This window comes from Diadema setosum, chromosome 6 (assembly GCF_964275005.1).
Source record: "Diadema setosum chromosome 6, eeDiaSeto1, whole genome shotgun sequence".
NCBI lineage: Eukaryota > Metazoa > Echinodermata > Echinoidea > Diadematoida > Diadematidae > Diadema > Diadema setosum.
Window position 1 is genome coordinate 27,285,994 of NC_092690.1, and position 72,089 is coordinate 27,358,082.

Sequence of the window (72,089 nt, forward strand, 5' to 3'; positions counted from 1 at the left end):
TAAAGTTTATCTTTGGCCAAAAAATTATGTTTGATATGTGAAAGAGACACATTTCAGTAGTCCACTGCACCAACTTTCAGAGAAAAGGGGTCATTAATTAGTGAAATAATGCATCTAAAAGTTTCTAAACACAATGGGTCTGGGAGGCAAGACTACAGCAAACCCTATTGTTTGCAGTGGGTTTACGGAACCACAGCGGTTCCTGAATCTCCCAGACACAGTGTATTGGAAACTTTGAGATGCATTATTTCACTAATTAATGACCCATTTTCTCTGAAAGATGGTGCAATGGATTACTGAAATGTGTCTCTTTCACATATATCCAAAATAATTTTTTGGCCAAAGATACACTTTAAAAGCTACAGATGCATTAATCATACTCTCTAAAAATGGATAGGCATGCAGTGATCAATATGATTTGCTAAAATCATACTTTTGATACTTCATGCAAAAGATACCTAGACTACAAAGATGAAATTTTATTGCACCAGAGGGAGCTTGTCTTTAGAAAGCATGGTCAGAAAAGATTCCCCTCATGCGTGTGGATTGAGCGCCTACAGCGGTACTGGTAGAATACATCGGTGAACATTTGAGGAAAATTGGACAATCCATTTGAAAATTATTACTTCTTTAAGTCCTAATCTACCATCACTAGATGAGAAGACTAAATAAAAGTGCTTTATTTCTTTTACTAATAAGGACACATTCCTTTGACTTGTTATTGACATTTTATGTAATGTCATTCTCCTTGCTTTCTGAATGAGGTATAGTCGATTGCTCTTTGATCCCACTAATCAGCAAAATGAAAATACAGTACATTAATAAAACTTTCTTTGTGATGCTGTTCTGCGGTCATGTCACAAACTGATGCAGCCTTCTCATCCAGTGATAGTGCCACTGATACTTTAATAATTAAAAACTTTTGATCAAAACTTTTAATCAAACTTCACTGATGTGGTCTACTCACATTGCTGCATTCACTCAGTCCTCACATGTCTTAATGAGAAACTTCCCTTTTTTCTGTCCTGCATCCTCAAGTTAATCGAGAGCTTGTTGGGCTGCTCATACTTCTCATAAGAAGTCGGCATAAATCAGACTTCCGCTGAAGTAGACCATGTGAATTCATGACACCTGCAACTCTAGAAGGTCTACTTCCTTTGAAAACTGCCGAAGTCTGGATCTCTACGTTTTCTGGATTTCTGTGGAGAATTCCAAGCCTCCACATCATACGCTAAAATTCATGTCCATTTCACAGCTGCGTTTCTTTTCATTCCATATTCTCAGATTCGTTCATGCTGCCCCTCTGTTTTTCATGCTACAGCGTACATGGTGGAAATAAGACAAGCAGAACCACTGGTCTTTTAAGCCCTTTTTGTGCTTTCAGTGAGAATTAGCACAGAAAAACCTTTAACATTGCACACACTGCTCAAAGTCCCTTAATTAAACAGAAAGGGTTAATAGATAGGCCTACACTGTACAGTATGTTGTGGTACATTATACGGTCAGTTTGCAGTGTGTTAATACCATCATAGAGGGACCAATACTTCACAAAATTTTCTGTATAATAATAATAATAACAAAAGTGCACAGCCCACATACCTAAAATGAGCTTGGATACAAGAGAGCACCTACATTGTACAACATACCATGACAGAATAGCAGAGTGTGCAGATTTCCAGTGACTTTCCATTGTGCTGTAATTCCCATTGTGCTGTAATGATTGATATCGAGAAAGCTGTGCATTCACACAAGCTTCCACTGCAACATGTGGAGGCACAAACTTTTCACACACTTTATAAAATACAATTGTTGGCAGCAAGTAAACTCCTTCAAGAGATATACTACATATGAGTACAAACTCTGATCATATACAAAAATTGGCCAATAAAACATGAGCCAAGGAGTATCTCTTCAAGCATGACCCACAAACAAGCTTCGTGAACCAGTTGAGGATGGACTGATTTTGCTACAACACACATTTCCCCATAGACACTTGCCTGAGTATACTGGGGACCTCGTCCTCAATGGGTTAAACATCTACAGTTGTACATTGTTTGCTACACAGGCTTCTTCTTTTGTATAAAAAAATGAATATTGTAATTACTCTACTGCTGCATGATATGTCAAATACATGTATTTTGCAAGATTTGTATTTTCGTTAATTTCACAGGTTGGGTGTTATTCCCGAATTAAAAAACACAAAAACTCTTAACTCTGATCTGGACAAGAATGCGACCTGCAGGTACGTATACAGTACATTTGTCCATTCAGCGCTGCTCCATTGTGAGGAAGTTGTGAGGAAGTTCTGATCAGAGAAAAGCTGTATTATGATGCACTATGGCATATCAAATTGGGTTCAACTCACAAAGACATCTTAAATTGAGGTATCCACAATGAACCAATGTACTGTACTCTCAGTGAAGTACAAATGATGTAGAACATATACCATACATGTAATGTTTTGTACTAAATGGCATCACCATTATTCCACTACTGTAAAAGTGGAAATTTTCGCGCATTTCGCGCAACCAGAAACTAGCGCGAAAATTTTTGCTTGCCATGCGTTCCTGTGCGTGATGTCTTGATTCCGCGGAATTAAAAACACGCGAGACTCTTCTGACCCGGCCTTGCGCGAAAAATTAGTCGCACGAAAATATCCACTTTTACAGTATGTCACCTCACAGACATACAGTGTAATGGTTTCACATTTTGAGGTAATTTCTGCTTTGTTTTTTCTTTTAACTATCTGAATGAACTGAACATTCATTTCTATAGAATGGGCCAGATTGCAGCATATAAAGCTTAATATTAAATGCCCAAGCTCCTATTAACTACAAAGGGGGAGGGGGAGGACACCCCCCCCCCCCCCATTCTGTGTCGGTCACTTCTCTCCCTAAAAATCTCTTACAATGTCTAAACTACCTGCTCTCAGACCTTAGAATCTCTGACATAATCAGAGGAGGTTCATTTTCATTCAAAATATTTTGTTATTCAAAAAATTTAAGATTCACATGCAAGTGTTGCTTGAATTCACAAAGCATAATATGCATTAAGTATTCCAACGACCGCATGGAGATCATTAAGAATTTGTTTTCATGGTCCCTTTGAGTGAACTCTTTAAAGTACAGTCAAACCTGTCTTAGTGACCACCCGTCTACAGTGGCCACCTGCCATACGCAACCACTTAATTCAATTCCCTGCGACAGAAAGAGCATGTTAAATAACCTGTCTATAGTGGCCACCTGTCTATAACGGCCACTTTCCAGTTCATCTCCCGTGGGTGTCCAATATATACTTGTAGGTTTGACTGTACTAGCTCGTGATCTGGATTACCTACAGAGTGGACTATTAATCCAGCGTACTGGCATATGTTTATTAACCAAGGAGGACTTTCTTGAGTGTGTTCCTGGGTATGGGGACCTCATCCTCCGACTCATCACTGCTGCTGGGCTGGCTACCGCTGCTGCTGCTGCTACTCCGGCTGGCCGAGGAGCAGGATGGGGAGCAGAGGTACTGCATGAGGGGAAGACGGTACTTGCCGCAGAAGTCCACAAATTTGATGTGCTGGATGCGAGCATTGAAGTAGACACCTGGGAAGGGTGAACGGGAGAATAAATGGAAGATCAAAACATAGTAATATTAGTCTTGAATTGTCAGCTACGTAAATTCACCACAACATCAATCAAAACATATATCTTACACTGTAGATCTATGAACTCAAGGCTCCCACCAAAGCAAGAGGGAAATACACTGTACACACATAACTACATTTTGTACATACCTCCATCACAGGGAGCTAGCCTATACAGTTGAACCTCTCTTATCCGGCCTCCCTTTATCCGGATCTCTCTATTATACGGACGCAATCTCGCCGTGATTTTTTTTTTTTTTTTTTTTTTAATAATTACGGGAGGAAAGGGGGATTCCCAACTCCTTGAGAACTCCTACACAAACACACATGAATTACATATTACTTCCAACATTAACATACACCTCTATTTTGGGGTCTGTTACTGAGTGTAACAATGAAAAGGTTGCAGTATACACATTACTACATGTGGTACTACAATGGGCTACATCAGTAGGACCTACATGTGTATATATGTACATGTATAAAGCATTGAGTCTCCCGTATCCGGCCAAATCCCTCATCCGGATGAGCCCCGGTCCCGACTTGTCCGGATACGAGAGGTTCAACTGTAACTATTTTTCTTTTCTTCTTTTTTTTAACCACCTGCCTGGTCAGGTAAGCAGGTTCTTGTATTGCAGTAGGCAATCACAAGATAGCATGTTATCCACACATGATTCACTCCTTTAGGGAACATCATTCAAATCACCAAAATCTCTCAAATCAGGTTCAATGCTTCAAAGGATTCGTAAATGTGAAAGTGAAGTACATTACACTACATGTAGGCTTTGCATTGCGGGTAAAGTTCTGTGTCATGGCACTGTCCCCCATCCAAAACCAGTGTGTGGATGCTTACAAGTACAGAATTCATTTTGTGTTCCCATGAAGTTTGTCTGATCAGTCTTGGAAAAAAATTCACTAATGAGTTTTGTCAGGATTATTACACGTTTTATGGTGGACTAGAAAGAATGCAGGGTTTTTTTTTTCACATCAATACAGGATACTGAGAGCATTCAGTACTTGCACTGTCTGATATAAAGCAAGGCTTTGTTCACACAAAGCATATGCACCACAGCATGTATTGATTGGTGTGACAAAAACTGCCTTGTCATGCCTTTTGACACTCAACCATGTAATCCTCGCTAGACTGACGCTGCCTACCACCAGTTCTTATTAGGCCTACCCACATGGGGGGGGGGGGGGGGAGACACAAAATCATCACCCATTGAGCTTTCAGGAGAAACATCAACAGAAAAGTTGAAACAGCTGACCTACAATTGACCCTTGAACAGCGCGCTGTACACAATGAAACTAAAGCACAGCTCACATTGTTTGTCTACAGATCTCAATTTCAACCTGGTATAAAAGGATTTGCCTTCTGAGGCGATACAAGCAGCTTTAGTGTGTACACGAGATCAGCTCTACTGTCCCTGTGCAGTACAATACAATGTACCAGTAATCAATTTTATTTTTCAGTCCATAAACAATGCAGTGAAATGTTCAATAAAAGAAGACTGACTGCTTTAAAATTTTGCCGAATTTGCATCTTTCACATGCCTGCAATTTAATAGTTACTCAACAATAGCAATTTGTCTAAAAAGGATTGCTGGTATTTAAAGGGATGGTACAGTATTGGTGGAGATGAGAATTGGGCTTTTAACTTTTTGTGAGATACCAAGAAAACACTTATGATATAGTACAGAGCATACCATTTTAAGAGGAGTCCAAAGTTTATTTGATGAAAATCGGGTTTGGAATGACTGAGACATCCAAAAACAAAGTAAAACAAAGCGATCGTAATAAAGTGTGGGTCCCACACCTTACTAGAATCGCTCTTTTTTGGATTTCTCAGCCATTTCAAAACCAAATTTCATCAGATAAACGTTGAATTCCTCATAGAATTACATGCTCTTTCATATTTTATAAGAGGTTTCTCATTATTTCACTGAAAAATGTTAGAAACCTGAAATCAGGTCTCACCAAAACTGTATGATCCCTTTAATTCATAGGCCTGCTACTTTAGGTCTGCTACTACTACTTTACGACCTTCCAGTCCTACTTGAAAACTTCTTTCACCCCAGTTCACACACTGAATTTCTATTGAACACTGCTTCTCTCATACCCCTTTCAGGTAATCGCGGTTCAATTATCCGCATCCAAATAATGCGGATAAAGTAGTCAAAATCGCGTTCATATATCCCATGAAGTGCGCACTACTTTTACGAGCACCCGTTCATATAATGGTGCGAAGGACGGAGTTATTTGTCATGGTTACGGCGCACGCCTCTATAATGACGTAATGTTTCCGGTGAATATCCTCACGTGCATGCACACCTCTCGCGCGCTCAAGCTCAGCAATCAGCGGTTGTGCGGGAAATCGAGTGACCTTTGACCGAACTGTGGAATGTTAGTGCGGATAAGTCGTAAAACGCGTTCATGTATTCTCGATCTACTCCTCATGCTGCAATTATGCGCATAATAGCAGCATAAAAATAATGCGCACTTTTCTACTCCTCTCCCGTTCATGTAATCGAAATTTTACGACTTGTGCTCCTATTATCCGCATCCACGATTACCTGAAAGGGGTATCAATTACTTTGTCTTTCTCGTTTGTGTTTGTGCTGCTACATTTGTACCATGTATTAAAGGTAGGGAATCCCATTTGCACGCCTTAAATGAAGAGTTGTATAAATACAGTGGTATGTTGAAGAGAGTATCATTTTAGAAACTCCCATAAAGTATTGAAAGTGGAAGGTAACATTTAGTACATTTTTTTGACCGTTAGATTTTGAATTGAATTGTTTTCGGGGCTCACCGTAAATTCCAGTACATTACTAGGCTACCTTTGCAGACCCATGTACTGCATGTGTGTCCATCATGTATATTTTGTGAAGAAAGTTCGTCAACACTTACAAACATTTCTATAAACATTCTTGCCACACACTCTATATATTATTACATCAGCTCTTGTACTTTTAGATTTGTGTTTATAGATCACAAATACAGCAGAATGCAACAAAAAGGCGTAAGTGTGGCTGACACACAGAACTACTGAGTAGTTGAGTTTTGTGCATTATTCAAATTTTAGATAACTGTTGACTTCCAAATTTCTAAGCAGTGGCCTAAGCAAGTCCCCTGAGGTTCATATTTAATGTTTTGCTGCATTTTGGGAGGTCTGTATAAGGTATCCCCTACCTTTAAAGCCCTAAAAGTATAGTTACAGAACCAGGGAGGTGGGAAGAGAAAAAGACAACCCATGGAAATGGATAATGTTGAGCACTGTGCACGGAGAGTGAACCTTGATGGTCCCGTCACGTCACGTCACGACAGAGAAACATGACATACTGAAGGTGAAGGTCACCTTGATGCTACCCTGGTTGAGAGTAGAGGTGCACACAAGATACAAGTGGACATTGTTGACCCCTGGACAGAGTCATGGCTGCCTGTTTGCTGTGCAAACAATGACATGGCAAAGGTTGACATGGTGTCTTGTTCCTTATCTCTACATCCAGACAAGAACTGGCAATCTCTCCAGGGAAGTCAACTGGCTTTCAACAGGATACAACTGAGTACAAAAACAGCTTTGCCCTAAATGTGTCATTCACACAACTTCAGACAAAATAGTGGGATGTACAACAGAGCCAAGGAGCTACATTGTACCTTTAGTATGCTTGAAGTTCCTTGGTAGATCAAAACCTACATGAAATACATACTACATTGTATGTACCAAGATTTTTTTTATGGCTACAGCGCTGTATGTTTACATGGAGATAAATATTCCCACTAACTGCTAATCGCAAATCCCATTAACTTGAGCAGTTGAGATTAATGAGAACAAATTATTCTATCCTTCTATTCAGTGCTCAAGACTACTGTACTTGTATGCTCCGACTTGCAAATTTTGTAGTTACATGTATGAAGAAAGTCAGTGTGGGGAGCAAAAGTAACTAATAAGTCGTATTAAAATACATGTATGTCAAAGCATTTATACAGTGAACAAGCTTTATCAAGCCCTTTAATAAAGTATTCACACAAGAATGAGAAATTTCACTAAAGATATTGTCATGAAGTCTGTGTGCAAAAAGGTTTTGAGCTCAATCATACTACTCAATTTACAGGGAAGTTACATAAATTGTACATCTCCCTACATGATGTGGTGTACAGTTCTGGTCAAGGTGGGGATTTACATCAATTGTAGCTTTTAAAGGGAAGATAAACCCCAAGAGCAATGTGGATTGAGTGAAAGCAGCAACATTAGTAGAGCACATCAGTGAAAGTTTGAGGAAAATCGGACAATCGATGCAAAAGTTATGAATTTTTAAAGTTTTGGTGTTGGAACCGCTGGATGAGGAGACTACTAGAGGATATGACGTATGAGTGGACAACAATACAAAGAAAATATAAAGGAAATTCAACAAAAATTCACTTTTCTAGAATCATGAAAGAGCAATGGACCAACCTCTTTCAGAAAGCAGGGGGAATAATTGCTACCCTTAACATATGTCAATATCAAGTTGATGGAATTTGTAATTTTCAAGAAAAATGGATTTTTGTAGAATTTTCTTTATATTTTCTTGGTATTGTTGTCCACTCATACGTCATAACCTCTAGTAGTCTCCTCATCCAGCGGTTCCAACACCAAAACTTTAAAAATTCATAACTTTTGCATCGATTGTCCGATTTTCTTCAAACTTTCACTGATGTGTTCTACTAATGTTGCTGCTTTCACTAAATCCACATTGCTCTTGGGGTTTATCTTCCCTTTAACGTTTTGCGAGATATTCAGAAACCACTCTATGAGATGTCAAAGAGCATGCAATTCTAAGGGGTATCAAAAGTTTATTTGATGAAAATCGGTTTTGAAATGGCTGAGATATCCAAAAACAAGGTGAAACAAAGAGACCCTAATGAAAGGCATGGCCTGTCGCCTTTTATTATTATCACTTTTTTGGATATATCTCGGCCATTTGAAAACCAATTATCATCAAATAAGCGTTGAATCCTTCTTGAAATTACGTGTTATGCTCTTTCATATTTCATAAGAGGTTTCTCATTACACTGTATCTCACTTAGGAATGTTCAAAACATGAATCCCCACCTCAACCAGTACTGTACAGTCCCTTTAAGCCATGATTGTGTAAAGTGTACATGTGATATCATGCTGTACATTTCATACTGCTTTGATAAAGTTGTACAGACCAGTAGGCCTTATTGAAAAGCTAAAAAGAAAGTTCTGTGGACATTACAAAGCTGCAAGTGTACTGTGCATACAACATTGTATGGAAGATGATGAAGACTCTAAAGCACTTACATGCAGAAAATGCACATCAAACATTTCCATAATTGTCTGATACTAATACCCCTTTCATAAACTCATCCTCCTATTATCCGCATAAGAATAATGCGGACAATTCAATAAAAAATGCGTTCACAAACTCTGAAAATAATCCGCATTATTTTTACGAGCGCCCGTCCTGAAAAAGGCGGATAATCGTCATGGTGACTGCACACGTCCCTCCTGCGGGAAAGACAGGTGACGTTTGACCGCACCCCGGCAATTATCCGCATTATTTGGGTTTGCGTTCATAAACTCAAAATCTGGTCCCGACGCTGCTATTATGCGGATAATAGAAGGGTCGAAATAATGCGCATTATTCTATCCCCGCTCCGATTTTACGACCAAATGTTGCGGATATTATCCGCATTATTGAGTTTATGAAAGGGGTATGAGTGAAACAATTGTTCAAAATTCCTTTTTGTGTCATTAACCAGCATTTCCTGGTTGACTGGTACTTAATTTTCTTTGTAATTATGCTATGTTACTTTTTTGTTCGTTTTGAAAGAAAAAACTGTTTTGGTCAAGGGGTAGGAGGCTTTTACTATTTCACTTCTGTTTTTTTTTTTACTAAAAAATTTGAATTTTTGTTGTGCAATATTCCATCAAAAAGAAAGAAACACTCTCTCACCATTGCAGCGAGGATTCAGACAATGTCCTGCTGAGTCTAGATATCTCAGGAGCTCTCCTGGCAGATCTTCTTTTGTGTATTGCACCTGATTGTTCTTCACGGATCTAGCCGCCAACTCCAGTAATGTAGGTGGGTTCCACGTCAAATCCCGGACGAAGCGCACCACCAGCGGGTTACCCCGCAAACTCAGTTCGCAAAGTTCGGTCAGAGAAATGATCTCCGGGGGAAGAGTAGTTAAGTGGTTGTTATGGAGGCTCAGGGAGCGCAGCTGCTTCAGCTGTACGAGTTCAGATGGCAGTGAGGTTAGACGATTGTCGCACAGTACCAGCGAAAGTAGAGATTGCAGGTTGCCCAGAGTGGATGGCAGTGTGACCAGCCGATTGCCTCCCAAGTAGAAATGTTCCAACCTGAAATTTGAACAAACAAAGAGACTGATTCACATTCAATTTCATTAAAAGGGATACTAGCACTACACAAGCTATAAAAAGGAACATTTTTAACCAGTTAGGTATTTAATACACTGTCCATATTGAACCAAACATGATGCTGGCTCAAACCATTTCAATTATTTGCAATCTCAAACCTGTATTTAAATTGTAATTTAATGTATATAGATGCATTGTTTACTGTATGATAAAAAGAGGGGGTAAAATATATTAATTTACTGTATGGTACATTGTATTTAAATCTTATTCAATCATTATCATTATGTGCAGGCTTCATGCTTGCAGGTACAGCCGTCCACTCTTTTGTAGGGGGGGTCTTTGTGTATGAAACAGTATACCAGTAGGCCTACAGCTGTATGTGTACAATGTACCAGGGAGATACACTGAATGAGAAGGGAGATTCCACCTGTCTGGTAGTAAATCCCAATCACAAACACACACACACACACACACCATTGTACAGATTGACTGTACAAGTGTACGTGTCACAATATGTTAAATGAACAAAATGGATGTCATCTTTTGATGCATTTTTACTTTTCTGCATTGATTCCAGCTTTCCTTCAACAGTAGTATACCGTACATGAAGGTCATCTTTACAGGGGAGGTATACAATTGTAGTTTTGGTTGATTGGAGATTCAGGTTTTAACTTCTTACAAGATGATTAGAAACCACTTAAATATGAAAGAGCATTCACATACAACTGTGCAGTACCTTTCTAAGAGGAATTCATACATTGTTGTGATATTCATTGAAATACGAAAGAGCATGCCATTCTAATGAATTCAGTGTATGAAAATCAGAACTTTTTGAGATGGCTGAGATATACAATGTAATGTATCAAAAACAAAGTAAAACAAAGTGGTCCAAGCAAAAGGTGGGATTTGTCTTTTATTAGGACCTTTTCTGTTTGTTTTTGGATATCTCAGCCATTTCAAAACCGATTTTGGTTTGAACTTTGAATTCCTCATAGAATTGTATTCTTCTATTTATCTCATAAAAAGTTAAAACCCAGTTCCCATTTCCACCATGAAACTAAACCATCCCTTTATGGCTTTACCCCTTTTTGTGCCAATGAGTCAAGTAGAATGGGTGTACAAATTGTATTCAGAGCAGGTACGATGTAACGTATACAAAGATGTTGAAAAAAAAAAGAGTGTTAATTATAGGTACATGTAGTTGCAATTATACAGTATTCCTGGAGCAGAATGTGGGTGTTTGTGTGTGTTTGAGTACTCACTTTTCATCTACCGATGATACCGGTACATCATTTTCAACTTTCATTCAATTTAGTGACTAGTGTTTACATACAACGTTGTAGTTTGTACACTGTATTCTGAGTCAATGTTAATTAATAAAAGTAATCTTCATGAACCTCTGCACACACACTGTTTGGCTGATCAACAGTAGATATATACATTGTAGCCTACATGTACTTACAACCACCACAAGTCTCATCATGGAAGAAAGAAAAACAAACACAAAAGTAAACACACCCACGCATGACATCTGTTCGGCGTCTGCATCACACAAATCTACACATACAGTGTACACACACATCCAAAGTCTGCAAGAACCATCAAGATTGATGGGGGGGGGGGGGGAAGACTGAACCAGAAGGATATTTAAGGCATACAAAATAGTTTACAATTTGCAGATGAAATAAAAACCCAGCATTAATGCTTTAAAATAGTTCTAAACAGATTGAAAATATGAGTTAGGGATAGAAACTACCATTGTAAAAATTTGAGCACAATTGAATAAGTAAAATTGATGTTGATTGTTAAATCTACAAAATTTGAACAGTAATTATAATCAAAAATGTTTCCAGACTAGAAACCATCTGTAGATAGACAGTTACACTTTATTATTGAGAGAAAATTCTTGTAACAGAGTTAGGCTTTTCATTTATTGCAAACTTTTTAGGGGGGGGGGGAGGGAAGGATGTTTTGTGGTAAACTTTTACAGACCTAACATGTTAGACGTAGGTAAGCATATGCATCAAATAATATATCTTGAACATTTGTTTTAAATCTCTGCTCCCAAAGTAAGGGCCTTTTAAATTTTAATAATGAGAACTCACCTTGCCAGTCTCTCAATTTGAGGAGGGATATCTTGAATTCGATTTCCTCCCATATGGAGAACTCTCAAAGTCGATATTTCTGTGAGTTGGACTGGAAAGTTGAGGAAAAGATTCCCACTCAAATTGAGGGTCTGCAAAGCAGGAAACGTCGATAGGTCTTTAGGCAAGGAGTCACTGTTTAATAGATTGTTTTTGCAAGTGAGCGTTTTCAAGTTCGGGAGTTGCAGAAGTTCATCTGGCAGTCTGGTGATGCGATTTGCACTCATGTCTAGCTCGATGATGCTGACAAAATTGTTGATCCCTGCGGGAATCGTTGATATCTGGTTTCGACTCACATCAATGATCTCAAGTCTTTCTTTGTGTTCGACCAGATCGTCAACTGGAAAAACATCGATACCTTTTCTAGAATACATGGCTATTCGTGGGTCGTTCTTACAATCTGCGTTGAGACGTACACGGAACCTCTTCGGCATTCCTCGGCCAAGCCTCGGGGAAGAGATCTCTGAGCGCTCCGTACTCACACGCGCAACCTGACAACCGCTCTTGCAATAAATATTTTCAAATAATTCGTCCTTCCCTTTCAGTTCGCACCGACTCCTGGTTGACTGACACTTCGATGGAATTCCATGATTCTAGATAAATTACTCTTTGGCCAATTCCGATGTCGTCGACGTGTGCAATGTCGTATTGTGTGTGAGATTATCTGCAGCTGGAGCTGGCTGCGGCCGAGGCTGAAGATCCCTGGCCCTGTGTACGGTGTATCAGTGTACTCTCATACGAAGTGCTGTGTCACTACTTTGTACGTGTTGATTTCACCGTAGTTGTGTGTAGCATGAATCGGGTTGAAAATCGTGTTACACACATACTGAACAGTACTTGTATTACATAGCCGCACCGCCGCTTGACAAGCCGGTTGGATGCGGTTTCGGCTTTTTTATTGCTTTGTACGTGCACCACCGCGATTATCAGTGAATGGTACCGAAGCTGCGTTCCCACGCGTACGCCGCGACAGCTTACATCATTCCCTCACAGCTGTTTACATAATTCCCCATCCGCGCGCGCTCGCCACAGTGTACATACAGTATTCATCGAGTTCTACAAGGCTTCGATTCGTACAAAGAGGTTCTACTGGAGAACCTCTTTGGATTCGTACTACATGACTGTAGTTGAACCTACGCGTGCATAGCGACGAAATCAATGCTCGGGATTGGAGGCGTCGTTTGTATTGTCAACTTTCTATTTGAGGGTCGGTCCACACCACCGAACTAAGGATGCCTGCATGAGTAAATTGCTCAGTAGACATTATTGAAATAGAAAACATACAAAGATTGAGTGCTTTATTTACGGAAAAATGAATGAACAGCGAATAATATGACTGCTTATAGTAGTGCAGCCCCGATGCGCGTTCCCGATTTTCGGGAAAAGGATTCGGGGAAAGGATTCCGAAAATCGGTGAAATAGGGATCGTAAATATCCTTCTCGAAATATCTTTAATTAGGGATATTTTTCACATCTTTCCCTTAATAACCATGATGTAGGGTCCCGAATAAGGTTAGTTTCAATCAAAAGCACCCGAAAAATCTGCGAAATTCCTAGTGCGGCTTCAGGGATTTTAAGATCTATATATAGGCCTATTGCTGGGAATGAATTGGATTGAGCTTTTAACTTTTTCAATCATTCAGTCATCAAGATAATGACAACGCACTTATAAAGAATGTCACAGAGCACAGGCCTACCATTCTATAAGAGGAGTTCAAAGTTTATTTGATGACGACGGTTTTGAAATGGAGAGATAGCCAAAAAATCAAAGTAGAATAACAAAAGATCTTTGCACAAGATGGATCCCCTTAATTTGTAGTACGAATAAGGAGCGCAACCAATTTTAAAGTTAGTTACCTACAAACTAATAACCTCATGTATAGGCCTATTTTGTACAGCAATTGATATTCAGGAGTTGACACAGATCGAGTCGGACACTGTATAGAAAAGAAGAGGTCTGAACGCTGTGTAAGTTTAGAACGACGCGGATACGATACAGGATGATCTGTTATCCGTTGTCCTTGCCTTCTTATGTAAACCATGACCGGTTTCGTGGTGAAAAGAACAAAAGAAAAAAAAAAAGGTGTTCGTTCAAAACAAAAAAGGTGTTCGTTCAAAAAAAAAAACAAAAAAAAAACATACATACACACATACACACAACGCACAAACTATACATGCACACCCACACACACACACACACACACTTCTGGTTCTTAAAAAAAAAAAATTGTGGAACAAACAATACAAAAAGAAAAATACTTGGAAATCACGATATTCGACTCTCCAAGAGTTCATCTCGGAGCGTATTAATAGCTAACGTATTATAAGTAGGACAGATGCTGTTGGGTTCGGAGACTTTTGGTCGAAAGGGGGCGGCATTGACCCTTATCACCAGAGCTACACTCGCAGTCCTTTCAAAAGTTACTTTTTTAAGTATCTGCTCAGTCACTGCTGGATGAGAAGACTACTGCAGTGTATGATGTCATACGCGTACAACGACAGAAAGAAAATAAAGGAGAATTTCACAAAACTGCACTTTTTGAATATAGTGCACATTTTCTTCGACTTGCTACTGGGATTATGTTAAGAGTAGTTATTCCCCCTGCCTTCTGAAAGAAAGAAGTCAAGTGTTCTTTTTTATGCGAGAAAAGTGAAAATATGGTGAATTTTCTTTAATCTTTCTTTATATCGTTGAACACATGTGACATCACAAGCTATAGTAGTCTCCTCATCCAGCCTTGAGTGAGCAGAAACTTTAATTAACTTTTGAACGGATTGTTCGATTTCCCTCAAACTCTCACTGATGTGTTCCACTAATATTGCTGCATTCACACAACCCACATGTCTATAATCATGAAGGTGAACTTGTGATCAGTGGTCATGCATAAAAGGGACTCTCCAAGCCAGTTCACAGCTAGCTCATTGGCACAATTAGGCGTTTTCACATCAGCCCGATAAAAATCCAAGCTCGAGATATTTTTCGCGATCGCAAATTAGCGCGCTATTTCATTTCCTATTCACATCAGCCCGAACATTATCAAATAGCACGCTAGTTCGCATTAATCATCCTGCTACTTTGGAAATTCCCAGAGCTGGACTCGAGAAATTTTCTCGATCAATAACTACCTCGCTAATTTGTATTCACACTAGACGTTTTCACATCAGCCCGATAAAAATCCAAGCTCGAGATATTTTTCGCGATTGCGAATTAGCGCGCTATTTCATTTCTTATTCACATGAGCCCGAAGAGAATTAGCCCGACATTTTTTTTCGAGCTATTTCGACAGCTGAGCATGTGCAAACAGCATCAGTAATGTGTGCACTTTCAAAAATTCCTCATGGTTTGTGTGCAGTTTGCCTCGATCGATCGGGTTACACACGCTAGGCATGATGGGATGCATCGCGCTCATTTCTCGAGTCGTTTTCACATTATCAAATAGCGCGCTACTACCCCGCTATTTCAGAAATTTCCCGAGTTGGACTCAAGAAATTTTCTCGATCAGAGCGATACAATTAGCGCACTGATTTGTGTTCACATTATCAAATAGCGTGTTATTTCGTGATCGGGTTAATTTCCCAAGTCAGAAAATAGCGCGCTATTTCGAAACATCGGGCTGATGTGAAAACGCCTATTATCAACTCTAGCGCGCTATTTCATGATCGGGTTAATTTCCCAAGTCAGAAAATAGCGCGCTATTTCGGAACATCGGGCTGATGTGAAAACGCATATTAGGCGTATTCACATCAGCCCGATAAAAAATCCAAGCTCGAGATATTTTTCGCGATCGCAAATTAGCACGCTATTTCATTTCCTATTCACATCAGCCCGAACATTATCAAATAGCGCGCTAGTTCGCATTAATTATCCTGCTATTTCGGAAATTTCCCGAGTTGGACTCGAGAAATTTTCTCGATCAATTAGCGCGCTAATTTGTATTCACATTATCAAATAGCGCGCTATTTCGTGATCGGGTGAATTTCCCAAGTCAGAAATTAGCGCGCTATTTCGAAACATTGGGCTGATGTGAAAACGCATATTGGTACAAATGACCTTTCTTTTTTCTCAATCGGTTATAGGACTTCACTCGTTTTCAAAGCAGCATGATGCATAGGGCCTAAGCATGCCCACAATAGTGTTGGAATTCACGTTCAAACAAAGAATGAACTTACGCAGAGCATCAGGTGACAAGAATGTTCTAGCAATTATTGACACTTCGGCAGGCATTCATGCAAAATAGTTCTTGTACAGTGGATTTGAATATGCAAATTAGTGAGCTAACCATATCATACCCTCACAATTTTCCATTGATCATGCACAGAAAAATATGAAGAAATTCAATGTTTTTGTCATTGAAATCTGAAACATGATGTTATTCCTGGTTGAATAATTTCAGAATAGTGATCAGTTAGATATATCAGGATTTGAGCTTCGGGCATAATTGCGTTTGAATGAAAAACTGGAAATTTCAAAAGCTGTATATGTACAAACCATAATGGCAAGTTCAAGAACTGTTTCCCCCAAAATAGCGAAACTTAAAAATGTCATAACTTCCATATTATTTTTTCATCTGAGTTCGATCAAAATCGGCGATCATACCGTTGAACTCGCAATATTTTATTCTTTCTTATCAGACCAACGTATACTTGGACTGAATTTCCCCTTTAAGAAATAGTTTCGAACATACCATTTAAGAGAAATTCAAAGTTTATAAGAAGAAAATTGGTTTTGGAATCGCTGAGACATCCTAAAACAAAGTAAAACAAAGCGATTCCAATAAAAGGTGGGCCCGCTTTTTATTAGGAATGCCCTTTTTGGATATCTCAGACAAATTAAAACCGATTTTCATTAAATAAAGGTTGAATCCCTCTTGGAATTACATGCTCTTTGATTTTTCATGAGAAGTTTCTCATTATCTCACCAAAAATATTGGAACCTGCAGTTAGGTCTCAACCAAAACTATACGCTCCCTTAAAGTTTTGGTGTTGGAACCGCTGGATGAGGAGACTACTAGAGGTCAAGGGCGCCTGAAGCGGGGGAGGGGGAGGCAGAGGGGGCACTTGCCCCCCCCCCCCCATAAAATGTTTTGAGGCAAAACGAGTTTTTGCCTTTTTATACAATATATATTATCTATACTTGTGAATAAATGTAGATGGTGAATCGCGTTCTCCACTGTGCCCCTGAAACATACCTTTAAGCCTTTCATTTTTCCTTTTCTTCTATAAAAATATGCTCTCTATATAGCAATACAGTATAAGAATAATTTTTATTGCTCGAACAATGCGATCACATTTTTAGATTTTAATGAATACATTCCAGACGAATGGAAAAGCGAAAGTGGCTCGCTCGTTCTGCCCGGACTTATAGCAAAATGAATAGTTTTCATAAGATGGTCCCTTATATTCCTTCGCGGTGTTTTTTTTTTTTTTAATTCCCCAGAAATTTGATTTAAAACGCTCTATAAACGCGACTTTTATACTCTGTATTTACAAAAGGAGGTACCCCCTCCCACACACCCTCCCCTATACCCCCCCCCCCCCACCCCCGTCGCTTCGCTCCCTCGCCGAGGATCTCACAACGTCACATTAATGTAGGGTATACCCCCCCCCCCATGTTATAATCAATAGTCCTTCACACAGATTTTCCCCCACTATGTTTAATTCCCTAGAAATTTGCTTTTAAATGCTCTATAAACGCGACTTTTGTACGTTCTTTTTTATTTATTTATTTTTATTTTTTTATTTTATTTTTTTTTTTTTTTTACAAAAAGTCCCTACCGTGGGAGGGGATACCCCCCACTCCCTCCCCCCGGTCGATTCGCTCCTTTGCCGAGGATCTCACACGGTCACATTAACAGTGCCCCCCCCCCCATGTTATAACCATCGTCCTTCTCAGTGATTTTTTTAAAACTATGGTTAATTCATTAGATATTTGATTTAAAATGGTCTATAAACGCGACAGTTATACCCTGTTTTTACAAAAAGTCCCTACCGTGGGAGGGGGTATCCCTCACCCTTCCCCACTCGGGCACTTCGCACCCTCGCCGAAGATCTCACACCGTCACATTAATGTATACCCTATGTTAAACTCATAGTCCTTCGCACAGACTTCTTTTTTTCACTATAGGATGTTTAATTCCATAGAAATTTGCTTTTAAATGCTCTATAAACGTGACTTTTTCCACTGATGTGTTCTACTAATGTTGCAGCTTTAATGCACTCAATCCATCACCATTGATATTTGGGTTTGGGTTCCCTTTAAGTAGCTCGCTCATCTTTAGACTTCAGAGCAGCATCGAGAATGAGGATCAAGGATACAAGCTGTCACTGAACTGAAGAAAGCTGACAGGAATCTATGACAGTCCCACGACACAGCTATAATGCCTGTAAAATACATTAAAACGTTGTTGTGCTTCCCACCTTCCGGCGCCGCTATCGGATGATAAGAATGTGCATGAAAGAATCAAGATAACTCCTGTTGAAGGTGCGTTGCTATGGCAATAATCTTCTCCATTCACTCTGACCCATCTCAAACCCATTGGACACCTTAAAATAACAAACTACTCCCTGCGAACTTCCTTCCATCCTGCACCTATGAAGTTCCTGTTTTCTTATTGGCTCGGTTGGTACGCCTCAGAGAATTATAGAGAATGTATGCACTCATTACAGGCCTACTTGCCTTGATTAAAGACATAATTTACCATTTGCAGATGAAACAAAAGCCCAGCATTAGTGCTTCAAAATCATTTCTTCTAAAATATGAGTTAGGAATAGAAACAACCAATAACCATGTAAAAATTTGTATCAGTATAATCGATGTTAAGTACTTTAAATATACAAAATGTGAGCAATACAAGTTACAGGTTTAATAAAAATGTTCCAGACTAAACTGTCTACAGTTATGGTTTATTGAGAAATATAGTGATAACGCCTTATGTTAGGCTTTCCTGTGAAAATTCTATGTGGTAGGATGTTTTTGATACAACTGACCTACACATATATGCATCAAATCACCGCTCCCAAAGGTGAGCATATATTGTTTTCATGATTTAACGTGATGTAGTACAAACAGATAGCTAAATGTATAGATTTGTGGAATTCATTGTGGTCCCGGACTAACTCATCAGGAGAGGACACACTGGTATGGTGATTGGATCACAAAATCGGCTCCTACTAAGATGATCCACTGCATTTGCATAGTGCCAAATACAATATATCTGTTCTAAAAGTATTCAAAGGCGCAGACTCCTCCAAGAGAGTTAGCAATTATATGCCTGGTGAAAAATGTGAGTCTGTAATTTAGTGAGGATTTGAAGTGCTCCAGTTTGTCAATTTAATGGAGATAAGTTGCCCAAGACCGTAATAATTCGAGTCAATTCCTGCTCCTTCAGGATAGAGCTCTGTCTGCCAATTTATGAAACAATGCATAAAAATTATTAATGTATACCATCTGTATTACAAACCTGTACATGTATTACTATTCAGGTGAGAACTTGATGTTTGTTACATGTAGTATTTCTTGATTTGAAATCACAAAAGCCACTTAGACAGACAGACAGACAGTCTCAGCATCAGCCATATATACTTGTACATTATTGACATCAAAATAATAACAAGATTGTCGACCATTCAAAACTGCTGACCAAAAAATTCATGTGAACCTTTTATTTCACTCAGTATATCAGGGTCAAACTGCCTCACTTTATTATAAAACATCATGACAGCATGGTAAACTGGATACAACAATAAATTGTTACAGAACAGTTGGCATGGAAACCCTTACAAGGTTGGTACTTGAACAATCAACACAATGTATCTATGCAGTGTGAAACTTTGCAGAGTCACTGCTAGAAAGATGAATGAACCCTTTAGTCCAGTGAAGTACAACAATGTTCAGACAAGAGGAAACACTAGAAAACACAAACAAAACCAACGACAACAACACATACACAACTTTCTTGAGCTTCAGTATAGTATCCCTAAAGTCAATCTCTCTCTCTTACCAGAGATTTATTCATGCATGATTTCATTTATATCACAGCACATCGAATTCCATTTTAATGTGAATTATGGTAGTTTTTTTTTCTTTTTTTTTTCAGTGCATTATATTAATCAATGAAGAGCAGCAATCAACACACCTCATAATTACACAGGTGGAAAGTCCCCTAAACTGACTGGGGGTCGCAGTTTGGGCTAGATACGCCTTTTCTTTGGAGAAGAATCATGGGTGAAGGGAAAATATTGGAGGAAATGAGTTGCAGAGTGGCACAAGGCCTGTGTCCAATGTCTGCATTCAAGCTTACGACAAATCTTACTTACACGGTGTCACACAATGTCATGAAAATGTGTATACGCCATGCCAAATGAATATCAATGACAGGCATACACAATGTATGTGAGTGTAAAAGGAGAACTCTCATATGCAGGGCAGCAATGCGAGGACCTTCATTTCAAAGCAGAGTTCAAGTGATGTTTATCAAAACTTGACAGTTAACCAGGTACTGAACAAAGGATTTAAAATGCTTCAAATAAAGTTACACGCATCATCATAAATCTCACTTCATGAATCTTGCAGAGACTGCTCTCTTTTAAAGACCCAGTAGCTTGGGGATATACAATGGGAAGTTGATATGACTTGGATATACATGTGTATTTTTAAAAAATCCATGTACACACTGTATACTATACTACATTGTACTAAGTGTTCAACTGAACAGCTTTATATATAGCCATGGCCGGCGGAACCGTGGGGGCTGTGGGAGCTCGGGCCCCACACTTTTTGTGCACCATACAAAGGAATACATAAGGTGTCATCACTTTGGGCCCCCACACGCTTTTTAACCCGGAAGTACGTAAGTAGCACTAAATAGAAATAGGTAGAGATCTTAAAGTGTGAGCACAGTAAGGTTATGTTTTTCCACTGAAAACCTTAATTTTCTTATTTTCATTTTTTCTATTTTTTGCTTGTCAGCTGAAGAAATCCGGAAATGGATGGGGAGAGAGATGAGCCGAGGACCTTTTTTGTTTGTTTGTTTAGTTTTGTTTTGCTAACCCTAGCTCATGACACCTGGAAGTGGGCCCCCACACTTCACTTTTAAAAATGCTCCACCGGCCCTGATAGCACACCCATATTGGCAGAATCTCGGCTGGAGCTGATAGGTACGTAGACAGAAAAATCTGTCTGTCCTCCGCAGGTTTTTTCTTAATCATTTTTTGACTTTTCTGGCTCTCCTCAGGAGGGTATTCTGTGAAGCCAGACACAGTCTCCATGGAACATATCCCGAACGACAAGATACAGACCATTTGCAAGGACAATAATGTTTCATCAATAGTTTTCACAAACCAGACTGATACTTAGGTTCAGGTTTTAGCATGACTTCATACAGTAAATGTGATGGCATTGAGCAGTTTTAAAATGTCAGAACATGACTACTGTGTAAAATCTATGTAAACAGCACATACAGGTGTATTATTGTTACTGTTTTCTATCATCATAATTTATAGTACGTAAACAAATCAAGGGATCGCCTGATGTGTATCTATCTACTTTTCCTTTTAAAGAAATGATGTAATACAATGATTAAAAAATGAAAAATAATAGTTGGTGCTGGATGGTTCCTCTTAAATGCACCTTTAGGACACAGCTGGTCTCACATGGCTCACGATAGGTATCAAAACGTAAAATTATCACTGGAAATATTTAAATGATAACAACATGATCATATTTTCCATACTGACTACTTAATATAGATTTGATCCTATTTGTGATGAGACATACATGTAACAATGTAAACCTTCCCTGACAACTTCAGAGCTGAAGGTGTCTTCAGCTGAATCCACAAACAGAGAATAGAATCATGCAATGTAATGTCGTGACTATTACATAGACACCCACAGGCATACAAGCTGTTAAAGCAAATCCACTGATGTGAAATGAAACAGCCAAATACTCTTTGGATTGGACGGACCAAACCACATTCATTTTCAAACACGATCGGTACAATATCAGCACTTTAATATGAAATCAGACAACTTAGAGGTGTCTTTGCCAAATTGGTACTTATAAAAATCATGATCTTTTTCTGTCACCTTCAGTGTAGCTTCAGTGTAGCTTCTTCAGATTACTCCCCATAGTTATAACACATGAAGTCTATGAATATTACCCTCACCTTTGACCCCTGATATTCATTTACCCTCTATTCTAATCAATGTGCGCAATGTAATGTACACGAGTCTGTTGGTTTTCAGATATCTTCCAGTCATACCCTTAATGAGATAGATCCACTCAAACAAACATCTGGAAAGAAAAGATGGATGAGAACAACCAGACATCTTAAAGGGATGGTACAGTATTGGTGGAGATGAGAATTGGGCTTTTAACTTTTTGCGAGATACCAAGAAAACGCTTATGATATAGTACAGAACATACCATTTTAAGAGGAATTCAAAGTTTATTTGATAAAAATCAGCTTTGGAATGACTGAAACATCCAAAAACAAAGTAAAACAAAGCGGTCGTAGAAAATTGTGGGTCCCACACTTAATATTAGAATCGCTCTGTTTTGGATATCTCAGCCATTTCAAAACCAATTTTCATCAAAAAAAAAAATAAACATTGAATTCCTCATAGAATTACAATGTTCTTTCATGTTTCATAAGATGTTTCTCATTATCTCACAAAAAAAATGTTAGAAACCTGAAATTAGGTCTCAACCAAAACTATACGATCCCTTTAACCAAATGAAGACTAGTCCTGTGTATACTCGGGCATTTGTCCATGGGAAATGTGTGTTATGGCAAAAGCAGTTCATTCCCAATGAGTAAAAGGCATGATGTCATATGTGGAGATTTGGTGTAGATTGCTAAATGAATACTCCTTTTTCAAATCGAGTCATCTTTTATCAACACATCACTGGAGTTCTCAACAGAGTTACAGTGCAATGGCATTTCAGTCAACTGCAAATGTAGACTACAGAGTACCGAGGTGTGATGTCATACTCATTCATCACCATGGAGACCGAGTCTAAGAAACCTCACCTGGCCCATAAGTGAGCACTATTGCTGCTATCCATGGAGCGCACCTATCAACCTGGTTCCAACCCAAGCTATAATAAAAGACTGTGACATCATCACTTTGATACTCTATACTTATTCAGAGACAGACGCGAGACAGGGAGAGAAAGAAACACACAAACTTTCCTGGTTAGATCTCAGGGACTTGCAATAATTCACAACGATATCATCCAGTCTGATGGTATCATATAGGAGGCAATGAATCAATTTGATTCGTATTTTGAGAAAAAACAGCCATCTGCTATAAAGCCTCAAAATTTAAACGTTCACAACATTATGGCATAATAATTTGTTCAACTTCGTACAGGCAAACCCTATTTACAACAATGAACACCAATACAAGATTCTGGTAAATATTACAAGAAGATTTTCCCTGTTATGGGGTTCTTCACGTGCATGACTATGGTACCTCATGTAGCGAGCAGGGTGAATAATTATGTGTATATCCATATAGGAACCAATCTATGATCGTCAGACTTAACAGAATTATGTTATCATGAGAAAACGTAATGCATTCCTGAGTTTCTTGCTGTAGTGTAACAAAGTTTTCTTGTACTCTGATCCTGAATTTGATTATAATGTGAATTTACTCAATGTCTACATAAGTGATCCCATGCCAACAGCGACATAGACAAGATGTACCAGTAAATAAAAATGCAGCACAATTTTCACATGCCAGCTCCATAACTTGCCCAGAGGTTTGCCTGCTTTGCATGTCAAAAGATTACAGGTGTGCAGCTTTTCTCAAAAAGGTCATAAAGTATTTTTGTCAACAAGAAACAAGGATTATCAAACTAGAAACTAGGAGTGTGGAGAGAATACGTTACCATGCATCACAAAACCAATGAAAAGTCACACGCCCCCAGTTTATGTGAGCACTCAACATCGGTGGAATTGTTTAACCAGGTCAATCTTCAGTTTTTTACATTTTTTGAAAGAGCAATCTTTTTTACATAATTTTTAAGTTTGTTGTGAAAAATCAAATGGGAAATTGTGGGTTGTTTTTTTTTGCAGCTTTTCTAGAACACTTGTTTTGTTGTTTTTTTTTTGTGTGTGTGTGTGTGTGCAGGATAATGTGATAAGGTATGTTTCAGAGCACCCTCTTCATTTCCTAAAAGACTGTTTACACATTCCTTACTTTCAACTGTAATGACTTTTGAAAAGACTGCGCTACAACATCAAAAGTTGGTATCAGGCATGAATAGAATGTATTTACCAGTAATGAGTGTGAAGTATTGCAGCACAATTTGATGATCCCTTTATTGTAGTTGCTGTAGAGTTATACACCCTGGGTTTTTTCTCTTTTTTTTCTGTTCGTTTGTTTGTTTTTTGGTAATATGCATAGCAAAGAGACTAGGTGCTTGAATACAGCCTAAACTTCAAAGCCTCTTCTAACTTTATACCCTTTCCCAGAATGTGCACATTCTTTCCATTATTTAGATAGGTTAGAAAAATCCATTTATATTGAGTTATACATCATTTTAAAGTTTAGAGTCTGCTCTTTCAGAATCTGCCCATAACTAAACTCCATGTTTGGTAACCTTTTGGTGGTTTTGTGATGCAGGGTCACATATACACTTACCTACACAATGTGTGATATACTGCTGCACACTCCCATATGAAAATATACATTTACTTCATCATGGACAGTACTATTCAAAAAGTCATATTAGCAACACTTTGACATAACTGACATCTACATACTATTTCCCCATCCTATCCTTCTATCTATCCCTGTGTTTCCTTCTCTTGTCTTCTTGTCTGTCCTTCGTTCGCTCCTTCAAACTCTTCTCTTTGCTCCTCCTATCATCACCAGACTTCCGTTCTCTCCTTCCACTTCTCTGTCTATCCCGCTGTCGTTCTCTCTGACTTCTTTGTCTTTCCCTATGTCCTTCCTTCTTTCTCTCCCTTCTGTCCTTCTGTCTGTCGGATGCAGTGGAATCTCCACTTGAGTGGCGCCCTCTATGGCTGTTCTTGCGCTCCCTGCTGACAGAGCGTCTTCTCTTTCTCCTCCTGTGAGAGTTTCTCTCACTCTCCCGCCTCCCGCTTCCTCTCCTGGAGGTCTCCCTGCCGTTACCATGACTACCTCTCCCTCCAGATCTTCGTTCTCTCCTCTGCCTATCTCCGTTCCTGGAACGGTCTCTCCTGCTCGCCTTTCCTTTCAGAAGGTCTTCCGTCAGCCGTCCCTTCTGTCTGTCCTCCTGGCTGCTACTACTGGACGAGTCCGAGGAGTCATCTGAGTCACTGAATGCACTGTCTGAAGAAGAGTCTGAAGATGATGACCCATCGTCACTGGTGTCTGATTTCCTTCTAAAAATTTTGGTAAAATGAGAAACACAACTGTATAAACCTCAGTGGTTTTAGTCAGCAATAAGAGAATATTTACTAGAAAGAACAAAAAAAATGCATTGCACTCCTGCTATAACGATCACAGTTATGACAAAATTCTCTCTACAACAAAGAAAATAAAGAGATAACCTCAAGGAGGAACTGAGAACAGACACTCAAGAACTGACCTAGATTTCTTCTTTCTGCGATGACGTCTGCCCTCTGACCCCGGTCCACTTTCATGATTAATGGATGTGCTGTTGTTGAACTCCTCAGGGTAGAGTTCCATAAAACCATTGTGACTCCACCTATTCATTACAGACAGTTTAAAGATTCATTAATCTTTCATTGATCTCGGATAGGACATATAAAATTTTCCTTCCTTTGACATTTGTACAACAATACAAGCACATCTCGCATCTCAGTTACTTGATTCCACGACAATTACAGTGAATATTGTGAACATATCAAATAAATTAATCAACCAAGAACGAATGAGAAAAAAAGAAAGCGGGGTGAGGGTGAGGGAAAGGGAGTAACAACAGACAACTACATATCATTTACTTTTTGATTCCCATAGGGCCATAGTATATTAAGGCGGTTTTTCAAACTAGGCAGTATTTTTTCATGCACATCTTTTTTTGATTGATTGATCAAGGCCAATTGAGGCAAATTTATGCATGTTACTCCTTAGACTGTCAAGAAAAACAGGATCAAGAGCTCACTGAACATTTCTAAGATCCAAATCAAAACTACTGAAACTTTTCTTATGTTTCAAGATCAAATGATTATGAGATACACACAACAGAAAAAGTTTGATAGGCCATCATTAAAAGTGTAAACAACAGTGATTGCCAGTGCCATCTTCTGATTTCAATGGCTCCACTACAGAAAAACAAAAGACAAGGGGGCATGCACAGTGTAAATTGGCTGACTTGTCAATAACTGGGCAATATGTATTGCCGTGAGTGCCTCTAACAATCTCACAAAAGTCTAGTACATTTTTATCATTCTTCTCACCAATACAGATGTATTATGTTAAGACACACTATTCCAAGTTTAAAATTTGTACTCTTTGACAGACCATGTACAGAGTTCAGATTTGACTGATCAGTCACATTACTTCAGAAGTAATGAAGATGGATTCAACACAAGCATTTTTTGACTCTTAAATTTTCTTCTTTTTTTTCTTTTCTGGGCATAAGCACTACATTGATTTTCTGAGCAAAGAGCAGAACTGAAAATGGCATATACTTTTCTTAATTCAACTGTAATAAACTTTTTTTTGGGGGGGTGGGGGGGTAGGGCAATACAAAGTAATGGTACCTGCATGATGTACCTGCAAGATATTTGTAACATGACATGGCTAATTAAGCACTTTTTGGGTAGAAATTCATTGGTATTGAAGGGAAGGTATAGTTTTGGTTGAGATGGGGCTTCACAATTTTATTCATCTATTTTTTTTTTTTTTTTTTGAGAGAGAGAGAGATGAGAAACCACCTATAAACATGAAAGAGCATGTACAATTCTAAAAAGAAATCAAAGTTTATTTGATTAAAATATGTCGGTTATCGACTTTTTAGAACTACATTTGAACTTTGCTTGTTTGTTTGTTTTTTTGGATATCTCAAACACTTCACAAGTGATTTTCATCAAATAAACTTTTCATTCCTCTTAGAATTGTATTTGAGCTCTTTCATATTTTATAAGTGGTTTCTCATCATGTGACCAAAAAAAGGTTCAAAATCTGAAGCCCATCGCAACCAAATAGACTGTTTATTATCCTAGTAAGATACTGTACCTGTCTACTTGCTTGAATGATGCCTGTTGTCCCACCCTGGCCAGTCTTCTCTGGTCCCACTCATCCCGGGTCCTCATACTGGGGTTATCACTGTACATGTGACCTAGCTGCACGCGACCTCTTGACCTGCAACATTACATGTATAAAAACAGTCAGTGCCATCCATGACTTCTATAGCAAAGCAGATTTTTCCCCTCCTAACTGATCATGTTATGGCTATCAAAGTTGTATACAGATCAATGTATTAAATCTAAAAGACGGAAAAAGAGAGAAAGATTTATCACATCATTACATGGGTATACACACACAATGTATCTTCAAACTTCTACAGTATTTCTGCTGACAGTGACACTTATCATTTGAATGCATGAACACGCTTTGTTACAAACCTTCTTGTTCTTTTCTGCTCTTTTCTCTTGTCCCACATGTCTTGTTCTTCCTGCAGTCGGTTGTGTGTCTCTGTATGGCGCAAAACGTTCTTCAGCAGCTTCCGGTCCAAGTACTTTACTTTAGTTGTCATCTTGGCTCAGCTGCATATTAAAGACAGTGAAAAAAAAAAATGAAGGAACAGATCGCTTTAAATAACTGGTCCTTCTCTTGCTTACAGTACTCAGGTAGCTAAAGCATGATGCTCATGATTCAACCATTTCCATGAATAGACCACTCTTACAAAGTCAAATATAACTAGGTAAGTGCATTCTCTCCTAGTTCATGAATAAAAAATGGCATAAATCAAGTACGAAATTCAAACTTAAATGCAACTACTTCCACAAGTGTTCCGAAGAGCACGAGAGTGGGCCCCGTCGCCGGACCCCGAAATCATTGCCGCGACCCTCCCAAGGTCAGCTTGCATAAGCAGTTCAAGGTTACGTTAATGCCAATGGGTAAGTAAAGTTGCATAGCAAAACATAGACTTGTTTCATTCCTAGTTTCGAAATTACTAGTCAGTTTATCTGTATTGAACATGTACAGCAAGTACACCTACAGCCAGGTGGCAGCAGTTTCTGAGATACTTTCTGCATTTACGCGCTATTTTTATTTCCATGCCACCCATGCCAGGATTTGCGAGATGCACCATGGTTCGGCATAAAAGTATGCGCGTTGAATCTGTGTGGATGTGAAGGCAAATCTCTCGCACCGAGTACACAGCGTGGAGTATATTGAGTACCACGCTCTCATAAGGCACAGTCAGACTGGCAAAAGATCAAGAAGATTAAGATGGTGAAGTCTTCGCGATCTTTTGACGTGTGGTCACACTGGCAGCCAAACTTCTCGATCTTTCATCAAGAAGTTTGAGTCATCGGTGTGCGCGTGCAAAAAAAGATGAACTAGAACGTACCTTCTGATGGCTAGTGATTGTGATGTAACAATGCACGCCTGGACATGACAATGGCCTCACGCTTCGGGGACATTGCCCACAAGCAGAAGGTTAAGGTGGACTGGTCACGTGACAGAGATCGCGAAGTTTCAGTTTCTCGCGGTCACACTAGCTGGCAAAAGATCGAGAAGTTTGGAGGGGATGGGGGAAAAAATCTGTATTTGATGTGGGAAGTTTTGCAAGAAGTTTTGAGGGCAGTTTCGTGGGAAGTTTACGGTCACACTGTCAAAACTTGGAGATCTTTAATATTGCGATAAACTTGTAGTGCGACGTGAATTACAGTTCTCATCCTTGCGTGGCAGAATCATGGCATGCACGCTAAATCATTCATATCTATAGTCTCATACGGTGAACGGCAGAACGTCAAATTCGAAGCATGGGCATATGGGGTCGAACGGTGGGCGCAGCATTCGACTCATGCTCACTAAATTGCTTCCACAATTTAAATAGGGCCGAGACCCTATCAATATCTCTTTAAAATACCTCAATCTAAATTTTGGAAGTACAGTAAATTTAGTACTTTATCTGCATCCATATCCGTGCATTCATTTCTTGTTTCTATAGGCGTAATAGTAATAAATTTATTGCGCAAAATCTAGGTGTCAGTTCTTATCATGATCATGGGTGATTGAAAAGTGGGCAACGCACTTTAAACTTTTACATACATGTACACGTTTACAAGTAGGCCTACTACAACTGCATGCAAAAGTTCTGTTTAAATTATTTCAACCATTTGATTTAATGATATATCAATAAAACTTTTATTATGAGAATATGACAATGACGGAATGCAATGACCTTAGGCTTATGTCAATGAAATAATTTACATGACACTAGAAAAGTTTCTACAACTTGAACTAGAGACAAGATTCAAAGTAAACTAAGTTAAAGTTACTGTAAAGTTTATGTAAATTATGTGTATCTAGATGTAGCTTGCTAGAGTTTAAGATATGAAAAAAGTAATAAAACATTTCATCAGGACAAGGGTCTGACTTTTATACAATTTTGTCAAACTACTGTAGCCTAGTATAGTAATTTTATATAGTAACAACTGTTAGGCCTCGGCCTATCACACTTTCGATACTGGTAACTATTTGTAAGACCAGACATCAAATTCAGCGTGTGGGACAGTGTCATGACATGTGTCACCGGTACTGGCCTACCACCTGCAAAAAGTGTATGTTTTCTCCACACAAGTAACAACTTTGAAATATATTGTACTTACCTTATGATAGCAACAGTATCGTAACACCTATTTATGAGCTACGCATAGAGATCTCAAAAGAGAAATTAGATCTAAACGACAAATCCTTTTCCACCTCTGTACGAAAAGTGTGCGATAGATCGAGCCATCGCGTTCCGTTGGCGACGCGCGCCCCCATGCGGCCATACTAATCGATATTTTATGCCCAGAAATATCGGGCTTCCTACAAATCAATCATTGTTCTTTTGCGAAATTATGACACAGATCGCCCAATCTCGCCACAAAAGCGCCACAAAGTTTTGTGGGATTGTGCGAGTATCATACTATGAACGGGAACATACAGGTCCCGTTCGTCGACGCTATGAATAGTGATACCGATAAGTGTTTCAAACGTTAGGAGTAATCCCCATGATTAAAAAAAAACACACACAAAAAAAAAAAAAAAAAAATTGGGCACATAAGGCCTATTCCTATTCTCTGAATCTGATCAATATCTTCATTTCAATCTGTAGATTAGGACCTACTGACAGTACGCACCTAGTACCTGGATAAAGCCTGGCGTCAAACTTTTCCTGAACATACCAATCAAACAATGTTTCAGGGATTTACGGCTACACCCAGAATTCAGATGTAAAATCAATGCAGGTTTTTGCAATATATATCTTTCGTATATCAAATTAGTGCCACAGCCAAATCTTGACTGAATCCATTATCTTTATTGATACCGTCTATATTTCAAATGTCAAGTTCATTTTTTTTTCTGATTGTTTCAGATATGTTAAACAACACGAGTCTCCAATTGCAGCGCAATGGGATAGCAAATGCGCTTTATGAACATTATCGTTATTATGCCATCATTCACCTACAGAGGGGTGTTGGCAATACATGACATAATAATAATAGTTAAGATATAATATGTTTATTGATAAAAATGCCAAGGGTATTGACAGTTTTTTCTTTCTTCTTTTCTTTAAAACAACAACAATAAACGGCCGTTTAGTCGTTCAAATTCATTTTCGGCCCGTCGAACTTGTAACCTATTCATTTCGATCAAATAAAATGTGCTGTCATTCATCTAGCAGAAACGGTACTCCAACTTCGCGAAGCGGTCATTCGATTTGTTACACTCATTAGCATGCAGTAGACGCATATCATTAGAAATTATTATATAGCGAGAAACGGCGATGTGATTGCACAATGTCGCATCCCATTTACCAGTACATGTCGATTATATCGAAGCAATTATACTGGTACCACATTCAATATTTCGAGTAATCAAACTATAGCAGATAGAAAATGTGTTTATGTGTACGTGGTCCTATCTCAAGATTTTTCATTATCATATTCACTTGTTTTCACAAATTGTCACTACTGTTCATTATGCTTTTGAACATCGTACCCATGTATTTCTGTATGTTTTCTTCACATCTGTATTGTTGTTAAGTAGGCCTAATATACCACAATAATTGCTGACAGACTTCATGAAACCACATTCCTGCACTAGTCTTTTTCCAATTTTCTTCATCTTCTTCTTCTTCTTCTTCTTCTCTTCTTCTTCTCAATTCTTTTCTTTTATCATCAAAGGGCAAAAACCCTTTCCAAATATAAGACGATTACTCATTATTACAATAAATACTAATTTGATGTACATAAAAACGCCGTTACATTGCTCTTATTTTGCATTGTAATATAATTTGCCACTGTTTGTTGGGAAAGTACACGAGTGATTATTTCTGTAATCTATCTTTTTTTTTTTCTTTCTTTTGGAACTTCTTCTTCTGCTTCGTCGTCTTCTTCTTCTTTCATCGGGGGAACGGGTGCTATCAACTGTTAAGCATAATAATGATTTTACAATGACCCGAGTTTGATTTACCATTTATTGCATGATAGTTCGTTTGAGTATTCCGGGGGTTAGCCTTTTATTAGGCCCCTACCTGGTATTTTTGCGATGAGGGAGCCGTTAGGTCAACACGGTCTAGGTTTGTTTGTTTGTTTGTTTGTCTGTTTGTTGTTGGGTTTTTTGCGTGTTTGGATGTTTGTTTACAGGGGTGAAGATGGCATCGATCCAACCTGCTATGTTGCATCGCATTGTGCTCGTCATGTTCGCTTCACTCGAATGCTCACGTGCTAAATACGCTGATCCTTCGCGTTCTGACTACTAGTATAATTTGAAAGCTCTTGAAGGGCATTCTACAATTTGAATGATATATAAATGGTAATTGTTCAACCAAAGAATGATACTGAATGATTAAAAAAAAAATAACAAAAATATAAGTGGAATACATATAGTCATCTTCACTCTGTGCTACTTTTGCACGACTTTGAATAACCAGATTAAAATGAAATGATTATAACAAACATCTGAACGTACGAAAATGCATGCAAAAACCTACTTTACGATGAATTGACTTTGTCGATTTAATTTTCTGAAAATTCAGTTGGTTTGACTGTAATAATATTACTTATAATCGGATGGCACGCTGCTAAATGGTGCTTGAAATTATATTCAAAATACCTATTGCCCTGATTTATCTTCTCAACCATTGTTTTTTTTCTTATTATCTATATAGTTCTGATTGGAATACTATTATGTCGAGACAAACGTAAAATAGGTGCAACATGTTAAAGGCGATTTAAGCAGACTATAGCTGACTAGTCAAAACTTGTTTAGTCCGAAGAGAAAGAATACAATTTCTTTACCAGTGAAAACTTGATCGAAATCAGATGAACATTAGGAAAGTCATGAAATACTGTGAAGCATACATTTTGCCAGTTTCCGGATCGTATGCAAACAAATGACGCAGTGGTCATAACATCACAATTTTCATTGATCGTGCAAGAAAAGGACAATAGTTTTTTAATAAAAAATGTAAAGCACAATTCTATTCCTGACTGTGCAGATCGAGTATAGTCATAATAATGATCACTCATTACAGGTATTTAGACTGGGGAATAGTAGAGTTTGAAGAAAATATATGATATATATAGTTTTGGTTGAGATGAGAATCAGGTTTTAACTTTTCGCGAGATAATTAGAAAACACGTATATGAAATATAAGAAAGCATACGATGCTCAGAGTAATGAAATATTTGATGAAAATCGGTTTTAAAATGGTTGAGATATATTATGAAAAACAAAGTGGTCCTAATAAAAGGTGGGTCCCATCGCACTAGCCTTTCATTATCAATAGAACCTCTTTGTTTTACTTTGTTTTGGAATATCTCCGCCATTTCAACTGCAAATTTTTATCAAATAAACTTTTAATTCCTCTTGGATTGTATAATACTCTTTGATATTTCATATGGCTTCTCTCTCTTTAGAAATTAAAACCTAAATCCCCATCTAAACCAAAACAATAACAACCCTTTAAACTATAGGGAATGGAACCCGGGTTCTTTAGATCTTGAGGCAGATGAGCTATAGACTGAGCCAAATCATCGCTCTTTAATTCATGTACTATCTATAGTTTATAGGTCTATGACAGCACTCAAAAGAAATAAAAATGAAAAAGAAATGAGACTACATGGAATCATTCATAACTACAGTATGTCTTTGTATTTCGTTTAAAAAGAAAAGAAAGAAGATGGAAAAACCCACACCATTGAAAACTTCATTAACAAACAGACAAAGATCACAAGCTCAGAGTCAGCACTAAGAGTCTCATTTAAAATATTCGGAAGTTTTAGGTTGTACTAAAGTGCATTAATTGCGGGCTCTTTCGGGAAACAGCTTTGGCTGTCTTTCAGCCAGGCGCACGCCAAATGCTGGGAGTCTAATTTCGCAAGTCCAGAGCTGTAGATCAACACCGGCGAAGTGGCACGTGGTAGTGGCATATTTGGGTGGAAAACGTACCGACAACGTACGAAATGTAAATAATTATCTTAAAAAAAGTAAACTTGACAGGTGTCATAGACTTTAGACCGAGACAAGTTCCTCGGGGTTCCCCTATCCAATGTGCTGAAGGAGTCAAAGTAGAGTATTTACACACTTGTATAGATACGTCGTTGATACGTTGTTAGTCGGCGGATTAAAAAAAAAATACATTTCCAGATAGGTACGTCCTACATTAATCATTTTTACGTACGTCATAGATACGTTGTATACTGCTTGCAAGGATAAGTCCCAAAGGTTTTTATTGAAATGTACACTCAACCTTGCCCACGTCGAATTTATTTGGACTGAAGAAATAGCTTCGACTTAGAGAAAAGTCGAATTATGAGGGATTGAAATCAATAGAATATAACGAGAAGAGGACTTGAAAAATCTTCCACTTTATATTTGACTATAACATGCGAGGTCGACTAGTTTTTGTGTGTGTGTTTTTGTTTTTGTTTTTGTTTTGCTTTTTGTAAGTGGGGGGGGGGGGGGGGAGGGGGGGTTAATTTGACCCCCAGGCCATCAGATCTCGGCCGCCGACGGCGTGATCGCTGCCAAATTTTGCCCAAACATAGAGCCGGATGTCAAATACAAGATTATAATGGTCATATAATAGAAAATATCTATTTTCTATTTTCAATAAATTAATTCTGCAAATTTATGCATGAAATCATATTTTTGCCTGTAACTCCGTTAAAAAGTCTAAAGAATTGCTAAATTTTGTGTCAGAATTAAAGACACATCAAACAATTTCCTTGCAAAAAAGCACAATCAAAATTTATTTCTTTTGTTCTTATTGTTTTGTTAATATCCTATGTATTTTATTGTTTTTCGACCTTTTGTTTTCTAATATCTTGTAGCAGCACAATGAGTCATGCTTTCATTTTCTAACTTTGCTAAAAAAAAAATTGCGTCCACTCGCTGACCATATCCGCTCGTGGTCACACTATCAACGTAACATAAGCACAGTTTTACGACCGCTCTGGCCCACTGTATCGCGAGCACTCGTCCGAAATTCCTTGCGAACAACGTAACTTCACCTCCGGTCACTCCTCCGGTCACCATGGCAACGCGAGATGGACATCCTTTCTAACCAATCTCCTTCGATCTTTTCTTCGCTCCACTTCTCGAAGACGTTTCGCACGCATGCTACAACTGTTCATTTACAAAAATCACTTTTTCACACTCGCCACACTTCTTGACCAGCTTTCGACGTGAAAGCACGGAAACGTCAAGTTGTAAACTCGCGAAACTTCATCATCAAACATCGGACTCTCGAGCTTCTCTCCCTCTCTCAATCTATCTATCTCTCTTTTTATCTCTAATTTCGCCTTCTCGTGGAGCATTCAACAGTGTGCTATTTCACCATTGTGCGACTTCACCTCATTTACCGGAATCGTATTTTGTGTCGCGTTATGTTCTTGTGTATTTGTCAAACGGGAGAAGTGCAATAACTGAACTTTCAATATATTGGAGGACCATTTCCTGCAACATCGACTCCAGGCGCAGCTCGGCAGTGCCGGATATACATGTATTGTGCGTTCAGAATCAACAAATGGTGAGTAGGATACAAATGTATATTCTCTATGCTATATTAACTATCCTACTACGTACAAAACCCCTTCAATCTATTTTTTCTTTGCCAAAATTTGTTGCAGGCACTTTTTCAAGCTTATATATGTTGGAAATGATTAGTTAGAATGGTTAAAAGTTTAAATAATCTAATCTTCACCAATTTTACAAAAGACACAATTTGCATTGAATTTGCACACAATATCACAAATTTGAGCCGTTTTGGGGTTGACATGCATATGCAAAATATCATGTAACTTCTAGATAGAGCACCTGGACTTTGCAAATTTAGTCTCAAAATATGCGGGAGACTTTAATGAAAAAAGACATGAAATGGCTCAGCAATTTGCTTGTTGCGGAATCATAGCGCAATCATTGAATCATTGAACCCCCCCCCCCCCCCCCCCAGTGAAGATAGGGTTACAGCAAGGTAGACTGTACACTGTATTTAGGTATGTCGTTGATATACAATGTACTTTTCATCAGGCATGCTGACTCATGACTTCTCAAAGACAGAAATGAATACATGCACAGCACAATGTACACATACTTGCAAAATACATTTTCCTTTATTTTCACCCTTTCACATTTTGGGCATGTAAAGGCAATGCTTATGTAACTGTACACACAGTAATCATGATAGTACAGGGAAACCCAGTTATAACGAGCTCGGATATAGCGAGATACCCCTTATAATGAGGAGATTCTACTGGTCCCATTTTCATGTGCACATATTAAAATACAGCTGTAGTAGAAACGTGCATACGTTTATAACGAGGAACTGGTTCTAACGAGGAAAAAATGGTGGTCCCACCAACCTCGTTATATTTAAACGGGGTTTCCCTGTTTGCCTATTAATATTCAAACAGAAAGGAAATACAAAACATTGTTCCGCCATATTTCTTTTTAATGAATATTCCGTTCATTCTTTCTCCTGTGTATGTAGACAGTTGGACACAAATGGCAGAACTACTGGCCTACCAAAAATTGATCTACCCTATTTCAACCTGGTGGCAAGTTTTAGATAACTTTTTTGACTGGCATTTTGTAGGCTGGACTACTATGTACACAGATGTTAACACGTCAGAAAATTGTCACATTTGTGGCATTTTGATGCAGCACTGAATTCACATGAATTCTACACTTCAAAATATTCAAGGTCGGCAGTATTCAACTCATTACAGCTGTCAAGCTAAAATATGCAAGTCAAATATCCGTCCATTTAATCATAAATCTGGGCACTTAACATGGTCACTCTCTCTCATTTCTCTGCTTGAAGACGAGATATCAAATGGTTCATCATAAAAACCTTGCCAGCTGAATTCAAGCAACACTGAGATCTAGAATCCATTCAGCTCTCCACAACACACTATACACACACTGTTCTCTTCCAACAATGTTTACAGCAAATCTTAACTGTCATCTCACATTCCTCAAGTACTCACTAGAAATCAGTAAATAAAGCCGATCACAGTGTGTGTATAACACTTACTGGTTTCAGTCACACACACGTCATTCATTCAAGCGTATGGCACATTGCGCCAAGTTGATACCGTTTGCGAACTATTGCTTGTCACCTGGGGCGAACCACAAGAGGTTGGCATCATTCACCAGTTTTCTTGTGGTGGTGGGTATGAGGACCACTTCACCAGGTTAGCACCCTGCTCTTTGCGATGAATGAATGAAGTGGGATCTTTAACATGCGTGAGTTGTGGGTAACTCAGACACGAGACCTCCTTTAATGTCCTATCTGAGGGACAGAGTGTTTTGCTGCTGATACAAGAAGGGATGGAATGCTTACACACAGCATTGATCAGGGAGACTCGGGAATCAAACCCGATGAACATGGATTTGGAGGCAGACACACTTACCTACTGAGAAAGACTTTCCGTCCTGTTTCAGACACGAGTTGAGTTTGGTTGAAAGTCAAGCAGCTCTACTCTATACAGCTCAAATCCCACTATCTGTGGTCATTTTTCGTTCTGACATAAAATTGGTACCAGCCATGTTACGTCGGACAACGCTCTACAATTGTACATTCATTAAAACATTGCAACGGGCCCATTCCTATAGCCATGGTCAAATGCCATCGGACCAGGATTCTCAGTCAGTGTAAACAGTAGACAGTGATATTATGGGCAAAACACACAAGGACAAAGACTTGTACAGAGACTACTCTCATTCTCTCCATATCAAAATATCTGAGTGTATTGTTTGTTTACTCTGCATTCAGGTACATTTAAACATACACGTGTTTTATTATTTAAACATCAAGAAGGTACAAGTGTATGTCCTAACAAATACAAAATCCTTCCAATACACAGAAATCCTAAGACAATAGATTGATGGAATGACAAGGTGTTATGTAAGTGACTGTTCATAAGACTAGTTGGCTGGGACAACTATGTAGGGTTGATAAGGCACCATCTTGAGTTTCTCATTACAAGAAAAAAGCCAACGGGGTCGCACAAAAGTCAAAGATGAGTTCTCTCCAAGGGCCTGGAAAATAGAGAAAATCAGAATATGGAAAATCAGTGACAACCCCATAAAATACAACATGAAAGCACAGATAATTGCTTTATCTCATTTATTGTAAATAGAAATGAATTATTAATCAATAGGACAAAAGACGCATTTTGGAGCATGCATAAATGAGTAGTAGTCATATCAGCAAACCTTCATGGACTGGTATTATAATTTCTACTATTTATTGATTCTTGATAATTATTTCTACATTCAATAGAATTTTACAAGTTCCTAAACACAAGGTGAAACTACAATATTATGTAAATGATGGTTGGCAGTTATTTAAGATAACCTAAACATCTGCCCCCCCCCCCCCCCAAGGAAAAACGCAGTATCTAACATTTTTGGCGATTTTCACTTTTTTGCATAAATATAGTCAGTGGGCAATCCTTCTTCATATGACATATTCAGATTTTTGAAAAAATGTTTAGAAAGCCACTTTTCCGTAACTGCCAAACGCAGTATCTACACTTAACTTGCACTTTCCCCAAGGAAAAACGCAGTATCTACATGATGAATATTTCCCCAAGGAAAAACGCAGTATCTACAAAGCTAGTCTTAATTACCAGACACTGTTATTTATATATTATGTGAATACTTTGCCGGTTGTTCTGTAATTTGAACGTAAATTACTTTCTTTAGATATACTTGCTCAATAATAAGACATAATGTTCAAAATATCTAACCGAAACAATACTGATTAGTAAATATTTTGATGAGATCGTGATCCTAATATAAAACACAGTGTGTGATTAAGACTAACCGAGTGCACATTAAACAATACAACACAACACTGACAGCTTGCAGCTGCTAGCTGCTGCACTGATGCTGTGCAGCAGTCAGCACAGGGCCCGGCTAGTCAGCATACAGTGGGAGTGTGTACTTGGAATAAAACAAAATGTTGTCGTGGGGAAAATTACTCGTGAGCCTAGCCCTCAAGAAAAATTTATCTGCAGAAAATGAGTAAGTTATTCAAAACTATTTCAATATTGAAAGAATAAAGCTGATTGTTTGTCACACGAAGCGAAGTAAACACAATGCATGTTTGTCACACGAAGCGAGGTAAACACAAATGCATACATTTGTGTTTACTTCGCTTCGTGTCATAAACGATCAGCTTTATTCTTTCATCTATTCTACCTCAATGATGAACATTATCCGTACTATAACTTGTTGTGAAGTAACTTTGTTAGGCCTAGACCCTTGTCAAAATTCCTCAGGCTCCGAATCCGAAAGTTTCTTCGAAAGGCAATAGATCTATTTGTGTTGTATCGGATAAACGTCAGGTTATGTAACATGTTACACCCTCCCTTAGATCTAAGTCTAAGTCTTTTAGACTTGTCTAGACAGTAACGTTTGAGTCTTGCGTCTCTTTTCTAATGTTAGACTTAAAGGGTGTGTACAGTTCTGGTCGGGGTGAGGATTTAGCTTTTAACGTTTTGCGAGATATTCAGAAACCACTCTATGAGATGTCAAAGAGCTTGCAATTCTAAGGGGTATCAAAAGTTTATTTGATGAAAATCGGTTTTGAAATGGCCGAGATATCCAAAAACAAGGTGAAACAAAGAGATCCTAATAAAGGTGGGGCATGTCGCCTTTTATTATTATCACTTTTGGGGATATCTCAGCCATTTGAAAACCAATTTTCATCAAATAAACGTTGAATCCTTCTTAAAATCACATGCTCTTTCATATTTCATAAGAGATTTCTCATTATCTCACTTAGAAATGTTCAAAACATGAATCCCCACCTCAACCAGTACTGTACAGTCCCTTTAACGTTATCAGAACTTTCTGGGTCCGTATTCCGAAAGTCTAAAGAAAGATCTAGTGTAGGACTTGAATAGGCCTACTCTAGGGCAGGCCTGTAGTAAGAAGTCTAAAACTTAACCACTTTTTAGAATCCTTAGTCTAGTGAAGTGTCAATGTTCAATTATCTACTCCATACCATACTGTCTTAAAATTACAGAGTTGACAATACTATAGATTAGGGTCCATGTGAAAAGTAGGTACCCACGGTAAATGGACGAAATAGAGACAGTTAAGAAAAGTTGTATTTTAATTCTTATCGGATCTAGACAGTGTCTAGACCCTAACCGGTTAGTGAGACTGGGTTGCGTAAAATGCATGCATGATCCCATGCTGCATGCTACATAACTTACAAGTAAAAAAAGTTACATTACAAATTTACATGACGTTAAACTTAGGTTCAATCCAGAAGGAATAGGCCCTAGGCCTAGAGAGCGGATGTCACTTCATTCTAGACCGGTTCTAGATGTATTTTTTTTTTCTAATCAAAGAGTCCTGGCTCGTGTGTCACGCTTAAACCTTCTGCAGTTCTGACGTTAGGCTATTTTTTTTTTCTGTGAGCATCGTGCATGTATAGCCTGAGGCGGTAGACTCGTGTAGCCTGCTGCGTAGCCAGCCTAGAATAAACGATATAAAAACTAGACCTAGTCTAGATCGATCTAGGTCCAGACATCCGATTTAGATTTATTTTGGTCTAGACAGACTGTAACCTAGACTGTACAGATCTAGATCTAGTATTCTAGATGCTAGTTAGCGGCTAGGCCATGTAGCATCACATTACAGCCCTGGCAAGCTTCATATTAAACACGTATCGACGTAACGTTAGGCCTACAGCAAGATCGGTCTGGGATACACTTTTAAGCAAAACGTTCCAAGAACGATCTGTTATTTAAAAATCTTATGAAGCCTACTCTGTAACCAGGGCATAAATGGGGGGGGGGGGGGGGATGGAGGATGCATCCCCCAGGGCCAGAGAATACTTGAACAATGATGTATGATATACATGCATACATAATTATGGCAGAAGATTAATCCTAGTCATTCCACTGTAGATACTGCGTTTTTCCTCGGGGAAATTCGTTCCATTGTAGATACTGCGTTTTTCCTTGGGGAAATCAGTCAATTGCGTGGGGTTTCCCCAAAGTATCTACATTTTCATCAATAACTGAAAAACAAAACAAAAACACAAAATGATATTTTCCAGGAAAATTGGTAGCTAGATAGACTAAAATTCCACAATGAAGGAATTTCTCAAAAGAGTATATTTTCCAGGGGCTTTGGCAAAAAGATAAAATGGTGAATATCTCGGTTGTTTAGAAATGGAGCTGGATGTAGATACTGCGTTTTTCCTTGGGGGGGGGGGGGGGCAGACATATGGGTTTGTTTCTACATACACTGTGTACAAGCTAATTTTGTATTGTAGCACTGGAGAATATTATTGATTAAGGCTAGAAGAAAATAGAGTATGATGAATATTTCCTGAGGTTATTATTCTCACAAATTTTGGGAATCGGGTGCTATTTGCAAAATATTAACTCTGATTCCCACATGAATGTGACATGTACGCACACATTTCTCTGATCAGGATACTGTACTCCACTATTGTGAATTTGACCACTCGCGAAATTGTCAGAAAGTCCCGATTTGCGAAAAATTAGACTCCCTAAATATACGGAATATACAGCAACTCTTCATGGATGTATGAGTCAAATAAACACCGATTCAATGGTGAGAGCACATTACCTGTTCGAAAGAATCATCCCAGCTAGAATTAGTGATGACATAGTTGACTTGGTCGCTCATGTAGTTCTCCACCAATCTTTGGGATGGGGTGAGGAAAGAAACAGACAATATAATGAATCACAGATCAGCAATTTTGTGTTATAAAAATCATGAATTTCATTGATTTCATGAATAGGCTTTCCCTAACATCTGCAAACTAGACATACTTCTCCACAGTATCAGGAACAATCATGAGTCTCTATTTTTAAACATTTTCTGTAAGATTGCCAACTATCAGGTAGTAGCATTTCCTTCATCCACAAAAGCAATGTCTGAACATTCTTTGAATGACATAATAAAGAAAGATTGAGTCTCCTCAACAGCCACTGCATTCAGACGATCCGCCGCTTCACGGGGAATGTCCCGTTTGCAAGGACTTTCCCCGGCAATCTCATCATGTGAACGCTCGGTCATGATTTTGTACCCCTTTCAGTGGGGGATTTCAATGCATGTGTGGACGGTCGACCGTAAAACTCTCCAAACTGCTCCCATAAAGCGGGGGATCGTCTGAACGTAGGGTGTATGAAGGTAATAGTTCAAATGAAAATGATGAAATGGAAATGTTATGTATGTGAATTTTAGGGCAAAGTAATACCCATTTCTAATCAGTAATCATTTACAGTGTATAAACAAAAAAAATTGAAATCTGGTGCAATTTTACATTCACACAGCTGATCTCTAGAATGCCAGATGCATTCCCCGCAAACAAATTATGAACTAACTCTCAGGATTAGATGAATTCAATTTTACATCTGTGATACCATTTGTTTTACCATGACTTTCAAGATGGTGCATATGGCTGGCTGAAGAGTACTAAGCTTTCATCTTGTCTAGCTTCATGTGGAAAAAATGCATCTTTTACACAAATTGACAATTTTAAAATTGAATAGATGGTCTTCATACCCGTTAAAGGCAACAATAAATCGGTTGACCTGACGTCTTTCTTCTGGGTCAAACTTTCCATAAAGCAAGAAATGCTTGCCACTCAGGAAATCGGGAAGATCTGGAATATCTCCCGGGCTTGAACTTGAAGTTTCTGGTTTTGAGTCCTCTTCCTCATCAGTGGAACCACCATAAGGGTCTTCTGCAGGTTTGTCGCGAACTCTAGAAAGAGGGAAGTGATCATGTATGAGGACTGCAATAATACACCATATCTTCTCTTGTCTGTTACACCACCGCTTGCTGAGTGCATAAATGCTTGTTACTGTAAGAGCATGAACTCTTGTTACAAATTTCACAAGGGCAGAAACATCTTACTTCACATACACAAGTGCAAGTCGCTCCTCTTACAGTGTAATGTCAACTTCGAAGTCTAGCACTTAGTAGAAGTACAGTTCTTTTTTCAGTTTATGTCTTCTCTAGAAAATGACTAAATATATAATACTGATTATATTGGATGGCTCTAATTCATAGAATACCAGGGAATATTGCACTCTTTAGGGCCAATATTCCTTGCTATCCCATTCACTGCCATCTAATATGATATAACTGTTGGACTGCTACCTAATACTTGAGACAGCTGTGACCATGCCACACGGACACACTCAAGACCTTAACCCTTTGAATACTATTCCCAAGTGAACTCATGCAGGACCTGTCTATGGGAAATGCGTGTTATTGCAAAATCCGCTTGCCCCTCAACAGGCAAATGGCCAACCTTTGAATCTCATCTTCTGTATCCTCTCCTGAGGAGTCTCCTGCTAGAGGCTCCGTGTTGTTTCCATCATCATCTTCAGGGGCAAGACCGGCGTCACTTTCCTTGCTGGATTTCTGAAATTCACAGAGAAATGAGATCACAGTCAGGGTCAATCTTTTTCTTTCTTTCTTCTCTTCCGAAGAGGAATGAAGACAGGCAAAAATAATTCTCAACTCAGGGGAGGCTGCTATAATAATTAAATGATAAATACTACTACTGATAGAGTTAGTGTATTTTCCATGTGCAATCAAACCTGTCTTAGCAACCACCTGTCTATAGCAGCCACCTGCCATTGTACCATATACAGCCACTGAAAACAATTCCCTCCATGAGAAAAACCATGCTCAGCAAGCTGTCTGTAGCAGCCACCTGACTATAAAGGCCACTTTTTTTCATCTCCCTTGGGTAGCTGCTGTACGCAGGTTTGACTGTACATACATGTTCAAATGTGATTTATGATGGGATTATTACTGAAACAAGTGAGATTTTAGATACTTTTTGGAAGACGATTATATTCTCTTGACTAGACAGGAAGGAATGCATAATTTTTCTTTTTTTTTTTTTTTTTTGATATACCACAGAGCCTCCTGCAGATTCAGGGGGAGGTGGCAGCTTTATGCCTGGTGTCATGCACACATACTGCATAAACACACACACATACACACAGACAGGCAAGGAGTTTTTTTTTTTTCAAATGGAATCTATTGTATTTGCTTGGAGAAAAGAAAAGAAAAGTCTTGACTTCAGCAAGGTACTCATAAAAAAGTCATTTACTTTACTGTTACACCCGCAGAAATTTTCATGAGTGACCTTATTGCACAATGCTGGGTGAGATGAATTTCATGCAGGTTTAATTCCACCAAATCATGATACAAAATGAAGTTAGATAGCAAGCATAAATATTTGTGTGCTTTTGTTTTTGCCCTAGCTCCATGTCACGTTGAAATGTCTGAAAATTCCCAATTTCACAGCACGCAATTGAGGTAAGAAACATTTAATGATCAAACATCCTGTGAGCATACCTTAGGAGTCGGCGTTGTTCCTTTTGATTTTTCTTTAGGCGAAGGCTTGGCCTTGACAGGCGTTTCCACTGCTTCCTCATCTTCTGATCGGCTGTCGTCACTCGAACTATCTGCCAAATTCGTCAACTGGTACCTGCAGAGCATTACAAAAATGTCAGACACCATTATAATGTAATTTGTGCTTGTGGTGATGAAAAGTGTTAATCAGCATTGCTTCACACTCTGACTACTAATTAGGGCCATGGCAAAGTGGCTAAAAATTACGTCACAAAAAGGGACAGAAAATTCATCACTCATTTTTGAAAGGTATTAGAGAGTCCTGATTACTTGAAAGTGTGAAAAATCTTACAGAAATTTTCTGACAACTTCCCTCTATAAAAAGACAACAAAAAGCCACAAACACATGATTGCTGCATTTCTTGCCAGAGATAATTTGTTAGAATTACCAGAATCAAACTCCTTTTATGTGTGACAAATTTTAGAAGCTTAGCTTTCAACATCATCATTATCTTTTTTTCTTTTTTTAAACCAAGAATAATTTCTCAGGTTTTATCACAAAGGAAGGCTTTTCTAGCCCTTTTTGATACATCACCTTTCTTCTCTTGAACAAACTATAAGTCAGTAGGACATTATGGGGAAAAAAATAAATGACACAAAAAGTATCTAAAATCATTTATTACCGTTTCCATGGCAACAACGTCCTCTTCCTGTAGCAATCGGAAACCCATTCCTTTTTCACAATCCTCCCTTTGCCCTTGACTTGGTTGAACTTGGGTGTGTTGGCAAAAGCACAGCTGTGGGGAGAGAGAGAGGAAACACAACATATATAAAGGGAAATGAAACCCCAAAATATATATGCAGATTGTGTGAATGCGGCATAATTAGTAGATCACATCAGTGAAAGTCTGACGAAAATTGGGCAATCAGAAGTTGCGAATTTTTAAAGTTTTGGAGAGCCACTGCTGGACGAAAAGACTATCACAGATTGTGACGTATCAAAAGGAGAACGATGTAAAGAAAGTATGGAGAAAATTCCTCAAAATTTCTTCTTTTTTTTAAATCCAAAAAAGTACACATTCCCTCAACTTGTTACTGACAATTGGTGATGGTGATATTATTCTCCCTACTTTCTGACAGAGGCAATTCAAGTGCTCTTTTATTGTGCTAGACAAGTGGAAACATGCTGGTTTTTCTTCATATTTTCTTTGCAATGTTTTTCGCATGCAGCATCATGAACTAGTAGTCTTCCCATATAGTGATGGTGGCATAAAAACTTTAAAAAAATCATGACTTTTGAATGGATTGTCTCATTGTTCTCAATATTTCACTAGTGTGTTCTAATAATATTGCTGTATTCACTCAGCCCTCATATTTATTTCGGTTTCATTCCCCATTAAACTCTGACACCAAGGAAAGTACTGTTGTTACACTTTCCAAGCACGAGGAATACTCTGCACTAGTGTGTTTGCTAATAACCACAGTTGGTTGACAGTAAGAAATCTAATGGTCATTCGCATGGGTGAGTGTGCTCTGGGAGAACATTGTCAAATTATCACACTTCAGAAATTACATAATTGGTTGTTGGGTTTGAAACCAAAAATATTAATCAGCACGCCTAGAAATCCTGAAACAGGGCTGAAAATACAGATCATTCTGTTCATGAGAGCAGTACATGCAGAGAGATTTTTGTGACTCTATATGTACCCTGTACTACACACTTAAACAAGTAAAAAAAAAAACTGAACTAGAAATGTGACTAGTGCAAATGGTATGTCTCCGCTATATTGCATTATTCTCCCAATGGGTCTACACCACATCTTGACAATGTGTGACGACAGTTTCACATGACTGGACAAAACACTGATCCTTGACTTTGATCCCATGGAACACAACTTTCTCCAAATAATTACAAACTGCTCCGCTCAGCTTCATCCTCGAGGTACATAAACACATGTTTAGTACATATGCCAGGGTCAATTTTGATAACTCAAATCATTCTTACATTGAGTCATCCACAAATACAATTATGGACAAAAGGATAGACAGACGGACAGCCTGAAAACATAATGTCTCTGGTGACACTACCTGGCAGAGGAGTTTAAAAAAAAAAGCAGTATCAAAAGATTCTCACATGAGATGCGTGCATCCTGGCCCCCAGTCTCCCCGGTACTGTGCCCCCATGTCACTGGCTTTCTGCCTCAGTTCGCCCCTCAGTGGATTCTGGAAGCCACTCAGGACAAAGACCACGCCCTTCATGAGGCTGCTGAAGGCTTCACCGGTCGCCGGCTTCCTTGATGAGTCTGTGGGCAGAAAAGGTATAACACAGAGAACAGGATTTGTGAAAGACAGGCTTAACAGGTAATATGAGGAAGAAAGAGAGAGAGTGAAATAATATCTCTTGCACAGATTAAGTACAGATCCTCATGTGAATGAAGAAAATGTCCATTCATAGTTGGGATTCACATACAGTTCAACTCCACATAAGAGCACATACGGCAAATAGTTGTCCAAGTCAATGAAAATAAAAAGTCCTACTTGACATTCACAGCCGTACACACATCATCCCTCTGTACATGCAGAAATTGAATATCATCTACATTCATCAGTCCGATCAAGATCAACAGGCAAGGAGCCAACTGTATTATGAGTGGGTCTCCCAGTAACTGGGAGTGAACATTGATCATTACACTATATAATTCTCATGAACCCTTCAGTGGCTTCGTAACTCAACAGTCTAACAATTCACGATGCAGTTTGTATAATAATAAAGTTATACAGTCTTGCTGTTATACCATCCTGGTCCTAAATTACAGTTGTATGGAGAAGGATGAGAAAAGCTGAACAACATATACTGTATAAGCCAAATATTTCGCAAGGTTTTTATTTTCGTGGATTGTCGCAAGTCAGGTGGTATTCGCAAAATTAAAGACACGCGAAAATAATGACTGATTCAGATATGAATGTGACACACACGTTAAACATTTCTCCGTTCAGTACACTACTCCGCGGTCGCGAATTTAACCACTTGCTAAGTCGTCGGGAAGTCCCGAATCGCGAAAATTTAGACTTGCTAAATATATGGCGTATACAGTAAGTCGATTGAGAGAGGGGAATGAAACAGGTGAATGCATGCACCATGAAGGCTGCTATAAAAGAGGCTTGAATAAAAATCACCTTTTGTCTTCTTCGATGGTGGTTCTACTGATGATTTGGCATCTCCATGAGGCTTGCTGGAAGAACTTTCCCCTTTCGTCACTTCTTTCTTCTCTTCTTCTGAAAGTCTCCTCTTGATTGAAGGCTGTTTGATAAAACATCAGTCGTTGAGTTTACCAGACAGGAGCTCCAAAGTACATGATACTTATGTACAGAAACAACAGAGGAACATAAACGCACTAAGCTTTCTCAACATCATCACAATAATCCCTTTCTTCTTTATTTCACATTCTTGTCTTGCGTACAGATACCTGACAAAGATTTGAGAAATAGCAAGCATGCCAAAAATACAAGCATTCATTCATTTGCAATGGACATACATGTATTTATAACATTTCAGTGGTCATCAAGTGTGACTGCATAAAGCACCTGAGTCTGGTAAGTTTTATGCCAGACCCTTTTGATGTATTACAAGAAAATTTCAAAATGGTGGAAGATGAATTTGGAGCCCTTCTGAAAACTACGTTTTGGTTTAGTCGAGTACAGTCTTCATTTCTCTCACCTGTTGGGTGCCATGAGGAGATGCGGATGTCGCTTGGGAGGTGGTTGCCGAGGAGCTTGTCTGATTGGATGCTGCCCTCACAGCTGCTGCAGCTGAGTGATAATAAACCCATTCCATTAATGTCAAACTCTTTCAGTTAGACAAATGTCACAAATCTTTTACACCAACAGATCCTCAGAGTAGTTACTACTTCATGTATGTGTACATGTGCACAGACTTTTAGTTCAGTTTTACTTTATGACACTGCACCTTTTTATGTTGCATGACACATGGGGCTCATAAATAAGTATCACAATCTATCACTGCAGAGTCAATAGGCAGACTGTATGCAGATTTATTTACCAGACATGAGAAAGCAAACTCGCTTCGAAGAACAAAACAAATATTTGTTTTGTTTGTGAACAATGTTGATATTTGATGTTTCAATATGATTTCAAGTACAAATGTATTTCACTTTTAAAGGACAAGTTCACCTTCATAGACATGTGGGTTGAGTGAATGCAGCAATATTAGCAGAACACATCAGTGAGAGTTTGAGGAAAATCGGGCAATCCGTTCAAAAGTTATGAATTTTTAAAGTTTCTGCTCACTCAAGGCTGGATGAGAAGACTACTATAGCTAGTGATGTCACATGTGTACAACGATATAAAGAAAGATTAAAGAAAATTCAACATATTTTCACTTTTCTCACATAACAAAAGAACACTTGACTTCTCTCTTTCAGAAGGCAGGGGGAATAATATTACCCTTAACATGAAATGTCAGTAACAAGTCGAAGAAATGCGCACTTTATTCAAAAAGTAAAGTTTTGTGAAATACTTTTTATTTTCTTTATGTTGTTGTGCGCATATGACATCATACCCTGTAGCAGTCTTCTCATCCAGCAGCGACTGTGCAGATACTTAAAAAATTCATAACTTTTGAACGGATTATCCAATTTTCCCCAAACTTTCACTGATGTGTTCTACTAATATTATTGCATTCATTCAATTTACATGTATATGAAGGTGGACTTGTCCTTTAATAGCCTGGCTGTCCTTAGAAACAAAGGTGAAAAAAAAAAAAAAAGAGTCATATGGATCTACAAGAAAACCACTGTCAGCACATACCCAGAACATGACAGAACATCTTTTGTCTTTTTAGAGAAACATGTCAGCAAAATGGATGAGATCATCTTGTGTCTTACCAGTTTGAGGTTTCTGTGCTTCAGGGCTCTCTTTCTCCCGGCTCTTGAAGAAGCTGCCTACGGACAGGGATGACTTGCTGCCTTCATCCTTCAGCTTAAACCTGCCAAGAGTTGTCTGCTGGGTGGAAGGGGCAAAGGGGTGGAGAGAACGAAAAACTGACAGGTTTGAATTATTATCCATTTTTGTATAAGGCTTTGTATTATGTTCATTTTCTTTCACATTCAATTTTTTTATGTTTGTCTTAAAGTTTATGTAGCCATTTTCATATCATAAAGCTTAGTATGTATGCTTGATTTTTCTAGCTATTCAAAATAAAGTTGATGATTTCAATTCATACCATGGGTAGCCACTTATCAAAGAATGTTTCATTGCTTTCATGATGTATGATTAATGTGTTATCCTTTTTATTATGAATACTGTGTATACAACATTGTTCATTTTAACTTTGTTTTATTTTTACCTCTTCTCAGACTCATTGAAAAACAACCATTGGTAGACATGAGTGGCTGCACTAAAATAAAATAAACTCAAATTGATCTCATGCAAAAGGCTAGTAAGCAGTCAGCAATCACCTCTGGATACTTTTACAAAGGAATAGTATAGTTTTGGTTGAGATAGAACTTCTTGTTTTTGGATATCTAAGCCATTTTAAAACCAATTTTCCCCAAATAAACTATGAATTTCTATTGAAATGGTATGCTCTTTAACATTTCATAAAATGATTTGTAAGTATCTCACTAAAAGTAGAAAGCCGAATCCTCATCTCAACCAATACCATACCATCCCTGCAAAGGGGGCGGACTTTACTGCGAGTTAAGTTGGGGCTCTTACCTGAGTGACCGTGGAGCTGGGTTGGCCATCCCCACTTCCTGGCGGTCCATGGAACTTGATGAATGACAAACCATACTTGATGCGCTACATATGATTGGCAGACAACAAAATGAAACAGCATTATACACCTTGACATGTTGCCTGTTCTAACAAATGACGCACAGGTCTGAGTGCGTCAGTCAGAATTGTGTGCGTAAGGTAACTATGGAATGCTTAACCCACGAGGCGAAGCCGAGTGGGTTTAGGCTAAATTCCATAGTTACCGCATGCACACTATATTCTGACTGACGCACAAAAAGACACGTGCGTCATCTGATTTATAGAATGGGTAAATTTCTTGCCAAAAACCCATTTTTCTATCATGTTTAAATACCTGATGACAAAATTACTGGATGCATTTCCTTTTGGCTTGCCGTAAACGAGCGTGTATCAGTTTTTACTGGACGCATGGCTAGCCGTGCATTAGATTTTACTGGATGCATGGCCAACCGTGCATCCAGTAAAAACTGATGCATGGTTGTTTTAGCCAATAGGCGTCTCGCACTGAGTGCGCGAATGCTTGCTCAGTGCGCGAACCTTTGTTACAAGTACCGTGTACTCTTGCTACAAGTGCGCGATAAATGCTTACCACTGTGACTCAGTGTGCGGCCAGTAAAAATCAACACATAGCTCTCGACCAATGAGATCGCAGGATTCTCGCTACCCATTCTATAATATTAAATAAATGTTATTCATTAAATAAAATACAGCACTGGCACAATTTCTTTCTTTTTTTTTCTGTGCAGATCGCCAGGTAATATTTGGTATTTTCTGACAGCTCTGCCCTAAAAAGACTGGGGGGGGGGGGGGGGGAGGGGGCATCATGGCCTGAAATTTTTGTGAATGCATAGTGTAGACAAGAATCTCGGATACACACATTGTAATGTCACAAATCTTGGCTCTTGCAAAGTTTCCGAAATTCAAATGCACCCCAAAATTTTAGGTTTTATAGTATTTGAAAAAAAAAAATACTGCAGCTGAATCCTCTCAAATTCAACATAGTTTTTGTGTTTTGTTTTTTTCAAACCGAAATAACATTTATGAGGGATTAACAAACCTTGTTGAAAGGCTGCGTGCACACAATCTTAATTCTGTCAAATTTCTTGTCAGCAACTGCCTTGGAGAGACTCTCAGGGCCGAACATTCGGACACGGTTGATGTTGGTGTTGTTCCTGCTCTCCACGGGTGACATGAAGGATGATGCTACAAGAATCACCTGTTTCATGCAGTAATGAAAAAAAAAAAAACAACAACAACAACCAAAAACAACAATGAGACACAGTGGATGTTACAGACTGTAAAATCATCCCCAAATAATGGGCCATAACAGTTAATAGCAAAATCAAAAGGAGAAATAGCTCATAAGGTTAATCACAAAAGTGTATCTTAACTCTATTCAAAATAAAATCAATGCAGATCGTGTGTATTTCAGTTGACAGGTATGCAGGCTCATCAAAATCAAAAAGCCATCTTCATATGTAAATCATATGTCACTTTTGACACTGCATGATATTCAGGTAGTGATTGCCAACTTTCGCAGAATATTTCAAAAACTTTCCCCAGTCCAAGATTGTAGTTACACCTACATGCTACAGTGCACTCCCGTTATAACGAAATGCTCGGGACCAAGTTTTCTTTCGTTATAACGAAATTTCGTTATAACCGAACAAATACAATATATAACGAAAACAAGAAAACCACATATATTCTGTTTGCTGAATACTTATCATACACTGGAAAGCTATGTGAAATGTAATGGGATAATTGTATCACAATAATAAATGCAAGTTCCCCTCAAAAACTGTGCGTGACACAAAGAGCGAACACACAGTGGTGTGAAGCGTTCACCCATGCAGAGAAGCTATAAATGCTTGTTCCGCTACAAATTTTCGAAAGCAATTCGCATTTCGTTATAACAGAGCACATTTCTTTTGTTTCTCTTTGTCTGTGGCGCTCGGAAAAGACTTCGTTATAACGGAAATTTCGCTATAACCGTGTTCGTTATAAGCGAATTTTTTACCATAGACTTTAATGGTGATAATTTTGGGACCAGAAGATTTACTTCGTTATAACGAAATTTCGTTATAACCGTGTTCGTTATAACGGGAGTGCACTGTATAATGTACAATTGGAGTTGAAGTTCATTTACAGTGATAATAATTGAAGCAACAAACACAGATCTCCTCTTGTTTTTTGCACACACAAAAAGAGAGAATAATAATTTTATCAATTTAATGTTCATGCCAACTGTTAGAGAGTTCTGTTTCATGGTAAAATTAGGAAAAAATCAAAATTTCATAACTTCCTTATTTCTTATCCAACTTTGATCAAATTTTCATTGTTGTGCCAAGGAAATCTGTACTCATTCCTTTCAGACTAACTTTCAACTCTACTAGAACAATTCCCTTTTACAGCTTAGGAATTGTATCAAGACAATTATCCTCCTCTCTTCCAAGGACAATTACATTAAATACCAGTTAGAGACAGGGTTATAGAGAAGAGATTAGGGCTATGGTTAGGTTTATGGTTAGAATTTGGGTTTGAGGGTTAGGATAAGGTTCAGAATTAGGATTAAGAATAGGGTTAGGGTCAGGGGAATGATCTGGGGGGTAATTGTCCAGGGGGTAAATTGTCCCAGGCCCCTGATGAATACCTGGAAGTCTTCTTTATCCGAGGCAGCATTCCCTCCGAGAATCTCAACGAAAGCAGAGGCTTCATTGCCGACATCAATGGAGTGAATTCTGGTAGACTTTTCAAGCTGGAGTATGGCTGAGGCCTGCTTTTCCCCTTCACTGCCGCACGTCCATTTCTTGTAGGAATCTCCTTTCAAAAGGTTGTCTGAGCGGTGAAGCTGTAATTGGGCAACAACAATTACCAAAACAAAGCCTATATGATAAAACAAGAGTCCGTTAGTATGGATACCTTTAGTTTCAGAGTTCTTTACCCTGAATATTTCAAGTCAGCTGTATCACTTTACCACTTTATAGATGTGTCTTTAATTTCGCGAATAGCATTGCACCTGACTCGCGAAAATAAAAACCTCACGAAATATTTAGCGTACACTGTATGTACAGTACTTTAATGTATTTTAAACCAAGTAAAATTTAACAAGTTACATCATTGTAAATCAGAAACAATCAATTCAGCCAGCCGGCTGGAAAGTACGACAATATCTATAGAACCATCTTCATTCCCAATAGGGTGTTCGAATTCTGTTGGAACAAGAGCAAACCGCACTATTAAACATTTAGTAGGGCCTAGCTAGTGTACTTTCACACCCGTTTGTCAAATGATCTCCAACCATAAACATGCACAAACTTGTGCAAAAGTACACTAACCTTAGCGCCAGATGCTTTTACCTGAAGTACCTGAACTAACGTAAAAGTGTAGGTCTACATGCCTCCTACAAATTTTGTATGATGCTGCTCAGCTGTTCAGACTTTGCAGGGCCTTTCAACAGATAAAATTTACATTTTGTACACAGCTCACACTGACTCACAGACAGGCATGGCACACACAGGCAGCAGGACAATATTATCAAGAGTCTTTGAAGCTCCTTGACATCATGTTCATGAGCAATAGCCAATAGGCAATACCAACAAGGCAATACAATTTAAAATTACTTTACAAAACAACTTTTTGAACTACAAATAAAATTTACTAGATCTAGATTCTAGTTGTTCCGACGTCACTCTCCTCGCCACCAACATCTGATCTGCGCACCCCCTATACCATGTCTGGTTGTGGTTGGCCCTTACGTAGGGATGTTGGACTGTAAACATGGTATTACTATGTATTATGGTAAATTTACTAAACCCTGAGGACAGTGAGGTCTGAAGAATATGGTCAAATGCCGCGGCTGCTGACGCGTTTAGCTGGACCCGCACTATGCACGCGAAGCGAGAAGTTGCGGCACAAAGAAACGTGAATCTTCGCTTACCGTATCCTCGCTGCTGCAAGAAACAACTCGCTGAATTTGAATGATCGTCATATTCTGTTCTCTCAGCTTGCTGATTTTAAAGAGAACAGACACATATGATAGACGGCAGGCAACTTAGCCTTTCGAGCAGGAACAGTGAAATGAATTTCAGGAAGTATTTCCACCACTTTTCGGATGCAATGTACAAACACTCAGCTAATGTACACGAATATTAACGTGTAGTAACAGTAGGCCTACATGTGTACGTGTACATACAAAATCGTGCACTGAAACAGGAACACCCGAGTCGCGATAGCTAGGCTTACCGTGATCATGCGTCGCGGGTTAATCAAGATCGGACTTGATTCCCCGCGGATGAATGTTTAGCCTTTCTTACGCATCAAATATCAAATATGTATTGAATAAAATATAATTTTGTAAGAAAATCTAGATATCAAGCAAAAATAGACATAATGTATTACACTTTAAAAAGTATATTTGATTAAAATTGCATCATAAATTCGAATAAAACTATATTAAGTATATTTTGTACTTAATTAAGGCCTGGCGTAAAGGCTAGCTAAACTTCCAGAGTTAGCTTTGTGTTCAAACAAGATACAATGTGTACATTGTACAGTATAAAAGTAAACGAATGGCCAACTTTGGATTGGGCAATAACTGATCATGATGATAAAATCCATATATATTTGTCAGAGCAGGTCTGTTTCTGCATTTCAAGTTCTTTATCTAAAAACGTAGATTTCAAAAGAAGCAACTTAATTTTGTTGCTTTCGTTGAATTCATGAAATACAAAAAGAAAATCGAGCACAATTTAGCACAAGAAAGAAATAAACTCGGTATCACCTTGTCTGAATTGGTTTATCCAAATTTTCGTCTCTAGCCCCCTGAACTAGAAACTATTATATCCATGTCATATAACCTAGTAGGGGCCTATAGTTTTTGTTAAGTTGGGGAATAAGGTTTTAACTTTTTATATTTTTAGAGATATTTTAGAAACATCTTACATGAATTATTAATTAAGAACATACCATTCTAATAGGGATTAAAAGTTTGTTTGATGAAAACCGGTTTGAAATGACCGAGACATCAAAAAACCCAAAGCAAAACAAAGTATCTTTAAATATTGCCATAATAAAAGGTGGTTCCCACCTTTTATTACGACCTCTCAGTCATATTTACGCCACTTCAAAACCGATTTTCATTAAATGAACTTTTAAATCATCTTACAATTGTATTCTCTTCAATAGAATCACAGATATCAAAGCAGAAATCCACTTGTATTTTTTTTTGGGGGGGGGGGGAAGGGGCATACTGTAGCACCAGCGTGGCCTGCTGATCGTTTCCTAAGGCTCTCTTCCTAAGTTCTGAAATTCTTCTTCCCTTCTTCTTCTTCTTCTTTCATGAATTCTACCTCTTCTTCTTCTTCCCTTCTTATTCTTCTCCTTCTTCTTCCCCTCCTCCTCCTTCTTCTTCTTCTTCTACTTCTTCTACTTCTACTTCTTACTTCTTCTCCTTCTCCTCCTCCTCCTCCTCCTTCTTCTTTTTCTTCTTCTTCTTATACTTCTACTTCTTACTTCTTCTCCTTCTTCTTCTCCTTCTTCTTCTCCTCCTCCTCCTCTTGTAGTCTTCTTCTTCTTCTTCTTCTCCCCCCCCCCTTCGATCCCCGCCAGTGTTTGTCTGGAGAATCGTCTGATAAATCCCACGGCCGGTCTGTGTAGGTAAAAATAATGATTGTTACTCATGATAGATCATTCAAATAGGCCTATTTATGCACAACTATATGGATAAAGATAGTGAGAGAGGGCTACCTGTAGATATACCGGCCCTTTTAGGGAGGGAGGAGGATTTAGGGGAGAGAGAGAGGGACCCTAATCGGGGAGAGTGATCAGCTAGGGAAAGGGAAAGTGTCCGATTTACGGGCTAATTACACTGGGATCAGTGGCGTATCTAGGGGGGGGGGGGGGGCAAGGGGGGCACGTGCCCCGGGCGCCACTCCTTGGGGGCGCAAAAAAACGAAAAAAAAACGAAGAAGAAGAAGAAAAAAAGAAAAATAAAACGAAGAAGAAGAAGAAAAAAAGAAAAGAAGAAGAAGAAGAAAAAAAAAAAACTCGCCGGGAAGGGGGAGGGAGAATGGTGAGGGGGGGGGGCAGAAAACCAAATCAAACAAGATAAAAACAAAACATGATGATGACGCGGACAAAATGACAATGTTTATTGTGTTCACACAAAAATTCTATGTTCTGTGAGCTGAAATACAAAAATTTTCGGCTCGCTCGCTGCGCTCGCTCGCCAAAATTTGTATAAAAAAGAAGGTAAGAACAAAACGTGATGATGACAAAATGGCAGTGTCTATTGTGTTCACACATGTCATTTTATATCTAGCAGGCAAAATGTTCCACGGAGCAGCGGCTGCAATTTCATTCGTTCTGAAGCGATCGCCCATTGGATCAAAAGAGGGCGTCAACCATTGTCAACGGTTTTGAACATACGGGGGGGGGGGGGCGCAAAAAAACACCAACAAATCAAACAAGATAAGAACAAAACGTAATGATGATGCGGAAATATACAAATTTCGGCTCACTCGCTCGTACTAATTTAGAGTATTTTTTCAAGTCCTCACTTTGTTGGTATAAATCGTTATCTATAAGGCCGTCACTATATCTTGATTAGAATTGTAAGATTTAATAAGCAAAAAATGACAAGAGTTTCATGATTTGTAAGCTGAAATACAAACATTTTCGGCTCGCTCGCTGCGCTCGCTCGCCAAAATTTGTATAAAAAAGAGAAGAACAAAACGTGACGATGACGCGGACAAAATGATAATATCTATTGTGTTCACTCATGTCATTTTATATTTAGCAGGAAAAATGTTACACGGAGCAGCGACTGCAATTTCATTCGTTCTGAAGCGATCGCCGATTGGATCAAAAGAGGACGCCAACGGTTTCGAACATACGGGGAAGGGGGCGCAAGAAAAAAATCAAAAAAGATAAGAAAAAAACGTAATGATGACGCAGAAATATACAAATTTCGGCTCACTCGCTCGTACTAATTTAGAGTATTTTTTCAAGTCCTCACTTTGTTGGTATAAATCGTTATCTATAAGGTCGTCACTATAATTGTGAGATTTAATAAGCAAAAAATGACAAGAATTCCATGTTTTGTAAGCTGAAATACAAAAATTTTCGGCTCGCTCGCTGCGCTCGCTCGCCAAAATTTATATAAAGGAATATAAGAACAATACGTGATGATGACGAGAACATTTACAAATTTCAGCTCACTCGTGCGCACTAATTTAGAGTATTTTTTAAAGTCCTCAGTTTTTTGGTATAAATCGATATCTATAAGGCTGTCACTATATCTTGATTAGAATTGTAAGATTTGGTAAGCAAAAAATGACAAGAATTCCATGTTTTGTAAGCTGAAATACAAAAATTTTCGGCTCGCTCGCTGCGCTCGCTCGCCAAAATTTATATAAAAGAATATAAGAACAATACGTGATGATGACGAGAACATTTACAAATTTCAGCTCACTCGCGCGCACTAATTTAGAGTATTTTTAAAGTCCTCAGTTTTTTGGTATAAATCGATATCTATAAGGCTGTCACTATATCTTGATTGGAATTGTAAGATTTGGTAAGCAAAAAATGACAAGAATTCCATGTTTTGTAAGCTGAAATACAAAAATTTTCGGCTCGCTCGCTGCGCTCGCTCGCCAGAATCTATCAAAATTCATTACATTTAAATCACCCTCAAAAAGATCCCTTTTAAGTGCTTGAAAAAGCATCATATGGACTTTCTTTAAAGTCCCTACCGGGATGGGGTTGGGGTTGAACACTTTTCAGAAATTAGGGGCGCAATTTTCGTGCTTGCCCCGGGCGCCGTTTTCCCTAGATACGCCACTGGGATAGTAGAAAATTTACAACTTCACACACACACCCACCCACACACACACCCACACATACACACACACACACAAATAATTTTCTCCCTTCAAAGGAGCGCTTGACATTGCTCCTCTATATATGAAAGGAGAATGAATATATAGGGCCTGTCACTTCCTCCGTATAACGTATAACTGGGAATTATACGCATGAGGGTTGAGGTTTATCCTTTTTTTCCCCTGTCGCATGATTTTTGAGACTGACTGTAGTACTGAGTAGATAGATCGGTAGGGGGCTGCGGGACCTTGAGGGGGAGGATCTAGGAGGAGGAGGAGGTGTCATAAGCCCCCTCCCCACCCCCCTTAAACGGGAAGAATCTAAAGGCGGAATCTTTGGAAATTGAAATTCATGGTCGTTGTGATTTTTTTCCCCGATTTTTTCCCCCGATTCTTTCCTTTTTTTTTTTTTTTTTTTTTTTTTTTTTTTTTTTTTAGATGAGCAAAAGTGTGTGTGTGTGTGGGGGGGGGGGGAGGGGGGCTGCAGCTCCCCCCCCCCCCCCCCCCCGGTTCCGTGGCCCCTGTCTGACACTAACAAAATGTAGTAGAAACCCCTTGGAATTAATGAACCTAAGTAGTAAAAAAAATCATAACTGTCTGAAACCCAATCTTTTATCTCTGAATCCCCAAATTTACACGTGTTAGGGGAAATGGCGGGGAAATTCCCCCTGAGCAAATCCTCGAGATCTCAAGAAAGTAACCTCCCAGTAAATTTTGTGCGATACTTTATCACAAAAAAAAAAACACACAACTTCCCGCATTGCGATTCGTGAGCATAATTCTTTGATACTCTCAGTCCTGCGTGTACGTCGCGGGCAATAGGCACATACCGTCGTAATATACGCCGTACGCCCATACGCACGCATAAAGCTAAGCAAGATGGCAGCCTCCAGTGGAAGCGGCGTGCAGCTTGACTCCAGCAGGGGCTGCCGCGTTTCCTCAACCCGCAAGAGGCATTCTTCCAACGGAGGGGAAAGCAGCAAGAAGGTCGACTTTGACTTCATGGGTACCCTCCCTGATGAGATAATCATTAAGATCCTGTCTTACCTCCTTCCCAACGAGGTAGACGTGGTTGGCAGCACAAGTCGGCGGTTGCAGGAGCTCTCAGTGTCGACGTCTCTAGCCCGGTAAGGTCACCCATGCCACGAAGCTCGAAGCCCGGGCGCCGGCCGCCCGGACTCTGGCCAGCGCACCGCACCGGTACCGGTCGATTTCCGTATTGCAAAGCGGAGCTCGCTAAGAGTAAGAAGAGTAACAAAACTTAAGTTAGGCGGCTAGGCCTACGGTAAAATATAAGTTTGCCGATTTTCTTCATTGCTTCCTCTTTGTTCTATACCAGAATGTATCCATGCCATGCACCAAACACAGCAAGGCAAAATTAGATTTAACATTAGGCCTAACTTAATGTTAGCTACCATCAAATTCTTTGTTAGATTTTTATAGAGCTCACATAAATTAAAATTTGAAACAAATTGGCCATCAAAACGCATTGATATTGATGTCGGCTTTTATGTTGTCACTCAAAACAACTCTCTCGCTCTCTCTTGCATGAACGACCATGGTGTTCACTGTCTGCACGTCAATCAGAAACTGAAGTTAGCCATCTGTAGTGTTACTGTTAGTGTTAGTGTTAAATGTGTGACAATTTTAACAAATTTTTCAATTAAAGAAAATAACTGATACATTGGAGGGAGCAATAAAATAAATGTAGGGCCTGTGAATTTATAATAATATGGCAAGTTGAATGAAGAAGTCAGGTGAGAAATGCAGTTCCTAAATCCCACACATGATTGTAAGTACCGGTATGCCTTTCTCAATAAATTAAAGATGATAAAAAGTTTTGGTACCTCAAAAGTTTCCCTGAATTTCCATGTTTCAGGTTAAAGTACCTTTCAAATAACTAACACTGTGAGACTTACTCGCCCCAAAGTGCTCTCATTTCTTAGTAATCATGCAAATAACTGCGACCAGCAGCCCCATACGCATAGCGACCAGAAGCCCCATATGCATAGCGTAATGGGGCTTCGCATTGTAGCATTCAGGATCATGACAGATTTAGTATCGCGGGTAAATATCAACTTAAAATCCAAAAAATTTTTCAATTTGAAGACTTACCAATTAAGCTGAAGTCTTGAAAACAGGCTTTGGGCAACGTTTGGTTCTGCCAATAGTCCCTTTCTGTTCGAATTGATGACTGAATGTGACTCTGTCGAGAGGACCTTGGGAGAGCTACATACACTGATTACTACGGCCAGCGCATACGCACACATCACATGCGAACAAATTTCAAATCCACGAACGGATAAGATGTTGGTGTGCGCATGCGCTGGCCGTCAATTCAGTGTACAGTAGCTCTCCCAAGGTCCTCTCGACCGAGTCACATTCAGTCATAATTCGAACAGAAAGGGACTATTAGCAGAACCAAACGTTGCTCGAAGCCTGTTTTCAAGACTTCAACTTAATTGGTAAGTCTTCAAATTGAAGAATTTGTTGGATTTTAAGTTGATATTTACCCGCGATACTAAATCTGTCATGATCCTGTAAGCTACAATGCGAAGCCCCATTTAGCTATGCGTATGGGGCTGCTGGTCGCAGTTAGCTACTCAGTATGCGTATGGGGCTGCACGCTGCTGGTCGCAGTTATCATGCAATAATGGTTTCGTACAATACGTGTGCTACCTCGCCACCGTACGGCGGCGGCTCTGGTACGAAACCATTATTGCATGATTACTAAGACATGAGAGCACTTTGGGGCGAGTAAGTCTCACAGTGTTAGTTATATGAAAGGTACTTTAACCTGAAACACAAACTAAGACAAGGAAATTTAGGGAAACTTTTGAGGTAATACCAAAACTTTATATTATCTTTAACAGACTTTCAACTTGTCATAATCATTGCACATTGATTTTATGCTCCCAAGGAGTCCCTATTCGCATTTAAATATTACATGGCTAACTTCACGTAAATAGATTGTGCAGGCTGCGTATAGGCCGCAATCTCTCACAAAGAGTGAGTTCGTTTATGAGCAATGACTTGAAAGTCGATGTTGATATTGATACTTTCCAATGACTGATTTAGTTCAAATTTGCGTGTTATAATTGGAAATAAGCTATTAAAGTGTATCCTGTGATTTTGGTGCAGTTTGGTTCCCACAGTGGAAATTGAGGTATCTACATGGATACAAACCTCAAAAGTTCATTCAAAGCGCCATGTAACATTAGTTTCCTTTTAAATTTTCATCGTTGACCTTGATGTTCATTCATACCACAACTTTTAATACCAGGACCGTAAACTTGAAGAGGTGCCAGAAGTGGGGCATGGACAAGATAAAGAAGTACCTGAAGCGACAGGCAGGCAAGATCCAAGTCTTGGACCTGAGCAGCAATCCATGGATCTCAGCCAAATCTCTGGAGGGACTGATCTTTGCTATGGGAGCTGTTACATGGCTGAATGTGACGGGGTGCTGTGTGGACCTACGGGTAAGAACAAAGGGTACTGTGTGTGTTCTCCTGGATGCCATGCTGACTGAAACCTTGTTTGTAGTTAGCTCAGCAAAAAGGGAGTTCTAAAGCCTCCTAGAGCAGCCTCAAGCAGCCCTTCAGGGCTCAGCATAAACAGACAGAATAACAAAAACAAACAAACAAAAAACGGAGATCCTATCAGATCAGGTTCTGAAATCAAGTACAGGGGATGGTTTCAGAACCTGCTGTAGCAGCCTTGAAGAGCCTTGGCTGTAATATAAATGCTATGAAGTTCAAGAAGCCACTTTTCTCCCCGACTCAGCAGTTACTGTATCTCTAAAGGTCATCGCGAGCTTAGATAAACAAACCAGCCCTCTTGATTAAACCGCCGCTGAAAAATGCTACACAGCTTGCTCAATTTTGTTTGTGTTTATGCGAAAAAAATTGAAAATCCTTCGCAGTGTATCGGAAGGGACTCTGTTACCATAGGAATGGAACCAATATCTCTGTGATTTATCGGCAAATACTATAGATCTGTAAAATTCACAGAAATACAAACACTGTGATTATACCAAGTGTACAGTAAGCTGCTGAAATGTAAATTAAATATTCATCATTATCTTCTCTCTTTGATGATATAATGATAATGTATACTGTATGACATACATGTGTAATATTGTGCCCAATCCATGCTGTAGAATGCTCGACCCATTGAGGATGGGCTGATTTTCTACAACACGCATTTCCCATAGATACTTGCCCGAGTATACTCGGGACTTGTCTTCAACGGGTTAAGGTGCATATTATACTATCTTTACCCTGGCCACAGGATACATTACATACCTGTATTTCCAAGTAGCACTGACAATGCTCAATCTCCACTCTCTGGGGAGCATTCCAGCCAGTTGCAATTTTACAGGCGCGCACATGCTGATCAACCAAAATTCTCGATCCCTATCTGGTACCCATTCATACTCCTGGGTAGAGAGCAGCAATTGGATCAGGTGCCTTGCTGAAGGGCAAATGTTTTGAATGTCTGAATTTAATGTTATGATGTTTTGAGTGAAGCTCATTATTCCCAGGAGCAACACTGCTGGAAACAAATGACCCCTTTGCAGATAGGATAGCCCCAGTGGGCTTTTGTTCAGTCATCATTACCGGTAATCTCTCTATCATGTTTCATATGTAGTGCCTGGATGAGATACTAAGTACGGCTGTTCACCTGAAGTCGCTCGCCTTCACAGACCGTGCTTTTAGCTTCCCCTCAGCGCCAAACTGTACAGAAACAGTGCAAGACCAAACTAGACCAGCGCCGAAGCAAGGCTCCTTGAGTAAAGTGAGTCTGGACACTCTATCTAAACTGACGCAGCTGAGGATGGTCCTGACTGTTTGCTGCACTGACCTGTCCTTGGTAGTCTTGTGCCCCAGCCTGCTCTCTCTCGTACTGGACGGACATCCTTGTATGTCCACCCATTGTGAATGCGTCTTCCAAAATCTCAAGAGTAAGGTATCTTCCCCTTCAGGCAATAGTCTTGGTTTCATGCACTTGTTTTTGGTTACATGTAAAATTATGCTGTGTACCAGCTTCAGTCAATAAAGATTATTGGAATGAAAACTTCTAGTGAGAATGATATTGAATTGCATGATAATTTTATCAGTTTATGTCCTGTATTATGTTTTTAATAAATGATGCAACCAGTTTGAATTATAAATTTCATTTACTGCCCTGTTCTGTCAAAAGAAATTCAAAAAGAATCATGATATTAATGTTGACAGATTGGGCAATTTTTTTTGCACTACTGTATCAGAGTACCGAAGTGATGATGTCAGTCTTTTTAATAGCGTTATAGCTTGGGTTGGAACCAGGGGCAAGTATGGTTAGCAGTGGGCATGGTGAGGTAGTTTAAAACCACTTTCTATGGTGCTTAATGACTCTAACATCACACTGTTCAGGGAATAATTTTCCTGGTATCGCATCGCAATTTGCTATGCACTTTTACACCACTGCTACACAAACACTGCTATCTTTTGTGTAGCAGTTTTCTTCCATAGAAATGTACAGGATACCATGTGAAATATTGTTCATCAGCTGAAATTGCTAATCAAATTTGAGTTGGAAAATTATTCCCTGCTGTTATTCTCACGGTCAGACATATCAGGTATGTCAGGTATATAGTGGCAGCTGGAGTGGAAACACCCATGATCAGCATATCATATTAGATGAAATTATCTATTTTTCTTAATTGGCTTAACTGGAAACCAGCTTCACAGCCTTAGTACCAGTATACCAATGTTGCAACTACTTTATGATATTCTTATCCAGCACAACACTTCTCTGGGTTGAGAGAGCTATGTTGGACCCCAGCCTTATCTCATCGCCATGGCAACATTCCAACCTTCATGAAAGACGTCATCATCTACTTACAGGTGGGTAGATCATAGAATTTTTTGTGCAAAGTGTAAATTCTCTTGTCGCGCAAGTATTTATGACGATAAGTGTAATATGGAAGTGTGATATATGGTATTTTGAAGTCACCATAAATTGACCTCATGAGTATTGGTATACAGTCTGTAGATAGCTTGAAAGATAATAGCTGTTTAGAATGTTTTATCCAGTTTCCAAATGCAAGATGTGGAAGAACTGCAGAAATTGCATGCTGAAGAAATTAACATGTCACTGATTACAGTGACCTGTTTAGTATTAATTTGATATCAGTTCGTAATATGCCTGCACAAAAATATTCAAGCAGTAGGCCTTTTGCCCCCTTTAACAATCAACTGCATTTGCCATTAAATAGTGGGAAATGAGTACAGCATGCACCTCTTCATATAAGTTTTATAGCAACTCAAGAACACTTTTATGTTGAAAAGGGTAAATTAGATAAGAATATGCTCAGTGTTGATACAGAAAAAGAACAGATATTGATAGAAGAAGCCCTAATCTTTTGATCAAATTCATTTTTCTGATCAGCATAACACAAATAAACATGAATTTAGGTCACAACCATTATGTAGACAGTCTTGTCTACATTTTAGGATGATTTTTATATGAGTTGATACTACATAATGTATGGGAACCTGGTATACCCAGTTCCCATAAAGAACGGGTTCACAGAAATAATTACACAAGTGTCATATTGTTCGCTTTGAAGGAGAAATCTCACACATCTATGACCAAGCTGATGGCTCCGGTGCCATGTCAGATTGCCAGCGACTTCAAAATGAAGAGAAGTCCCTTCACGACCTCTCTCACCCATCTCGACCTTCCAACGAGCGAAATGGAACCAGACATCGAGATTCTGACCTCACCCCTTCGGTACCTTCGTTTGAACATCTCTACAGCACTCTCTCCTTCTTTTGAACACTTACTGGAAAAGGCAGCACACCTGCAGCACATATGTCTGTATACAACTCAACCATGTCAGGTGAGGTTATTTTGAATTATTGTATTGTCGTACTCAATACTTCTTTATTTGTCATTTGTTGTAGCATTTTTTTTTTTCTTTCAGTATTGATCTTTTGAATGAGATGTCAATTTCTAATTGATGTTACAGAGATTAGATTTGATTATGCTCAAAAGCACACAAGGGATTCAATTTAGTGTACACAAAGAGTATGAATATCACAGCTGCACACCAAAAGCAGGTCAATACCCTGGTGTCCTGTAAGCAAGCATGCCCCTCATCTCATATTTATATTTTGTTCTTCAAGGGTTAGACTGACCAGTCACATCTAATCTTGAAGAGTACTCTATCTCTTCATACATTCACTGACAGTGTTTAAGTTTGCCCCTACCATAACGAAAAATGTGAATTGAAGAAGGGCTTTGGTCTAATTCTAACCCCTTTTGAAATGAGCCTGTAATGTGCTATAATCCATTTTATGACTGAGTATTGCACAAAACCTTTACGTGTCATATTGCAGAATTTTTCAATCCCATTCAAAAGGCAAAATGCTAAAAGTGTAAATTTTATTTATGATTCACATGGCATCCTTATGATAACTGCAGAGTCTAAATAATTTGCTAAACTGAAGAGATCGTAATGCAATGTGTTCGTAGTAAGGTGCAGATGACAGTCCAAAACTGACTTCAGTCCAAAAACCAACCTACCAAGTCTCAATCCACAACTTTTTCTGGACACCAGTCTTTGGAGCCCACCTAATAACCATACATGAATATTTTACAAATATTTTGCAAGGTTTTAATTTTCGCAAAATTCATGAGTCCGGTGCTATTCCTGAATTTAAAAACACACAAAAATGTAATAATTCTGATCCTGACATGAATATGACGTGCATCCATGCATTTCTCTGTTCAGTACTGTACTCCACGATCGCGAATTTAACCACTCATGTAATTGCTACATTGTAGAAAGTCCCAATTGGGGAAAAGTTAGACTCGCTCAATATATGGCCTAAAGAGTACACTTCTCTATATCCCAATCCCATGTGGTATACATTTGAAACTCTTGATTTCCATAGCAAATACACCTTAGCTTACATGTACTTCCATGATGAATTTTCTTTCACTTAGGATGAAGGCACTATCGCCATGTTACTAGGAGCAATCTTTAATGGCTCAGTGCCCCACCTACAAGGCTTGAGCTGTGCTCTGTCCTGCTTCCAACACATCATGGAGAGTAACGGACTGGAGAGACTGCCACAGCTTCAGGGAGAGCTTCTGGTTGTCCAAGCCCTCAGCAAGTTAAAAAGTAAATTAAAAAATTGAGAACATCTTAACCCTTTAGCAAATGAAGATTCTGTACATATGGCCTATTGTTTCCTGGAAGATACAGCAATGTTGCTCTCATTTCGACAATTTTTTAAGTAATATAAAATAGCTGACGATATGTTTAATTTTGTCTATTATAAGTTATGTTTATTTGAAAGCCTATTAAGACTTTACCAAGACAATGCTGTGCCACGGAGATAATTCTGACTTGATTTTGTTGACCCGGACTTCTTTCAAAGTACATACTTGTATATTCTGTATGAACAAAAATTAAAGAATAAAACTTAAAAAAAAAACAACAACGGACTGGTGGTTCAGCGAGTAATAAGACGGGCGATTTCGGGCTTTTCAGTTACTAATAGGTTAATCTCTGTTGGATTGAGTAGGTTGCTTTATCTGCATGACATAGTGAGGTTAGGTTATACTTGAATTATGTCTTATGTGGCATGCTTTCAAGACAATTGAAGAAGAAGGAAAGAGGCGTATGATATGTTCATGTCGTTGGTATTTATTCAATTCCTAGATACCCTTTATGGCCCTATGCCATTCTAAGATTACAGTTGAATTGTAATCTGAAGAATTGGAAGATACTAAAGAACAAAAGACAAATGAAAAGATAGTAGTAATTAAGCCAAATCACCCAAGTTGTCGGAAATAAGACCTGTAACTGTGGTCAAGATGCATATTGATGCCGTGTTTGTTAAGTGCACTCCCCTTCCCCAACACAAAACACAACACATTCTGCAATAACACAGAAGCTTCCACTGTTAATTTTATAGCCAAAAATACTGTAAGGGGACAGGAGTGTCTGCACTCGGAGAGTATTAGTACAGCTTCTTTTGTTGTGTGCCAATTAACTTAACCGTGGAGATCAGCAGAGACCTGCTACTTTATATTTGGCATTAAGTTTTTTTTTTTTTTTCTATCAAAATGAATGTATTTTTTGTGTAATATGTTATTTTACATTTTAATATCTAGATTCTCAAGGTTCAGATGAATTTCTGTCTGTTAAAAACAAAGCACAATATGCAGAATTATTATTTTAAAAAAAAATCAAAGTTTACACGTAGTTATTTGAAGAGAGAAATTTTATTGGAGGCAGTCATTTTTACTTCTGTGTTGTTTCTATGTTGTTGGGTTTTTTTTCTCTTCAGAATTACAGGAGTTGTCACTTCCAATCTGTGCCTTACTTCACCACAGAAAGACATCCATGTAAGTTTTCAAAGTCTAATAATTTGTGCTTATATTTATGAAGGTTGTATGTTCAGAGCCCGAGTTCTCCAGACATTGTCCTCAATACCACAAGGATACATTTTCCCATGCTGCTCCCCCATCCCCTCCCCCTAGTTTTTGTAGTGGTAATGTTCTTAATATGTTAGAGTATTGTTTAGAAAGATTCAAAGTTGATTTGATAAAAATAGGTTTTGAAATGGTTGGGATATCCAAAAAACAAAGTGTAAAAACATAGTGGTCCCAATAACAGGTGAGTTCTACCTTTTATTAGGACCGCTGTTTCTGAGTATCCCAGCCATTTCAAAACCAATATTCATAAATTTTGATACTGTAAAAGTGGATATTTTCGCGAGACTAATTTTTCACGCTCGACCAGGTACAAAGACTTCCGCATGTTTTTAATTCCGCGGAACCAAGATATCAACTACTGGAACATATTGCAAGCAAAAATTTTCATTACTATTTGTGCTCTTATTTTCACGCTAGTTTCTGGTTGTGCGAAATGCGCGAAAATTTCAACACCGCAAAATTTCCACTTATACAGTAGATTTTGAATTTCTCTTAGCAATGTGTGCTCTTTCATATTTCACAAGAGGTTTCTCATTATCTCACACAAAAAGTTAAAAACCTGAAGCCCCATCTCAACCAAAACTATACTATCCCTTTATTATGATTTACAGATTTTATGATGAAGATGACACAAACAGCAAGAATGACCAGAGAGACTGTGGGCCTGGCGTTGAGGTACGTTGCAATCTTTAGCCAACAATGCAGAAGGTACCACAAAATTATTTTTGTCATGTGAGCAGGTGGTCATGAGGATTGAAGTTACTACAGTGTGAGAATTATTAATATGTCAAACATGATTATCATCAAGCGTGAGTTGCTTCAATTTGTCTCCCTCTACAAATTAAATTTGTTAAGATCGCAACTGCTGATCTGTAAATTAACAAACATGTCGGAAGAAGCTCACACCTGAACACCTGAACCTTCACCCCTTTGAATAATATCTTTCTTTCATTGAATATGCCTTGTCCGCCTTGGACTACTTGACATAACAATATCGGAATTTCGGAGCTTGGGTATTTGTTCCATGTTCATCGTGTCACGGCCAGCAACCAGGGACAGCCTTGCGGTAGTGTCGCTGCCCAGAAAGCAGTAGATGACAGGTTCGAGTCCCATATATTGGTTCTTTTTTCTGACATGTTTGTTAATTTACAGATCAGCAGTTGCAATCTTAACAAATTTTATTTGTAGAGGGAGACAAATTGAAGAAACTCACACCTGAACCTTCACCTCTCTGAATAATATCTTTCTTTCATGATTATCATCAACCCTACCTGTGCTTCTTTTAGCGATTGCATACTTGCCAACTAGTAAGATTTTATCAGATTCAGTAAGATTTTTTACGTTAAAAATAGCAAAATCAGATTTTCTGTCAGAGAAATCAGATTTGTAAAAAATATTTAGATATACCTTTCATGTGTATTTTCTGAAGATTTGACCGAAAGTAAGATTTTTAACTTCAGTTTGCATATAAAATAAGATTTTTGCAATCCACGAGTAAGATATTTCATCTTGAAATGTTGGCAGGTATGCGATTGGCATGCAGCTGGAGTGCTTAGTGCTCCCAGTCAGTGCAGGTGTCATGGAACTAATTATCGATGAATAGAGATTACCCAATCACCCAAATCCCTATTGTGTCACTTTGGTCTTCCTGTTGGACTGAAGCACATTGCCATCCCTGAGTGGGCCTGATTACTTTATATTCTTAACTGCCAGTAGGTTTAATGTGAAGTTATAGAGGAAATACTGGTACTGTTGATGAAAATGCAAAGGTCAGCTAACTAAAATGCCTGAACACATAGATGGTTAAAGATTGAACCCTCTGAATATGATGTTATTTTGAGTGTGTGATAAAACAGTAATAATTGATTTCCAAGGAGTCATCAAATAAATATAGATAGATAAAGACCATGTTGTCATAGCTATCAAGCACTGGATGAAGTAATTAACTTTATATTAAGTAATATGTTGTATACAATGTCATGTAACACAGACAAGAAAAGATAGAGCCTTGTCAAGTATTTGATCATAAAATGCTAAGAAGATCATTTTTTTGACCTTAGAAGCAAGTGGACAGCAAGTGGTGAGACCATAAAAAGATTAAGTTGATTTATTCCCCCAGTGTTTGATCATAAAATGCAAACACGATCTTTATCTTGTCCTTTTAGTATTGCAGCAAGTGCTATGACCATAAAAGGATTGAGTTGTCATTGATTTATTTCCCCCAGACTGGACAGAACAACAAAGTGCCTGACAGTGAAGCCGTGGCCAGTCTTTCTGAAGCCTGTCCATATCTGAGGAAACTGGAACTCATTGATTCTCACACGAGAGTTAGTCTTTTCTCTACAGACTCCCCTATGCATTCTGCCAGGTATGATGTCTTCTAGATGCGATTTGTTTTAGAAATCTTTGTTGTCTTCTCACCAGTTCCTAAATGCAAATGGGAATCTATGTTTAGCTTGGCCAAGATAGTAATTTTTTTTCATTTTGTTGCAGGTTCTGGTTTGTTGTCTTTTTTTCAGTTTGGAAAATAACTTAAAAGGTTTTATAAAGAACAGCTTCGGATGAAATGATGCACAGATATGTGAGAATTTGTTAACTTGCAGAGATGCAGCTCACTGAAGGGAATTTACAATGCTAAAACATGCAGGAGGTGCAGCCGAGTGCATGTTGCATGATATTGTGAATACCCAAGATTGAGCTGCACCTCAACTAACATCACAAATTAAAAACTTGTGCATTATTTGTTTTATGAAATGTATCAAAAACTAACAATTTTTTGTACCTCTATTTGTTGTAATACCAGTCAGCTACATGTAGAATTTGTTCAAAGCCAAGATGTCTGAAGATGTTCATTCTAAACTCTTGATACATGAACTAGAAGTTGTGTACTGAAATATGTGATCAAGAGCGAACTATGCATTTGTAACAACTCATTGAGCATGCACCGCTTAAGTATGCATTGCGGCATCAGGGAGCATGCAGTTATAGATGCTTATTTGGTTATAAAGTGCCATAGGATAATAAGCCGTAGTGTTCGGCTTTTTTGTTGCACCTTTGTTGGTAAGAAAATAAGAGAGTAAGAAAGAGCGTACATGGGGCTCATTTCATTACGTCTGATTGGCTACATTCTTGAACCCACTTTATAGAAATGGATTACCGCAGACACTTCCCATATTCACTACCACTCCTATCCATCTCCAGACATCCGTGCACCAAATATCGAGACCAGCTGACTGATTCTAGTCTCCCAGCACTAGCTAGTCTCTCCTTCCTGACCCACCTGACGCTGGCCGGCCTGCAGAACGTGCGGCATGGCCGAGGTCTGGTGGACATCACAAGGGGGTGTGGTCAGCTGTCCTATCTGTCGCTGGCCTATCTGGGTCTCCAGGCAGACTGCACCTTCCTCCCCGCCCTCTGCGAGGCGCTGAAGCATGCAACCAATCTGGCCGACTTTAGGTAAAGGGCTCCCTCGTTGTTGACTGTGTCATGGGAGATGATGGCCCTCCTTTGCAAAGCATTGTGGGATGTGAAGATCAGCCTCATGCTTTCAGCTTGACTTGATGACATCCTAACAATTTGTGCCAATAGTCTTACATGTCTCTCAAAAAGTGGTATTTGGCAGCAAAGATTGTTAAAACAATGTACATTCAATGCAAAATAATGGATGCTTTCCCAAGTGTTAACTCTTTATGTGCCACGTTTGCATGTTCGACTCGGTCGATGGCATGCAAAGTTTGTCGATGGCATGCAAAGTTTGCATATTCTGCTTAAACCCACAAACCCGCCCAGATCGATGGATAAATCGCCAAATACCACAGTATAATAAAAGCATTCCTCCCGATTCTGTTCCTGCCACATGAAGCTTGTATTTTGTGTAGTGATTGACTATCTTGCGGTATTCCCTACTGAATTTGGAAGTAAATTCTACGTTTCAGTCACTGTTTTGTGCGCAAACGCCATGCTTCCACAATAATGTATCAAGTGGTCATTTGAAAGGAAAACATTCATTGATTTTTCAAACAATTACCATCAAAGCAAAGCTTCACATTTCCTCTACAACTTTTTCAACTACAAATTTTCCAAAGCATAACTAGGTTGCTGTTGACTCAGAGTAATGTAGCACACAGGGAGTTTACGTCATGGCACATAAAGAGTTCCTTGATGCGTCATTCTGGTCATTTGGTCTAGGGGAGCTCATTCTTTGTTTGAACAGGATTGATGAATCCCATAAGTTATTACATAAAGCTTATGTTTGTTATTGTTCTATCACTAGGCTGGAGCACAGATACATGAGTATCTCAAGCAGGCTTATACAGTCATTGGCCAGCTGTACCAAGCTGAGGAGACTTTGTCTCATCACCGAGACAGGCTGGTATGTTGCATATGAGTCTTAACACAATACTAGACTCGGAGTGGATGATGTTCATTAATCAAAGTATCTGTGAAACATGGGTATTAATGGAGAGCCCAAAGTGACAGGAAAATTGAAGGTACTATATTAACCCTAACTAGGCTGTGCTATTTGGGTAGATGATAGAGCCATGATCCCAAGTTCACTGCTGCCTCTCCAAAATATCTAAAGTATGTGCAAAACTAGACCTGCCCCACAGATGAGAATTAACATTGTATCAGTTCATGTGTCACTGCGCAACGACCAGTGAGTCTGTCTCAAAGGAAGATATGTCTTATGATGGTCATTACTTTTGGTCATCCCT

The 72,089-nt window shown here is 38.7% G+C and overlaps 4 protein-coding genes across 4 annotated transcripts in view; 1 reads left to right on the forward strand and 3 right to left on the reverse strand.

The window, feature by feature from the left end:
- Positions 1-2,923: 2,923 nt before the first annotated feature.
- LOC140230055 (leucine-rich repeat-containing protein 58-like) lies at positions 2,924-12,780 on the reverse strand. The gene is made up of 3 exons (XM_072310261.1): positions 12,125-12,780; positions 9,595-10,001; positions 2,924-3,590 (listed from the first exon to the last, which is right to left on the reverse strand). The coding sequence occupies exons 1-3, from the start codon at positions 12,595-12,597 to the stop codon at positions 3,376-3,378; spliced, it is 1,095 nt and encodes a 364-aa protein (XP_072166362.1). The 5' UTR covers positions 12,598-12,780; the 3' UTR covers positions 2,924-3,375.
- Positions 12,781-24,543: 11,763 nt separating this feature from the next.
- LOC140230056 (uncharacterized) lies at positions 24,544-30,051 on the reverse strand. The gene is made up of 5 exons (XM_072310262.1): positions 29,965-30,051; positions 27,751-27,891; positions 27,362-27,487; positions 25,749-25,868; positions 24,544-25,542 (listed from the first exon to the last, which is right to left on the reverse strand). The coding sequence occupies exons 2-5, from the start codon at positions 27,879-27,881 to the stop codon at positions 24,957-24,959; spliced, it is 963 nt and encodes a 320-aa protein (XP_072166363.1). The 5' UTR covers positions 27,882-27,891; positions 29,965-30,051; the 3' UTR covers positions 24,544-24,956.
- A 5,888-nt stretch (positions 30,052-35,939) lies between these two features.
- On the reverse strand, positions 35,940-54,178 carry LOC140230057 (DNA repair protein XRCC1-like). The gene is made up of 14 exons (XM_072310264.1): positions 53,940-54,178; positions 52,653-52,850; positions 51,057-51,215; positions 49,961-50,044; positions 49,129-49,243; positions 47,943-48,034; positions 47,402-47,525; positions 46,359-46,527; positions 44,908-45,021; positions 44,228-44,360; positions 43,167-43,279; positions 42,413-42,613; positions 41,471-41,546; positions 35,940-37,891 (listed from the first exon to the last, which is right to left on the reverse strand). Exons 1-14 carry the CDS (start codon positions 53,988-53,990, stop codon positions 37,778-37,780), a joined length of 1,743 nt encoding a protein of 580 aa, XP_072166365.1. The 5' UTR covers positions 53,991-54,178; the 3' UTR covers positions 35,940-37,777.
- Positions 54,179-67,974: 13,796 nt separating this feature from the next.
- LOC140229678 (F-box/LRR-repeat protein 18-like) overlaps positions 67,975-72,089 on the forward strand; it is a 5,569-nt gene continuing 1,454 nt past the window's right edge. Inside the window, exons 1-4 of the mRNA XM_072309920.1 lie at positions 67,975-68,049; positions 69,600-69,742; positions 70,576-70,830; positions 71,648-71,746. Of these exons, the coding sequence (XP_072166021.1) occupies positions 67,975-68,049; positions 69,600-69,742; positions 70,576-70,830; positions 71,648-71,746 (572 nt within the window). The remainder of the gene's footprint in view (positions 68,050-69,599; positions 69,743-70,575; positions 70,831-71,647; positions 71,747-72,089) is intronic.

Excerpts from the sequence above, each read along its gene's own strand:
- LOC140230055 (XM_072310261.1), bottom strand. The coding sequence starts at position 12,597 with ATGCCGAAGAGGTTCCGTGTACGTCTCAACGCAGATTGTAAGAACGAC. Across the intron at positions 10,002-12,124 it reads CAAATTGAGAGACTGGCAAG|GTTGGAACATTTCTACTTGG; the intron begins GTGAGTTCTCAT and ends TTCAAATTTCAG. Across the intron at positions 3,591-9,594 it reads TCTGAATCCTCGCTGCAATG|GTGTCTACTTCAATGCTCGC; the intron begins GTGAGAGAGTGT and ends CACCCTTCCCAG.
- LOC140230056 (XM_072310262.1), bottom strand. The coding sequence starts at position 27,881 with ATGACAACTAAAGTAAAGTACTTGGACCGGAAGCTGCTGAAGAACGTT. Across the intron at positions 25,869-27,361 it reads TCATTCAAGCAAGTAGACAG|GTGGAGTCACAATGGTTTTA; the intron begins GTACAGTATCTT and ends TGTAATGAATAG. Across the intron at positions 25,543-25,748 it reads CGCAGAAAGAAGAAATCTAG|AAGGAAATCAGACACCAGTG; the intron begins GTCAGTTCTTGA and ends CAAAATTTTTAG.
- LOC140230057 (XM_072310264.1), bottom strand. The coding sequence starts at position 53,990 with ATGACGATCATTCAAATTCAGCGAGTTGTTTCTTGCAGCAGCGAGGAT. Across the intron at positions 49,244-49,960 it reads CCAGCTCCACGGTCACTCAG|ACAACTCTTGGCAGGTTTAA; the intron begins GTAAGAGCCCCA and ends TCCACCCAGCAG. Across the intron at positions 43,280-44,227 it reads GAACAACGCCGACTCCTAAG|AAATCCAGCAAGGAAAGTGA; the intron begins GTATGCTCACAG and ends TGTGAATTTCAG.